At 43.8% G+C, this 71568-nt stretch overlaps 2 protein-coding genes across 10 annotated transcripts in view; both read left to right on the top strand.

Annotated features, from left to right (window-relative positions):
* Window positions 1–20138, top strand: part of GMEB1 (glucocorticoid modulatory element binding protein 1) — a 22310-nt gene extending 2172 nt beyond the window's left edge. For 4 of the 5 annotated variants that reach the window (XM_035117902.3, XM_088672413.1, XM_035117906.3 and 1 more), the window contains exons 2-10: window positions 1939–2105; window positions 2636–2721; window positions 3444–3568; window positions 7045–7148; window positions 8588–8742; window positions 11368–11496; window positions 13535–13672; window positions 16526–16648; window positions 18970–20138. In XM_035117902.3, the coding sequence (XP_034973793.2) occupies window positions 1978–2105; window positions 2636–2721; window positions 3444–3568; window positions 7045–7148; window positions 8588–8742; window positions 11368–11496; window positions 13535–13672; window positions 16526–16648; window positions 18970–19673 (1692 nt within the window). In that variant the 5' untranslated portion in view covers window positions 1939–1977 and the 3' untranslated portion in view covers window positions 19674–20138. The remainder of the gene's footprint in view (window positions 1–1938; window positions 2106–2635; window positions 2722–3443; window positions 3569–7044; window positions 7149–8587; window positions 8743–11367; window positions 11497–13534; window positions 13673–16525; window positions 16649–18969) is intronic. The other variant, XM_088672414.1, reaches the window with a different exon arrangement.
* Window positions 20139–26568: 6430 nt separating this feature from the next.
* On the top strand, window positions 26569–50645 carry YTHDF2 (YTH N6-methyladenosine RNA binding protein F2). Of its 5 annotated transcripts, XM_035117909.3 has the most exons (7): window positions 26569–26917; window positions 27309–27333; window positions 28928–29007; window positions 30325–30453; window positions 35876–37462; window positions 46860–46892; window positions 49766–50645. In XM_035117909.3, the coding sequence occupies exons 1-7, from the start codon at window positions 26891–26893 to the stop codon at window positions 49787–49789; spliced, it is 1905 nt and encodes a 634-aa protein (XP_034973800.1). In that variant the 5' UTR covers window positions 26569–26890; the 3' UTR covers window positions 49790–50645. The 5 variants fall into 5 exon arrangements, with proteins under 5 accessions (XP_034973800.1, XP_034973801.1, XP_088528536.1 ...); XM_035117910.3 differs by lacking the exon at window positions 46860–46892; XM_035117911.3 differs by lacking the exon at window positions 30325–30453 and having other exon boundaries at window positions 26661–26917.
* Window positions 50646–71568: the final 20923 nt, after the last annotated feature.

The following is a 71568-nucleotide window of genomic DNA, read 5'->3' as shown; positions in this document are numbered from 1 at the left end:
TTGATAGGGAACCCCAAAAGTAGATGCCTGCTGGCTTATGTCCTGTTTGTGGACTTCCCAGAGATATCTGACTTGGAAATAAGATAACTGACCAAATGGACAGTTTGTCAGACCCCTGTGGGCTATTCCTAGGATCATAACGCCAAAAAAAGCTTTGCTTTCTATGTCTTACCAAGCCAAATGAATAATGGAACAGATACTCTTCTTTCAATAAGAGCCACATAGTAAACTTTAATAGGGAGGAACCATAGCTCAGTGTTAGAACTTTGAATGTAGAAGGTCCCAGGTTTGGGTCCCTGTCACTTGGTTGAAAATATCTGGTAGCTGTTGAGGTGGGATGGGGACCCTCTAGCTGGGACCCTGAATAACCACTGCCAGTCAGAGCAAACAGTGTTGAGCTAGATGGACAGCTTTTTAAGACTATATACACACTGTACTTTTAAAGCACATTCAAAACACATTTTTTGCCTCAAAGAATTTTGGGCACTGTAGTTTGTTAAGGGTTGCAGGGAATTTGTTACTACATTTTGCATTGTAATGTTAATATTGTCAGACAACTGCATTTTTGTAATACGGTATGAACCATTTGGGGGGGAAGCCATGTTGGTTTTTAAATGGATGGAGGGTATGCTGCTATTTATTGAAAATGAAGTTAATGGGGCGTAGTTTTTAGCAACATGGAATGGTGGTGGTGGGCTCCTCCTGCCCAGACAGCCTGTATCTCCTGTCTTCCCTAGCCTGACTCATGATCACTATAGCAGTAGCCTTTTATCATTTCAAACCTGGTACCTACCTTTCAGCCAAACATGAATTTTATGAAGCAAGCTTTTCTTTATTTTGACTATTTAGCTGTACCATAGCAGAGTGGCTGTGCAGCCTGTGACCTGGTAGTGGTCCTGACCCACTAGTTGAAGACCAATGCATTATTGTTGTTGTTGTTGTTGTTGTTGTTGTTGTTGTTGTTAATATGTATTGCTCATTTTTCAGCTTAAGGTTCCAGGGCAGGTAACAGCACAACACAAGTAATGCAACTTAAAACCAAATAAAAATCACAGATGTACACAAAAATCAAACATTTTGGGGCTTCAGTTTTGGACACTGGTGTTTGCTTCGGCTGAACCCTTTCATATGATTCAGAGAGGGGACAGAGAGAAAGCACAGGCATATATAATCTCTTGAATCTTGAACCGCTCAATGGAGTGTCTGTGTTCCCTATGCTCTAGTTGCCCCATAATATAATTTTGTAGACCTCTGTGGGAAGAATCGTAGGAGTGTTACTTTCTGTCTTTCCTCTACGGCACGTGGTATGGCTCACAGCTTGCTAGGACTGTTGCTTAATTAAATAAATCTGATAGAGAAATCTTATGCATGTGTACTCAGAAGTGAGTCATGTTGAGTTTAAAGGACTTTGCTCCAAAAAATTGTATGTAGGATTGCAGTCCTTAATCAATGAACTGGTTGTATAAATTTGCTAGTTAAAAACCCGGTCCTTCCAGAAGAGGATAGGACTCCTGCATCTTTTATAGTTGTCTTGCAAGCTACACCTGCTGAAATTCATTCTACACAACTGGCAAAACTGCAGGTGCCCTGTCTTCTTTTGCATCTGACCATATTGCACCAGTTTGAGAGAAAGGGGCATGTCTCTGAACAAGGTGATGAATTCTCTCTGCAGTTTTTAGATGTACTTGTATTATATATAAAAGAAAAAGAAAAACGTTGGGCAAGCACTTTCCCCTTCCCAGGACTTCAGTGATGGAAAGATTAACTGAGCAACTCAAATGTGATTTTGATGAGCTCTTGCTACAGGTGGTAGTGCATGTGGTCACATGTGACATGTTATGGTTGTGAAAAAATCTCTCATTATTTCGCCAGAGATGATAACTTGTTTGTCCTTGCAAAAAATAATAATCAAAGTCACCTTCTTATTTCTTGCTACAGCACACTTGTCATCCATTCTCTTGGACTTCATGTGGGCAAATGGCAAATGCTGAAGTAAGCATCCCTGTAGGGGATGTTGTCGTCGTGCCAACTGAAGGAAATGAAGGGGGAAACCCAGAAGATACCAAAACTCAGGTGATACTACAACTGCAGCCAGTGCCACAAGGGTAAGTTGGCAAGTCATCAGCTAGGCGTGTTTCTATGATTCTGTGTAGAATTCAGTCTTGGGTGTAGCATTTAGAATTATTGAGATGTAAGTCCACAGGGTAGACATAAAGAAAGGCAAAGACTCCTGTATCATTTATTAGTTGTGTGCAAGAGAGAATTTCAACTGAAGTTTCTAGATCTCATGCCTCCAAAATAGTCCTGAAAATGCAAGGGCAATACCAGGATGTTGTGGGGATGCAATTTTGAGCTTTCATTTCTCAACTGGATGGAGGACATGTATTTGCAGGTTTTCTCCCCCAGCCCATGTAGATAGGATTTAGGGGCTGAGGTTGGGAAGAGGAAGTTAGTTTATAAACTATTTCAATTTTACTTGACTCACGGAGAAAGGCCTCGGGTGCTGATCTCGGCATTTGAGCAGGCTGATTATGGAGGCAAGTTTTCCTTCAGATTCTCTGGTTTCAAGCCATGCAGAGCTCTAAAATCATTTCTGTGCTTTACATAATGCGCTTACCAGTGGGTACTTTCACAGCAGGGTTTATCAAGAGAGCTCTGAGACCAGTACGGCTGTAGTGGCCGTGGAAACGCACACCATACACAAGCTTGAAGAAGGCATTGGTAAGTTTCCTCTGTGGCGATACGATGCATTGACACCATTTTCAACAGAGTTGTCACGGAGCATAATTTGCAGCTTTTGTGTACCAAAGTTCTTCTACTCCCATGGTTGGGTGGATATGCAGGTAGGGCTCCAGAAGTAGTTATAAGAGTGCTATGTTGTCCAGAAAACCACTTCAGACAAGGTCTTATACAAGCCATGATGGTTAATGTAGGCAGAGATTCCATTAAAATGTAATGATAAGTCATAGTTATCCATGATCATACCATCCCTTCCCTCTTTGCATGTAAGGTGAGGAGGGTAGCCTTTAGCATCAAACCATAGCTCGATGTTTTCTCTAAGTGCAGCACACTACGGTTTGTGTGACTGGTTTGGTGCATTTTGTTAAGTGAGCCCAAACGCTTTCCTCTCCCTTTAAGGAAGGGGCTGTAGCTTAGTGGTAGAGCACGTAGTTTGTGTGCAGAAGGTCTTGGGTTCAATCTGTGGTGTTTCCTGCTTGGCAGGGGGTTGGACTGGATGGCCCTTGTGGTCTCTTCCAACTCTATGATTCTATGTACATCTCCAGGGAAAAGGATATCTGGTAAGCTTGAGATCTTGGAGTGTTGTTGCTGCTCACTGATGAAGCAGTAGTCTGACTTGATACAAGGCAGCATCATATATTTATATAAATGGCATGTGCTTTCTAGAGGAATGGTCTCTTATTTTCCCCTTCTTCTATCAACAGACCCCAGCACCATTGAAACAAATGAAGAAATTGAGATTGCCTACCCCATCACCTGTGGAGAGAGCAAAGCCATTCTGCTCTGGAAGAAATTTGTTTGCCCAGGAATCAATGTCAAATGTGTCAAGGTAACAGCACAGTAAACCTGTCCTTGCCATCTCCCCCCTTTCTGTTCTCTGTTGCTTGTTTTTTGACATAACTATTATCATTTATTTATTATTTTCTAGTTTCACTGGAATTTCCATAGCAGGATTATTTGAAGTACATGCAGGTCCCACTTTCCAAATGTTTATTATACAGAATTATCTGAATAAAAGGAATTAGTACCCAAACCGCACTATACACACTGCAGATTCAGATACCCAAATAGCTGGACCTATGTGTAGTACTGTAAGCAAATAAGCAGCCTTAAGCAAGCTTTATTTTTTGTGTGTTTTGCTAGTCTGCGACAGCTGTTTCAACAGAAACCATGGGGGAGGGGAGGGGGAGAGACTGGATAAATAAGAAAGCATTTTTGTTTCCTTCCTTGTTTGCCTTTTGGAGGGTTTTTACAGTTTTTTTTTCATGATTTGGGGGTCAAAATTCTGTGGTCTGGAATGCATTAGAAATTTTCCCATTGGAATCAATTAAAATCACCAACTCATTATGTGGACACCCACCTAACGTACTGTGTTTGGATAGTGGGACCTGTGTGTGCACGTTTCCTAGTGTTAGCACTATCATTTCAGGAGACAGAATCTTGCTTGTAGGCTTTATGGAGGCCACTGTAGAAAAAGGATGCTGGACTAGGTGGACTTCTAATCCGACTCAGCAGGATTCTTCTTATGGAAATCCCACCTGGGGCACATACCACAAGACACACTTTTTTCCTCCTAAAAAGTAAGAGGAAATGTCTGTGCGTCTTATGGAGCGAATGTGTGGTCCCTGGAGCCGGATTGCCCAGGGGCTAAAGGCAGATAATACTTTTTTCTCTTTTTTAAAGAAAGAGCTAAAGGCTAACAAGGGGGAATGAGCTGAAAGGAACCAGCACAGCAGCTGATTGCAAGAGATCTGGGAGGGAGATAAGAGAGCTAGCTCCCTTCCCGGCCCCTCCCAGCCCCTTGCTTAGGCCTCAATTGTTGTCTGCAGAGGGAGACATGTGACTGGCTGATTAGATTATCTGTCTGGAAACTGTAGAAATGTGGTCCCTTTCCTTTCCTATAGAAGAAGCTGCAGAACTGTCAGTTGAACCCCATAAAAACAGGATTTTTTCCCTTTGCAGGGAAACTCAGCAACTTTGAGCTGATCCTAAAAAATGGAGCTTTCCCCCTTTGCAAAAGAAGCTTCCTCAAATATTTAAGGGGGGGCAAAGGCACCTAGGCCTCTAGGAGTTGGCTGCTATGCCTAGGACAATTCAAGAAAGCAAAATTTTTTTTTCTTGTTTTCCTCTAAAAACTAGGCGTGTCCTATGGTCAGGTGCGTCCTATGGAGCGAAAAATATGGTATAAGGAGTTTGGGAGGTTTGAACCATCTTATTAATTAGTCTCTCTTTTGCCTCCAACCCATTTACGCTAGGCAGTTGGCTTCAGCCAGTAATTGTATGCCCCAGGTTATAGGGAACTGGCAGGGGCCATCTTTTAGCAGTGTTGGGAAAAGAGAATATGGAATCCTGAAAGTGCTCCATTGGTCACCACCACCACCACCACCACCACCACCAACACCACCACCACAACAACAACAATAATAATAATAATTTATTATTTATACCCCGCCCATCTGGCCGGGTTCCCCCAGCCACTCTGGGTGGCTTCCAACAAAACATTAAAATACAGAAATCAAATATTAAAAGCTTCCCTAAACAGGGCTGCCTTGAGATGCCTTCTAAAGGTCTGGTAATTGTTGTTCTCTTTGACCTCTGGTGGGAGGGCATTCCGCAGGGTGGGTGCCACTACTGAGAAGGCCCTCTGCCTGGTTCCCTGTAACTTGGCTTCTCGTAGCGAGGGAACCGCCAGAAGACCCTCGGCGCTGGACCTCAGTGTCCGGGCAGAACGATGGGGGTGGAGACGCTCCTTCAGGTATACTATCCATACATTTTGTGATAAAGCCTTGAAAGACAAATGAGAAAAGTCTGGCATGTAAGTCTGGATGGAGGTAATGATAAAAGGGGCCCAGTTTCTAACCCAGCATTAGAGAAAGCACATCACACCAAATAGTCAACGGTGGGAAGTAGATTAAGGTGGGTGAATAGCTGAGCTGGCCCACTTAGCATGCCTGCCACGTCTGCTGATTCTCTGGTACGGTACAGGGCTGACCAGTGGGAACCAGAACACTCAGTCTAATCAATCCAGCGATGAATCCAGTTGCGATTCCAGTGAGACTTGAAATTGCTTCAATTTGCTGATTCTTCTTTTCTGTTTTCTGTAAGTCATCCCTGCAGCTTATCAGGGCAGTGGCATAATTGGGTCCTGAAGCATAATTGGGTCCTGAAGCAATGGCAGGAGGTGCCTATGGAAATGACTTGGTAGGGAAGGCCTCACAACTTCTCTATAACCACACACTTGAGGCAGAATAGGAATGCAGGTTATCTTGACCTCAGTCTTGAAGGAGGAGATGCCATATTTTGAGGCGAGTGTTGGGGCTCACAAGTGAGTTGTGCCCTGGCCTAAGGCAATTCATAGTAGTGTCATTGCCACTGTCTTCGTTTCTTGTTGTCTGGGATGTTTTGCTTTGTTTCTGAAGGCAAATAAAAACAGAGGTGATCAGGTGCAAAGAATGACAGAGCACAAGAGCCCCGCGGGACCAGACCTAAGCCCTGTCTAGTGCAGCATCCTGTTGCAATGGGCAGCCAAACGCTTCTGGGAAGGCCACAAGCGAAATGCGAGGCATGATCCCTCCCCACTCTCTTACTCTCGTTTCCCAGCAATTGGCATTCAAAGCATTTTCCTCTGATCCTATTAAGCCTGATGAACCTGCAATAGCAGTGTTGGAGATGAAATTTTTGCAGATGCTGTTTATCATGTAGCATGAAGAATACAGTATCCCTCCTGTTCTCCCTTGTATCTGATCATTGCAGAGAGAAGAGCAGAAAGATGGCCTTGCATCTTTTAATACTACATTAGTGTAAGAGAGGGTACTGAGAGAGAAGAATAAAGTACTTTTATCATGCAGTGCAAGTTAAACTGGAACTTGCAGGAGGCAGTGATGGCCACCAGCTTGGATGGCTTTGAAAGATGATTGGACAAATTCACAGAGGACAAGGCTATTAATGGCTACTCGCCATGATGGCTATGCTCTGCCTCCACAATCACAGGCAGTATGCTTCCAAATACCAGTTGTTGGGGAGAGTGCCTGTGCTCAGGTCGTGCTTGTGGGTTTCCCACAGACATCAGGTTGGCCACCGTGAGAGTAGGATGCTGGACTAGATGGGCCACTGGCTGAGATAGGATACTGGGATAAAGGAAGCTCTGTCTGCCCTTTCTCTCTCTAGATGCGAAAACTAAGTTCGCTAGTTCCTGGTGTGATTTGATCAATGTCCACCTGTGATTGATGGCGGCTGCTGTGCTGACTTGGAGATGGCGTATGAGACAGAGTTTCTCCCATTTACCCTCTTCTTTATCTTCATTAGTTCAATGATCAACTTATCAGCCCAAAGCATTTTGTTCATCTGGCTGGCAAATCTACCCTGAAGGACTGGAAGAGAGCCATTCGCCTGGGAGGAATCATGCTGAGGTAATGGCCTTCTGCCACTGTAGCAGCCTTCCACCAAAAGCATAATTTTCTGTGCAGTATTCCGAACACCCCCCCCCCATTTAAGTTCCCATCTTTCATCTGTTGGTTAAAAGTGGTACTGTGGATTCGGCATGGTGCACTCTGAGATAACAAATGTTTAAGATAGGATTGAATCCTTTTGGCAATTGCATGTTCCCTCAAAGAACATCGGAAGAGTGTCCTTGGGGCAGAAGTATGAACATTACCAACTGAGGGAGTGGCCAATAATTAGCACTTTTTTCACAGCATGGGCTGTGTTTGGACATGCAGTCCCTATCAGTGTCAAATGAGCATTTCCTCTGACCATGATACCCTGGACTTGATGTCTACTGAGTTTCCAGATACCTTGGCATCAGTAATGGAGCAAAGAGCAATTGCTCCATGGCAGCTCCCACACACTAGACTAAATCTGGGGTTGATAACAATGTCTGGATCAGGATATCAAGGGTACTGTGCTGCCCAGTCCTTCCTACAGACAGCTGACTTGACGGCAGTGTCCCCTGCCACAAAAGGGGGTTGTTCATGGAGTTGCCATTCTTTCTCACTGATGCCAGTGGTAATTCTGGGTTGGCTTGCTTTGGTGATGAGTCAGAGAGTAGCTGACTCCCAGAAACAGTCCTTCCTGGACTAAATGTGCATGTAGAGTAGATAACCATGTTAGAGCTTTACCTTTACCTTTTTATCAGAGCTTTTGCTATGGGGTTGTCCTCACAAAATCTGATTTCTTCAGCTTTTATAAATCATGGTTATATACCCTAAAAGGTGGGATAAATATCTGTTTGAGACATAAATACATAAATCTTGCAAATTTGTGATTTGTTTAGTCTGTTTCTCGCAGTTATAAAAGAGGGCAAAGAGCCATGATGGGCATAGAAAGGCCTGCTCAGCTTCCCGATTGGCTTCTGAGATTTTGCCCGATGTTGCCCACAAACCTTTCTAACCTTTCTTTGCTAATTAATTAATTAATTAATTGCATGTATATACCACCTTTCCTTCAAGGACTGCAAGGTACTGTACTTGCTTCTCCGCCTCCTTTTATCCGTACAACAACCCTGTGTAGGCTGAGACAGTGACTAGCCCAAGGTCACCCATGACTGAATGGGGATTTAAACCCTTGTCTCTCAGGTCCTAGTCCGAAACTCTAACCAATACACCACATTGGCTAAAATTACACCAGGTAAAATTTACAAGAAAGAAGTATGCTGAGCAATGCATCCAATAGCAAGTTCTAGCATTGTTCTGTGTGATTGCAAAGGTGCCCAGTACCAGACGGCCCTGAGCGCCTCTAAAAATGCATCATGCCCAAAATCTTCATCTTCTTGCCTTGAGGACTTCAGGCAAGAATCCAAACAGAAGGTTCATTTCACACGATCTCTTCTTCTTTTTCATTCTCTTTGCAGAAAGATGATGGATTCTGGGCAAATTGACTTCTACCAGCATGACAAGGTTTGCACAAACACCTGTCGCAGCACCAAGTTTGACCTCCTGATCAGCAGTGCCAGGGCACCGGTGCCAGGGCAGCAAAGCCTGGTACAGACTCCCACCTCCGCTGACGGTAGGGAACAGGTGAACAGGAGTAGAATTCATTCCTACCTCGTGGCACTGCTGCCTGCCATTTCCCTATCATCCTGTCTTCTCTTAATGAGCTAATGTTAAAACAGTTTTCTTCCTACTCCTTTTCCCCATGGGATTTACTTTGCCTGGGAGGGACCCCAGTGACAGAACAGTATAGTGGGAATAGAGCGAAAGTAGTAGACCTGAATTTCCTATCCTTGGGGAAATCATAAGGACCCCCACCTCTTCTACCCACTGCTGGATCTCTCTGTTTTTAATGAATTCTGAACTGTTCTTCTCTTTCTTTGAGAAACACTTGGCAAATGAATGGGAATTTCCATGGTTCTAGGAAACAATTTTTAAGTGTATAGACAACTGAGAACCTTCTTCACAGTGTGCTGAGTCCTCCCCCTTATTTTTGGTTCTTAAAAATGTACAGAATGGGGTATTTTACAACTAAACCATTCAGGCTTTTCTTCTGGCAAATTAATATTGTACTCTCTGGAGCCTTACCACTGTTCATGCTACAGGTGGCAACAATTGTAGCTTCAAAAAGAAAGAAAGAAAAATGGGTTGTGGTTTTTTAGAGTGCCACATACAGTACATGGCATGAGTTCCTTTGTAAAACAGATTCTAAGAGAGAGTTTTTTTCAGTTTATTTGCATTCCTTATTTCATATGAACAAGATTATGATATTTCGCCGACCTTTTAGTCAACTTTTAGTCATATTAGTGAGAGAAACTTTTCCATTTCCTCTTTTTTCCTTTTTTTCCCTGCAGTTAGAAGATTAAGTCTTTATCTGTGGGTGGATCTGAAGCTTTTAAAAAATGCATTAAATCAATCTGATTCTGATTCAGTCCACAGCTGGTACATTTTATATACAGTACCTGGGTTTATTCATTTTGCATCAAAATTTTTTTAAAAATGTTTACACCAACATAGCCCAAATGCTGTGCCAGTACAAGCTAATTTTTTAAAAAATAAATCATGCAAATTTGCTTGCAATTCCATATATTTGCTTAATTTACTTTGCTTCTCCTAGTTGTAAAAAGGAGCAAATTGCCAAGCAGAGCAGTGAAGCCCTACCCCTGACCACTGGACATCCTGTTTGGATTACCTGCTGGCTTCTGAAATGTCACCGAATGTTGCCCACACACTTACAAGTGCATCGATATGGACTAGAATCTTACAAGAAAGAAAGAAAAATTAGATTCTCAGCATGCAGAACAATTTGCCTGATACTAAATCATGCCATTGTGTTGTGCAGTTGCAAAATGGCACATTACTCATGCCCCTGAGTGTATACCAAAAATGTGAATTGTCTTTCACTTCCACCAAATGTGTAAAATAAAATAAGAATAAGATTAATCAGCTGTCCTGTGATTACATTTCAAACATTTAGCTGGTTTTGCCTATATGGAGTCAAATACCTTGGTTCCTTTTGAAATGTATTTATTTCATTTTGACTTGTAGCTCATCTCATCTCAAAGGCTTGGGATGGGTAAGAAACAGCATGTTAATCATAAAGCCCCAATTGCCAACCTTTAAACCCATGTCTCTCAAATTCAAACATTACCATAAAACTGTGCCCAAGCCACTTAATATAAGCCTGTAGGCATTACACACACACACACACACGTCTATTTTCTTATCGTAATCCTCCATTGCTTGATGAGCACATAAAAGTTATTTATGTATTTACTGAATTTGTGTACCATCCTTCATCTCTGGTCAGTTCACAACATAAAAATACAATTACAAAATACGTAATAAAAACAAGAACAAAACCAAAACAAACCAGTAACACCCCGCTCCAGCTGTACCTGAGAATCTACTATTTGTTGACTTTCCTTCTGTTCCCATCGATTTACTTTTTCCTTTACACTTTTTGTTAGTTCAGTGCCTTGCTCGTTGATGGTGGTGCAACTGAGATCTTGATCCTATTGCATTTTGGGACGTTAGAGCACATCGTGGTCCCTTTCTTCCACGAATCTGGTTGACCACGGCCTGGGCTAATAAGTGAGCCTTGCCTTCTGTCATCTTTGTCTCATCTTAAGGCCATAGAAAGATGGTGCCTTCTTCCAGTTGGATAGGGGAAACACATGTAAAATCACACATGCATAGGTCACCTCTCAGACTGTATGTGAAATATTGGCTTGTGCAGCTCAGGCCTGTGGTCACGTGAAAAAATTATGCCCATGTGCAAGAACATCCGAAGAGCCTGCAGGCGGGGAGGTGTGCTCAGTGAGCATGGGAATATGATCTGGCTTCCCTCATTACACTGTTGCTTCTGGATAAGTTTGTTTTTTCCTTAACCAGCCCATTATGGCTTCCACATGGAGACTCCCCCCCCCCAATTATTTACGCAGAGTGGACATAGTTTAAAAGACAATTACACCTGCTCAGTACAGTATCTGCATGGCAGGTGCTTGGAATATACAGCATGGGTATTGTGGTTTTGTCAGCTGCTGTCGTTATTGATCTTTAAACTGGCCCTTGGTTTTTTACTTTGCTTAGTTCAATCCGTGTATTACGAATCAGGGTGGCCATGTGTGTGTATATAGGGGGAAGCTACAGTGACAGCCTGGGCAGTGAAGCATCTTCAATTGTATCCTCCCTTCTGCAGGAAGTATCACTCAAATTACAGTGTCTGAGGAGAGTGTGGAGGAAGGGATTGAATGGAACCGTGCTCTGACAGCAGCAGTCACCATGGCAACTGAGGAGGGAATCAAGAAGGACCCAGAGGAGATTTCAGGTATGTCTCTGCTGTTTGCCTGAATGGCTTAGCAGTCTACCAGCCTGGCTCCCCCTCCCCATCTTCAGGCAGCAAAATGCTGCAAAGAACTGTGTTTGTAATTTTATTTATTTAAAACATATCTCACCTTTTCTCCGGAGAATTCAAGGTGACTAACAACAAATTTTATAAAACCGTAAATTAACAAATTCAAAACCTCTTTTTTATAATACAGTAATAATAATCTTTATTGCGGTTCAACGACCCATAACATGGATTCAGAATAAAATACAGATTCATACAGACAACCCCCCAGGGGTTGTTTAGTCATGGGTATGTTGATCTTTGATTCGGATGACTACTGAAAGAAACTTTGCCACGGCCACTGTGATATCATTGGACTTGTCGTCCAGAAGATATTTTTTACAATTGAACACTAAGACACAAAGTTGCTATTAGAGATTATTATTTTTTTGCAAGGGGGCAGACATTTCACCCATGTTTTAAAAATCGGAATTTGCGTGTAAAACTTCACACTTCAAAATCCATGGGGCTTCTCCCCCCCCCCAATATTCAACATTTGAATTTCCAAAATTCTGATTTGAATAGTGAGTTGTTAAGAGAGTTTTTCACAGGTGGGGTCTGATGGATAGGATGGTGAGCCATATGAGATCATTTTATGGTAAACATGGAGAGGGTTTTTTTTTGGGGGGGGAGGAAGCAGGGTTAGCAGAGAGCTGACCTGAAGATCATTCTCATAGCCATAGATCAGGGATGGAGATCCCATGGCCCTCCATATGGTCCTGGATTCCAGCCCCAGCCAATGTGGCCAGTGGCCAAGCATGATGGGAATTGTAGTCCAGGAACATCTGGAAGGACAAAGATTCCTCAACCCTGTTGTAGATGGTGAAGCATCAGCTGTCATCTGGAGACGGCCATTTGGACACTATTTCAATTATTGGCTGGTTCATACAGGCATGCACATTGCTCAGCAGTGCCCCCTTGCTTGATGGCTTATACCTAAATGTGTGACTGCCTGAAGTACTGAGTTTGAAAAATCTGCCCCCCCCCCGGAAACTGAGGCACCATGTGCTAATTGGTGCTAAAATTTGGAAAGCTCTGCTTTCGATCTTGGTGACTGTTTAATTGGCTGTTTCAATTGGTTTTTTAGTCCTCATTAGCTCTTCCTCCTAAGCAGCTAGTATTCATTGGCATAGTGGCTCTGCAGCTGGATAGTCTTATACTCCATGAGTTTCTTAAATCCAGGCTGGAGGTCCAAAACAATAGGCTGGTGAAGGCTGGTCTAATCCTTCCAAGTCCAGCATAGTCCATGTGTCATGCCCTGTGATTTGGTATTTTTTAAAATATCCAAGGTCTCCACCACAAGGATGGCTTCCGTTGTCTTATTTAGAACATACTGTTCAGGCAACAAAAACAACCCAGTTTGCATATATTGCTTTACTTCAAATATATGCTGCTTTTCAACCTGACAATGTGTCCAAGATGGGTGAGAATTAAAGAAAATGGACACACAGCAAGATGATCAGATTTTGGGAGGCTGATGAAAACACATGGGAGGAATGCAGATGTAAAATGCCCATTTCCAAGTGCTCATATATTAATGCTGATGCTTTAACTGCTACGGTTGCTGTTCTCTAAAGGCTTTGCAATGCTTTGGGGGCAGGGTGTGATGGGATGTAAAACAAACTCCAAGAAGTCATGAAACGTAGCTTTTATAGCAATATGGAATTCCCTACTGCTGCTCTCTATATTTGGAGCTGAATGGAATTTTTTTAAAATTTTTTTTGCAAGGTGAGTGCCCTGATGGCTCGTTTTACAGCACAGTTCTATGCAAGCCTATTCATGACTAAGCCCCATTAAATTCAGCAGCACATGCTTCCATGGAAATGTGTGCAGCTTTGCAGCCTTAGAAGCCAGTTTCCAGATATGCCTCCTGCTATATGATGGTTTACTGGACTTGGTATGATTGCCAGTTTAGCTTTGCAGTGCAATTGCCAACTGATACTTCCTTCTAAATCTTTCTGTTCCCTTATGCCAGAGGACACACTGATGTTCTGGAAAGGAATCGCTGATGTGGGGTTGATGGAAGAAGTTGTCTGCAACATTCAGAAGGAGATAGAAGAGGTGCTGAGAGGTGTTCAGCAGAGGCTTGGCCAGTCACCCTTCCAGGTTACCGGTGGGTAGGAGGTCAGCAGTCTCCATGTCAATATGAAATGACTACCAGTGGGATAGACTTTCATGCTCTTTTTATCTTTGTGATGTGTAGCTGTGCACTGTATTTAATAAGTCAGTTTATAATCCTCCCTTCAGTACAGGACTCCTAGGGTGGTGTATAGTTTGAAACCCTCCAAATATAATAACACTATAAAAGCCATGTTCCAGAAAGGCAGCTAATGAATGTTTTAAAATAAATAAAAGTAATTCCCCCCCCAAATGAGTTTTATTCAGCTGAATTCCACTCACAGTACATTCATTTTAGTCACTCCCATTCATTTCAGTGGGTCTGTTCTGAGTATGATTAACATTCCATACAGCCCTTAAAAATTGCAGAAGCCACAGCAAAACTCACCAAAATCCAGAATGGCTGTAAAACAATGTTGCAATCCCATAAACCCCCCTAGTGGGGAACTGAATGGGGCTTAGTTCTCGCCAGACATGCATAGTACTGTGTTGTTACCAGCCATAAAACAAGTTGGAATGGCCAAGCAAATACTGTGGTACCTCTACTTACAAATTTAATGTGTTCCAAACGCACATTCGTAAGTCAAAAAAAATTGTAAGTCGAATCCCATAGGAATGCATTGGGAGAAAAAAATCGTAAGTTGTCTGCAACATTCAGAAGGAGATAGAACCCTATCTAAAAATTCGTAAGTAGAAAAAATCCTATCTAAACAGCATCCAAGATGGCGGACGGAGCTCCATTTGTAAGTAGAAACATTCATAAGTAGAGTTATTCGTAAGTAGAGGTACCACTGTAAAAGTAAATATAGTCTTCACCTTATGCCGAAAACACATCAACACCAATGCCAAGCGAGCTTATCTGGGAAGTTCCATGACCAGGTATTGACAACTTGGGGTGGGTAAAATATTTAGAATATTTATATTTTTCTTTTCAACAAAAAGGGTTCTCTTGAGTGGTTTCCTTAGTAAAACAGGGCAACAAGCAAAACATTCTGTTTCCTAAATAATTTCCCCCCCTAAAGCTACTAGAATACTCTGTGCTGTTCATAAGAGTCTTGTAGGCTGAATCGGGAAGGCGGGCATGAGCAGCTCCTGGCTTTCAGACCTCTTGGTGAAAGCCTTTGGAGGTTTGGGGGTCAGTGATGTAAAAGTCCTCTCTCTATCCTTCTAGTTGCTGTGGTTGCCTTTTCAGGGCTACATTAGCCATAAGGGGAAAGTCTCCAGTACAATAACAATAATCAGTTGGATTGATGGATTATTGTGTTTTAGCCTACTCTTCCACTAGGGAGCTCAGGGTGGCATACATGTTTCTCCTGATTCCATTTTATCCTTGCAACAAGCTAGGTTAGACACACAGAGAAAGAGAGCGCACATGCTAAATGTAACTGATTTCCATGTGCTACTCTGGTTCACCAGAAGCGGCTTAGTCATGCTGGCCACATGACCCGGAAGCTGTCTGCGGACAAACGCCAGCTCCCTTGGCCTATAGAGCGATATGAGCACGCAACCTCAGAGTCGCCCGCAACTGGACCTTACGGTCAGGGGTACCTTTACCTTTAACACACAGTATGTGAACCAGCAGGCATAAAAACGTAACATGGGGATTTGCTTTGAGATGCCTGGGTTTTGTTTTGTTTATTATTATTTTAATTAAAATGATTTCTTTCCCCAGTGAAACTTCCTCAGTAGTTTAGATAATAGCAATATAGTCGATTCAACCAGTCCCTGCCCACGGGTATACAGTTGAAAATATATAACACAAAAAAGAGGTGAGGAGGGAAGAAAACAAGCTCTAATTCTATGACAGTTATTACATTGACCAAATGAAATAGAACAGGACCTGTTCCATGCCAGCTGATTGTTATAAGGACTACTGTGCAGGATTTTCTTTTATAGGTTGCAGTTCTAAACTAGAGAATACAGTGGGAGTTACTTCTGAGTAAACCTATACAGTGGTACCTTGGTTCTCAAACTCAATCTGCTCTGGAAGTCTGTTCGACTTCCAAAATGTTTGAAAACCAAGGTGCGGCTTCTGATTGGCTGATTGGCCCTGGAAACAATGCCGACAGCCAAAATAGACGTTCGGCTTTCAAAAAACGTTTGCAAACCAAACAAAAGTTTGCTGCGTTTGGGAGCCGATTTGTTTGTCAACTAAACCATTTGGGAACCAAGGTTCCACTGTATCAGATTATGCTGTATATGGGCCGGATCTTGATGGGATGCACGATTGGTTGAAATAGCTCTCACTTGCATTTGCACAAGCATGCCACTGACTTGCAATCACTGGGAAACAACAGTGGGATATACTATTGCCCTCATGTCCCTTTTGTGGGCTTCCATGGTCATCTGGTTGGCCACTGTGGAACACAAATTGCTAGAGTAGATAGGCCTTTGGTTGATTCAGCAGGACTCTTCTGACGCTCTTAAGGAGACTTCTGGCCTAATCCTTAAAGGCCTAGTTTCTGCTTTTAATCAAACATCCAAGGATCACTGCCGATGTTAAATGCCAGCAGAGATGCTTGGACATCCCACAACAGTTATCCATGTGCAGTTCCTGTCAAGAGGAACTTTTCATGGTTTTTGGTCTTGATTTCCTTCTGATGTAGATCTTGACCCATTGCACCATATTAATTTATTAATATTCAAAATGAACAAGAATATGTAAACCACTTCTGTACTTCATTCAAGATCACTTGTGTTAGCTGCAGAAGCATTAGGTAATACAGTACTGGCAAATAGAAGAGGTTCAAGCTCTTTCTGATGAGGTGCTCTCTCTCTCTCTCTCTCTGTCTGGATGTTGGATTCCGTTTAGAAAACTAGACAATAACCCATGGAAGTTTTTCTGTAGATGCTGCTGTCCTAAATAATGTTGCTCACACTTTTGGCCTGATGGACACTGTCAAGAGAGTGCTGGACAACAGGAAGAGTCAAACGGATCAGGGAGAAGAACAGTTTCTTTATACTCTGGCAGGTATGCTAATGACTGGGAACACATTCCTTGGGATGTTCTAAATCTATCATCTCACTGTGCAATAAATGTGCTTTTGTTGTTCATTTCGCCTCACAGCCTAGTCAACTTTTCCCAAGACTGCCCTTCTTCTGTTAAAGAGATACTGTAATTTCTTATTATTCGGATTTCCATATTCCATTGCTGCCACCAATGTTCTCCAATGTCTGTATCATTTTGTAAACTTGTTTTTTTTTCCCTTTTCAAATATTCTGTGAGGACAGTGTGCTTCCCTGCTATACAATTTCGGCCCAGAAGTGCTATTTTTAGCCTTGTCATTTTTTTAAAACAACAACAACTGTCATTTGCAAGACAGCCCTCTCTTTTCTTCTTGAAGCAATGCCCCAGTATTTTGTGAACATTCAGTACCAGTAGTTGTTGTAGTGGTAGACGTCGCCCCCGCTACAGTAAGTTATGGAGCAAGGCTGTAGCCTTTTTCAGGAAGGGCCATAGCTTAGTGGTAGAACACATGCCAAAAAAATAAATAAATCCGAAGTTCAATCTTTGGCAACTTTGGTAAATGCTCAGGAAGCAGGTATTGGGAAAGTCACGATGGACAATATTGAGTCAGATGAACCAATGATCCGACTTTGTATAGGGCAGTTCCATAGATCCAGAAGGACCCAGGATTTAGGCTTCCTACAGTAGGAGGTCCTGGCAGCGAATTGGCTCAAAATAGTCAACCTCTATTGCAGGCATCCCCAAACTGCGGCCCTCCAGATGTTTTGGCCTACAACTCCCATGATCCCTAGCTAACAGGACCAGTGGTCAGGGATGATGGGAATTGCAGTCCAAAACATCTGGAGGGCCGAAGTTTGGGGATGCCTGATCTATTGCCATTCTGAGTCCCTGCCTTTTTTTACTACATTTTCCACAATCATTTTAAAAAAATGCAAATAGCAGTCATGGGAGATGCTGAGCAGGGTCTGGACTGGGGGGAGTTTTAAACCATTTCCCCTTTTATGGTTTCTCTCTCTCTCTCTCTCTCTCTCTCTCTCTCTCTCTCTCTCTCTCTCTCTCTCTCTCTCTCTATATATATATATATTACCTCCCCCTGGTTCCTGCTTTTGATGCCACTGGTGGCTTCCCTTGCTATTTAAATAGAAGTTAGAGGACTTTTGTTGTTACTGTAACTCTCTTTCCTTGCTCCTTACAGTCCTGACACAGTAACACCCACACAGAGAGAGGCTAATATGGGTGGGGTGTTTCTGACTATCCTACCCCTTGCCTTCAGAAGTTTACAAACTGCTCTAGGAGAGAGATTGTGAGCAACATCATGGGAGGGGCTTTTCTCAGACCAAGCTCACTTATTATTTTGGCTTTTGGATGTTGTTAATACAGTATTATCTTGCTATATTTACAATGCTAAAATGTTGGTTGGGGGGGGGTTGTATGTTGTTATATTTGATTGTCTTTTTGTTGTATCATGTTATTAAAAATTGTTCCTGTATGGTATGATTTTGAAATGCATTCCTGTTTTCTTTGTCATCAGCTAATTTGGGCATGGTTTCTTTCCTTCTTTTTTTTTGTAGAAAAGCGACACACAAATAAAATTACAAACGAAAGAGTACTGGCATTCTTAAAATGTGCATTTTAATTGCATTCATACCTAGTTTTTCCATAAGTTAAAGCACCATTTCTCTACCTAAAACCAATGTTTTGGCATGTGTGCATATGTGCGTTCCACTTCCTTTGATAACTATTGCGTACAGTGACTTATTAAATTTAAGATTATTGGTAGGGTTAGTATTAGCTGTGTATGGATTTCCATTTCTTGCCAGAAGGTATGAATTGCATACCAATGCTTTGGATTTCTGTACACAAGTATGATAGCCTCTTCCCACAGTTTTCTAGTGTTTGAGGACACTTTTGATGGTTTAAATACATGTTGTAGGCTTGAATATTTAACACATGATGCATCTTTCATTCTAATAGCTTGATGCCTGCCCTCCATAGCGTTGCTCTTCGGAGGTTAGTATTTAGGGAGGGAGATTCTTGGCTGTCATTTCCCTCCTTCCACCCCCTTCCCATTTTTGTTCCCTGAAAGAATCGGATTTGTCTGCAGAGACAATCTGTTCCGCCCACCTTTCCATCCTTTTGATTTTCAGCAGAAGTGGCTGAAAACTCTTTCCCTGCCAAGAAGCTGCTTTGCTACCCTTGTGAAAATAATCTGTTTTTCTCACTCCCCCCCCCCTCCCTTTTGGCGCTTTGAGGAGCCCCTGTATTCTTGGCAGCTTCTCAAAGGTTTCTCCCGGCTGACTGTGTAACTTAATTTTTCCTTGCAGACCTGGACCGCCAGCTGGAGGAGCAGAAGAAGTTTGCCAGGGATCAGAAGCTAAAGTCTCAGACTGTTCAGAACGTGGTCCTCATGCCTGTCAGCACTCCCAAGCCTCCTAAGAGGCCCCGGTTGCAGCGTCCAGCCTCGGCCACAGTCCTGAGCCCTTCCGCCCCCATCCAGCAGCCTCAGTTCACCGTGATTTCGCCCATCACCATTGCACCCATGGGGCAGCAGTTCTCTGTGAGCAACATTCCAATGGCAACCATCAGCCAGGGCTCCAGCCCAGTGACTGTCCATACCTTGCCGTCAGGCTCGCAGTTCCGCTACGCCACGATGGTCTCTTCCTCCAAGACCAGCTCCTCCGACACCGTGACCCTTCACCCATCTTCTAGCTTGGCCCTGCTAAGTTCAGCTGCCATGCAGGACAGCAGCACCCTTGCCAATGTGGCCACCGTGGTGAATCCTGTGGAACTGGTGGCCATGGAGTCTGGCCTGACCTCTACCCTCCAGGCTGTCGAGGGCACTTCAGACGAGGGACAGACCATCATAGAAATCGACCCGGCACCTGATCCAGAAGCCGAGTCGGAAGAATCCGGGGCCAAAGCTGTGATTCTGGGAACAGAACTGAGGACTGAGGAGAAGGTGGTGGCTGAGGTTGATGAGCACCAGCATCAGGTCCACAACGTAGAGATTGTGGTCTTGGAGGACTAGCCAAGAAGCCAGATTGTAATGTTGCTTTGGGGTTCATCGATTGTTTGTTTTGCTTCCCTTTTTTTCTTTTTCTTTTTTACAGCCTTTCAGGTAAGTTCCCATAGAATATTAAAGAAAAGAAAAAGATTTTCACATGGGAGAGAGCAACCTTTGTTTGTACTGAAGGCGGAAGGGAAGGGAAACTTCTTATCCTGCCTAATCCTAAGCACTCCCACAGAAGGGAAGCAAGCCCCTGCTGTTACCGAGATCACGCACAGCGTGTGATTACAGCCCATAGACCCAGTTTTGAAAAAGACACTTTGTCTACACCTTGTTTACACTTCAATTGTTTTGTCTTAGAAATTAATGAAGCCGGGTACCTGAAATGTATCTGACTAATGGATGAGAGCGATTGTGGGGAAATGGGATCCTTACTTATTCCTCAGCTCTCAACCGCCGTAAGAAATTAAATTCTGTGTTACCTTATCAACTGTGCTAGACTTTTGATTTTTGCAGAGAGGGGGAGAAAAAGAAATTGCACCCCCCCACACACCTCATCCCGATTTGAGAGACCACAGTCCCTTCACTCAGATGCTGGTGTTTTTTGTTTAATTGTCTTCATCTTTCTGCAGCAGCTCACACCCTTGAACTGTTTTTGCCCCTTTGTGGTTCCTAGAATTGGATTCTCAGCTCTCCCTTTTCAAACCTTCCCCGGGGGTATTTATTTTTGATAGGTGCAGTTACGAGACTTTCAAGAATTGCTTAAGCCTTGCACGCACGCACACATACACACAAATCAGACATAGCACCCAAGCACCACCTGCCCTTTTGAGTATTGGAATTGTCGTCCTGGATGTATCAAGTGTGGGTTGTGCTGTTGCTGTGGGCTCAGGAGGCCAAGTATACCTGCTGCTTACTCTGCATGCTGGGAACCATACCAAACTTACTAGATATATATATATATATATACGTGTGTGTGTGTGTGTGTGTGTGTGTGTGTATGTGTGTATGCATGCTTGGTGTTCATAACACTTTGAGAAATAGGTCAACAGGATTCTAGCCTGGCACATCACTTCAGCAATGTGACTGCCTTCTCTCTCTCTCTCTCTCTCTCTCTCTCTCTCTCTCTCTGTGTGTGTGTGTGTGTGTGTGTGTGTTTTGTTTTCTTAAGGAAAGGGGAATGAGTGAAAAGGGATTTTTCCCCCTCCCTACTTGGTTCATTTCTTAAAAATTGGGACGTGAGAAGACTTTGGGGGAATCTGTTTGACAGAAATATCTAAAGCCGGCAGTAAGAGTACAATACTTTGGGGCATGGGTAGAGTGCCATTTGTTTTTTGTTTGTTCATTTTTTGCATTAAAAATTAAAACAGAAACCAAAGGCTAACTGGATTATTATGCTTATACCAGGTTCTTCCTCTCTCACCCATTTATCATAGAGCAACGCCATGGAGTAGATTAGGCTGAACTCGCCCCAAGATCACTCAGTGCCTTCCATGGAGTGTGGGGCTATCCTATTCTAACTATGATACCATACTGATACTCAGTTAATGGATATGTAGACTGGGTAGTATCCAGTGCTGTTTTTCTAGAAAAAGAGGTGCCAGAACGCACCATGAACACCTCCCTCTTTCTCTTCGAATGTCAATGTCCGGCTCCTACCTGAGAGGTGCCGGAACTGAGTTCTGGATGAAAAAAAGAAGCCTTGGTTGTATCCAACTAAGCTCAGATCAGAGTAGACCTGTTGTGCCTGTTGATTTCAGTGGCTCTATTCTGAGTGGGACTTAACATTGGAGACACCATACTGTTTATGGAAACTCCTCCAATTGGACTGGCAATGCCTTTCACCTCTGCAGTCAGAGGGCAACTATTTCCTTTCCATGTTAAAGATTGGCTTGCCTAAGGCCACCGCATAAGCTCACAGCAGGCAGGGATGATATTCATGCTGATTTGCAGCTCTACCTCTTAGAGATGCACCATGACAACTTTCTGTGGTTCCTGCTGCGCAAGTGCAACTTGGGTCAGCTATCCACTGCTGGTCTCAGTAATCTATGGATATTTGCTTTTGCACTCAAGTGTCATTGGCTGTCCAGTGCTAAATAGACACATATGACTTATAACCCCTTTTCTGGAGGTGCCTGACTTTTCCCCCCATCAGTGCATGGAATTGCTGATTCACAGTTCCACTGGGCATGTGGGCATCTCCAAGGGTGTAAAAGGGCACAGTTGGATCTACTGGATTTCTGAACCCCAATTAACAATGACAACAATAGCATTGGTCCCCTAAAATGTACTGTTGAAATGAATTGGGAGTGGATATTTGTGTCAGTGCACTGTGAGCTCACTTCAGTTCTGGGGTTCAGAAGAGTGTTCTGGGTTCTGAATTCTTTAATTCATAGTGTGTGTCTTTGTGGTGTGTCCTGGCTCCAGTTGTTAATTTTAGAGTTCTGATAACAAAGTAGATTCTGCATGTCTCAGGTCTTGCCAACCCTGTCATAGGGGTCACTTCAAATGAGGTTTAAATTATGCACCTTAAAACATGTTGAAATGCAAACGTATTATCGTATAGGTGTGCTTGCCAGGGCACTGTACATACTTGCACCTCCCTGTGGAGCATGCACTTGCAAGCACGCTCAGGATTGCCTCTGCATCATGTGTGAAGTTACCTTAGAAATGGACCTATGAGTTTCATGCCTCCCAAACGAAGAGCGATAGGGTCTTGATCAACTGTTACATCTATTTCCTTGCAATTTCTCAGAACTCTTCTGAGAAAGAGAAAACACAGTTCTTATCTCATTCATCCTCACAACGATCTGGTGTGGGAGGCTGTGTTGAGTGATGGCATTTTGTACAAGGCAAGCTAGTGTTTATTGCTGAGCAAGGGTTGGGAGGTTGGGAGGAGACTGCTGTGAAGGGCAATGCTGGGGCTCCCAAATTGCTACCATTAGATTGTTTGTAGACAACCACAGTCAGATTATTATCTCTAGCGATTCTGGTTTGAGAACCTTCAAATCTTTAAATGCATTTATTATCATCGTTTATTTATTCATCATTTATTTATTCATATTCTGTGGCTGCAGAGCATGATGTTGAGGATGACTATAATTAATAATTTGATTTCTTATCCTGACTTTCACCACAAGGTCTCAGGGAGGGTTACCAGTTTAAAAATGAGTAGGAAAATCAGTTTAGGACAAATTGCAGTCACAGGAATAGGGTGGGCCATGAAAAAGAATCTTGGGTATGAAGGCCAGGGTAAAAAGAGGTGTGTCTTAAGCATACAATGGGAAACTACCTATATAATGAAGGTACCAGGCACACCTGTGGGGAGGGAATTTCACAACCTAGGAGTTGCTACAGAAAATATCCACCTCTCAGCATCTTCCTGAACCTCTGAGGATGGTGGAACTTGTGCCAGTTTTAACAACTGAGAAGGTCTGCAGGGATTGGGACTATCTTTCAGATATTTGGGGCCTAAGTCCTTTAGTACAGGGGCTTCCAGTCTGTGGTCCACAGAGCAGTAGTGGTCCTCAGGGTTCATTCAGGTGGTCTGTGGCACGTCCCCATAAAAAATTCATACTGATTTTTAATTGCATTTTTAATGCTTTTATTCCTCATACTGTATTGTATTTTATTGTGGCTGCAATATGAATTCTGTGGAATTCAAACTGTAAACTCAGTAAGATACATACAATATAAGAAATAAAAAAGCAATAAAAGCACAATTAAAAATCATACATCACCTAGCCCAGCTCATTACAACTGCTACAACATGCAGAAAAATCATTAACTGGTCTGCCAACATCCTTAGCAATTTCCAAGTGGTCCGGGGGGGGGGGAGGAGTTTGTGAGCCACTGGTTTCGGGCTTTAAATACTAATGGGAGCACCTTGAATTGGGCCGGAAATGAACTGGCAACCAATGCAGCTGTTTTTAAACAGGGTCTATAAAACATGAATTATTCCTCACTGGACTTCTTTTGTTTGTTTGTATGGAGTGGTTTGTCCGTGTTATTATGAGAAGAAAAAACCTGCTCATTTTCCCTTATGGGGTACCCACCCAAGAGCCCATACTGAGTCCTTTTGTAGGTTCTCTATCAGTGGGAGAAAATAACAGACCAACCAGAGAATACTGAGAAGCAAAGCAACTAGTAAGCCTGATCTTTATTAAAGTTGTTGCAACAGGGTGCTCCCCCATACACACAGGAGGGGGGGAGGGACCCCAAGCCATGCACGCAAGCCCTTATACAGTCATACCTCAGTATAGGTAGGTAGCCGTGTTGGTCTGAGTCGAAGCAAAATTAAAAAATTCCTTCAGTAGCACCTTAAAGACCAACTAAGTTTATATTTTGGTATGAGCTTTCGTGTGCATGCATGCACACGAAAGCTCATACCAAAATATAAACTTAGTTGGTCTTTAAGGTGCTACTGAAGGAATTTTTTAATTATACCTCAGTATAAGTACGCTTCAGTTTGAGTACTTTCAGTTTAAGTACTCCGCGGACCCGTTTGGAATGGATGAATCCACTTTCCATTACTTTCAATGGGAAAGTTTGCTTCAGGTTAAGTACGCTTCAGGTTAAGTACAGACTTCCGGAACCAACTGTGTACAGTACTTAAACCGAGGTACCACTGTATAAACATTTTAAATTGCCCACCCTAGATTCCAAGATCACCCCCAGAAACATCATACATACATCACAGAAGGGGTGTAGCTCAAGACCACCCCCTTAATACATCAGAGAAGGGGTGGAAATCTGGGTTTGTTGTTTCTTCCTGTCTGCCATGTTACCTGATTGGATTACCTGGGCATCCTGGCCACTCTCTTGTTATGATAACTACTCAATTCCTAAATCCAGGTAACAGGCTCACACCCTATTCGTGTCTTAAATGTGCCCTTAAGACAGGGTTTGTCAAAGAGACAATGGGGAGATTTCCCTTTTCCTTCGACCTTGCAGATATATATTTGAGGTCATTTTGGGAGAGAGAAAATGGTTTCAGGACTTTTCTGTGGGTTTCAGACATGTGGTTTACATATTTGTTGTTGTTGTTTAGTCGTTTAGTCGTGTCCGACTCTTCGTGACCCCATGGACCATAGCACGCCAGGCACTCCTGTCTTGCACTGCCTCCCGCAGTTGGGTATTGGAGCCTCAGCTTCACGACCTGTCCTTCCAGTGAGCACTCAGGGCTGATTTCCTTCAGAATGGATAGGTTTTATCTTCTTGCAGTCCATGGGACTCTCAAGAGTCTCCTCCAGCACCATAATTCAAAAGCATCAATTCTTTGGCGATCAGCCTTCTTTATAGTCCAGCTCTCACTTCCATACATCACTACTGGGAAAACCATAGCTTTAACTATACAGACCTTTGTCGGCAAGGTGATGTCTCTGCTTTTTAAGATGCTGTCTAGGTTTGTCATTGCTTTTCTCCCAAGAAGCAGGCGTCTTTTAATTTCGTGACTGCTGTCACCATCTGCAGTGATCAAGGAGCCCAAGAAAGTAAAATCTCTCACTGCCTCCATTTCTTCCCCTTCTATTTGCCAGGAGGTGATGGGACCAGTGGCCATGATCTTGGTTTTTTTGATGTTGAGCTTCAGACCATATTTTGCGCTCTCCTCTTTCACCCTCATTATAAGGTTCTTTATAATTATAAGGTTCTCACTTTCTGCCATCAAGGTTGTGTCATCTGCATATCTGAGGTTGTTGATATTTCTTCCGGCAATCTTAATTCCGGTTTGGGATTCATCTAGTCCCAGACTAGATGAATGTACAGAATGTGTTTGCTTGGTACATTTATGAACATCTATTTTATATATATATCTAAGACCTTAAAATTCTTAAAACATCCGTTTAGGGATGCATTCAGACAGTGCTTTATTCTGTTTCCCCAAAGTTTCCTTACCTGATAATTTCCAAGGTTTATGTGGTATTTCACAAGATGTAAAAGTCACTTCTGGAAAACTAACAGAAGCTTAGTGTTCATATCCATGTTATTTGCTTCAGGAAAAGAAAAATCCTTTGGAACACCCATTGACTTGTAAAATCACAGGAGTTTGCATTGTAATTTCCTGTGAGGGAATTTGGGGCGGCACCCCCAATTTAGTGTGTGCAATTTAGTGTGACATGGCCGGTATATCCACCAGAAAGCCAGTTCCACGTTCCACAAGGCAGCCGGTAATGCAGTGTAAAAGGAAACATTAGAATCCCAGATGGAAGCAGGAGCCTTATCACCAGGAAGACCAACCTGCTAACACCCCTATGACTTAAAGTTGTGTGCATGTGTTTTTATTTGCCAGGCTTTTTTTCAGTCATTATTTCTGCTGCAGGCTTCACTATTCTCCTGAGCAGGGACTATGCAGGGGGCTGGACCAGCTGGCATCCTTTCCAACTTTACAATTCAGTGACTCGAAAGAAAAGCCTAGGCTCCAGTTGCAAACTGCTGTGCACAATGCCACCTGCATCTGCTAGGGCCTTAAACTATATACATGGGCATAGCCAGGATTTTTGTTAGGGGGTGGCAGAACTGACCTGATTGGTCAGTTAGTTAAGTATTTCTTCTTCTTTTTTACTGCCCCACCCCCCAGCTACGCCCATGGCTGTGTGGGTGCGTGCGTTTCATTAAAAATAAAATAAAAAAGCAGCCAAGGTTGTTAAAGGCATAAATTAACAGCCTCCCCCATCTTCCTTGGCTGCATTTTTATAAGTACTGTACTGTATTATAAAACTTACAGCAGCTTTCCGGAAGGGGGCGCTAGTCACAACTCTCCCTCCTCCTCCTCCATCGCCCCACCCCTTTCCCAGAGCGGTTCAACACTTCTACCCATCATGCTTTTCTCTGCCCCCGCATCTCCCCCCTCCCACCCTCCAGCGCGGTCTCTCACCGCGCGCTCCCTTTACCGCGTGACACCTAACCCTCGCCGAGCGCGCGAGTGCGCGCATGCGTGTGCGCGCGAGGGCGGACCATAGAGAGTGGGGGTTGTTGTGGTGGAGGGACGGGGGCTAGAGCGTCGAGGCGAGCAGCGGGCGGAGCCGCGGGCGGGGCGAGCCAGTCAGAGTCCGCCAGGAAGCCGAGAGCGAGCCGCGCGGTGTGTCTCCTCCTCCTCCTCCTCGCTCCCCGGACAAAGCCGCCGCGGTCTCCGCCACCACTACCGCCCCCGCCCCTTCGCTTCCCCCCCGGCCCCCCTCGCCTCACCGGCGCAGCTCACCTCCGAACGAGGCCGCCGCCAGACGCCGCCGCACGGAGCCATGTCGGCCAGCAGCCTCTTGGAGCAGGTAACCGGGGTGGGGGGTGAAACTGGCTGGCGGCGGCGGGAGCTGGAGGCGCCGCGCTGGGAAAGGCCCCGGCTTCGGGCCTACCGGGCGGCTGTGGTGGGGGCAGCATAAACGGGCAGGGAGGAGGCCCCGCGCGCCCTTCCTCCTCCCCTCGCGGCGCTCCCGTTTCAAACGAACCCCTGCCGTCAAGCAGGGCCCGGCCTTCCTCCCGCCGAAGTCTCCCCGAGGCAGGCGGAGAGGCCTAGGTTTTGCTCTCCGGCTCTTTACTATCCTTCGCGTCTCGGTCGGGGTTGGGGTTTCCCCCCCTTCGCATCCTCCTCTTTTTGCCTCATCGCCTTATGTTTCCCTTTCTCTCTTTCTCCTCGCCGCTGCGCCGCCGCTGCCGCTGCAGAGACCTAAGGGCCAAGGCACCAAAGGTGAGTTGAGGGACCAGCCGCCGTGGCGGGACCTGGAAAGATCCATGAGGGGTGGCCGGGGAGGTTGTACTTCCCTTTTTTGGGGTGGGGGGAGGGTGGGTGGTGGAAAGGTAGCGCGTTTTCCGTTCATGGAGGACGCCTCGCGTCCCATTTTTCGATCGGACCTCTTGTTTCCTGAAAGGCGTGCAGGTGAGGCGAGTTCCTGCCGTGCCGCCGTCTCTCCAGGAAACCGTAGCGTGGGTTGGTGCATGGGCAACACGCATACGTATCCGTGTGACTTTTGGGAAATAAAATGAAACCGAACGTGGCAGGGAGGAATGCAGCGTGTTTTCCCTTAAGCAATGATGCCCCCTTGGGCAAAAAAACTGGAGGAAGTCGTCATCGTCATACGGTTTAAAACTTCTTTCTAGTTATATATACAGTATATGTGTGTGTGTGTGTCATGCAAGGGAATCCCAAATTAGTTGATTGAGATGAGAGTGACGAGTTATCCCTGGTTAAGAGGGAAAGTGTGAGTATTTAATGGGCTCTTTTAATTTGGCAGAGCAAGGAGCTGGGTGCTTGCAAATTAACGTTTTGAGCTAATTGCAGAAGTGAGTCATAGTTAAGAGGGTGCACTGCACATTAAAAGGTGGCAGTAGCCAGTTTATGTTAGTGGACTGTGGGGGTATTGCATGTTCCCATTTTTTTCTAGGCTTCACCCACCCTCAAAACAAAACCAAAAAACAACACACAAACACAGCGAGTTGTAATAAAAAGATAATGTATGACTCCTGGGGTAGTAAATGTGATGCCCTCCAGATGTTGGTTGGACCCTAATTCTCATCAATCCCTAGTATGCATGGGCAGTGGTCAGGTCTGATGGGAGTTGTAGTCTGGCAACATCTGAAAACCGCCCCATTGGCTATCCTTGGATTTCAGTATGAAGATAACAGCACAGAAAAGGGCCCTTTGACAGCTTTTTCAGGAGGAGTTCCTGTAAGCAAAACTGGTGGCAGTGAATAACTGGACATATGTGGTTTGCCTGAATATTCAGGCTAAAGGATAAGGAATTGACTCATTAAGTTTCTATAGCTCTTTTAAGGTGAACATAAAGGAGAGAAGCTTTTAAAGGCCATATAAATGAGAATAGTTTGTAATGTTAAAAAAAGTTAAGGGGTCACTTCATGGGTTTCAGTTGCAGAACAAAATTCTGCCAAAGCCTGTACCTATGTTTCTCCCTGGCTCACTTTGAAATTCTTGTCCATATGAGATGGGGTGCTCGAAGGGGCAAGTTCCTTCAGTAAGTTTAAATGTAAAGCTAAAAGATGCTTTTTGTGGCTCACATAGCTGCAAACAGTGTAAAGAGAGTTCAATTGTGTGTTTGATAATTGCAGCATATACAGGGAATAATTTGCCCTTTAGTTCCCAAACCTTTACAGTGGAATGGGGCAGAATTGAAACAGGAAAACTGACATATTTCATTTTCTCTGTGCAGGAATAGGGATCAGGTGGTAAGACTTTCTAGGTCACAGGGTGTGGCTTTTAGACAAGATAGAATAAATTATTGGTTATTCTATATTGAATAATGCTTGTTATACTTTTTTTTTTTTAGTGCAAAATGGATCGGTGCATCAGAAAGATGGATTAAATGATGATGATATTGAACCTTATTTGAGTCCTCAGGCCAGACCGGTGAGTGATAGAAAACGTACCTATTTGTTTAATGGGTGGGGTGCATTAGTAATTGTTTCCTTTTCTGCTATCTAGCTTTCAGGATGCCTTTTGGGCTTGACATTGTACAGTTAACTAACTGCTGACTGAACTGGCAATGCTATATAGATAATCATATGTAGAACATATAGAAATGTGCAGTGCACTGTGCTGGGAGCATGTGGTAACAACTGAGTGTTAGCTGAACAATGCTTATAAATGTTGCAAACCTAGCATTAAATAAATACCCCCCCCAAAAAAAAACCCTCACCCAGTTCTCCTTAACATGGGTCCCGGTGCAAACTTCTTTCAGCTTCCTAAAGGAAGCGTAGATTACATATAAACTTCTGTATCTGTTTTAAGCTGTATAAATCATTTAAGCTTCTTTAGTGGACCAAGGCCACAATCCTCAGCACACTTACACCCTAAATTCTATGCTTGAAATTCTGCAATTAGCTAAACTATATTTAATCAGAAAAAGTGCCATTGATTTCACTGGGACTTGCTTTCAAGTAAAGGTGCTTAGAATTGTAGAATAAATCAGAGTACAGGATGACTTAGTTCTAGGAGATTTCATTTAGAACACTTACCTTTTTGATTTTCATCAGCAGTTTATTTGTGCGTGAAATGAGGGATGCTTGTACTTTAGTTAGATTCAGTCTTCTGATTTAGATGAGAGCTAAACCTTAATATCAGTTTCATTTTGACTACTTAAAGACAGCCATTATTCTTCATACTTCTAGAAGGTGTTTAGGTTCACACTGTGGCTGGGATCTGCTGGGAGAGAATTCCATCATTGTCCAATAATACATTGCTGCATGCCATAGTGTATTCTAGTGCACATTTAGCATAATCATGTAGGCACATCTAGTCAGTCTTTGACAGGATTAAAGTAGCCTCAAGCTGTTCAGTGCATCCTGGATACATGAGTATCTTGAATTGTTGCCAGAAGACCACTGCCTCTTGAATCATGCTGTAATGTGCTCCCAATCACTGATGTGTCAAGACTAGCTAAAGCAGATAAAAACATTGCAGTAGCAAGCTTCAAAGTTGCAAAGACACAACAGGTGGCTTTCAATTCTGAATTGATAAGAAGGGGCAGTTGCCTTTTCTGCTGATAACTTTGTGAAAAGTGTTCATGCCACTGAAGCTACAGCTGTGTGAACAGATATAAGAACATTCCATGCATGTAAACCTGAGGAACCCAGGGCAGACCATCCCCCATACATGCTGGATGTTCCTATTTTCCTGCAATCAAAGGTCTGCTACTCATCATTACCTCACTTTTATTGGCTTCAGCTCCAGTTGGCTTGTCTGCATCCCGTTCCCCACTTACCCTGGATATCAAGTAAACTGACTACAGGACCTTGGTCGGATGAAAAGAAAAGAGCTGGGTGTTACCAGCGTACTTATGACACCTCATGCCAGGTCTTCACTTGATCTTGCTTAGTGGCCTTATGTTATATATACATGTTAAATAGTAGAGGGTGGAATCCTGTGATGCCTGGAAGTTTACAGGGAGCTGGGTGGTTCATAGTGCTTGAGGTGTTCCTTGCCAGGAATGAATGGAAATTCTTGAGTAATTATGTAAATATCTTGCAGGCCTTGTAGTAGTGATAGCAAAACCATGTGATCTGTTGTTCCAGAGATCCAGTATGTTGCAATTACTTACTTGTTCCATGGTGAAAAATAATTAGATTTGGGGGCTCAAAAACAGTTTTCCTACTATAATTGAACATTAGAGTGGCAGTGCCAGAAAACAATCATCTGGATGCATCTAAAGCAGGCATCCCCAAACTGCGGCCCTCCAGATGTTTTGGCCTACAACTCCCATGATCCCTAGCTAACAGGACGAGTGGTCAGGGAAGATGGGAATTGTAGTCCAAAACATCTGGAGCAGGCATCCCCAAACTGCGGCCCTCCAGATGTTTTGGCCTACAACTCCCATGATCCCTAGCTAACAGGACCAGTGTCAGGGAAGATGGGAATTGTAGTCCAAAACATCTGGAGGGCCGAAGTTTGAGGATGCCTGATCTGGAGGGCCAAAGATTGGGGATGCCTGATCTAAAGTGATAGCAAAATCATATATTTGGCAGCCTGTGACAACTGGCTGGAGTTATCCAGGGTGCTCTCAAGCAGAGAGAGTCCTGGACAATCTTAAATCTCATTAGATTTTGCTTAATGCTGATCCCCTCTGCCCTGATCATTGCCCAGTGTTTTGTTAATAAAAAAAATATGCACATGGGTGCTACTTGCACCTGGGTTCCGATCATCACACCCCTCACCACTGGTAGACAATGCCAACAAAAAGTCCATCAAGATGAGAGGAAGCCCCTAGATACCAACTTTTAAACTCCGAATTAAAACATTGCTTTATTTGTGAAGTAGATGTCAACATTTAAAGCGCTAAATGGCCTCGGTTCAGTATACTTGAAGGAGCGTCTCCACCCCCATCGTTCTGCCTGGACAATGAGGTCCAGCACCGAGGGCCTTCTCAGTGGTGGCGCCCGCCCTGTGGAACACCCTCCCATCAGATGTCAAAGAGAAAAACAGCTACCAGATTTTAAGAAGATATCTGAAGGCAGCCCTGTTTAGGGAGGCTTTTAATGTTTAATAGATTACTGTATTTTATTTTTCTGTTTGAAGCAGGCCAGAGTGGTTGCTGGGGAAACCCAGCCAGATGGGCGGGGTATAAATAATAAATTATTATTAACAACAATAACAACAACAACAACAATATTGGTAGGCTTGAGATAATTCTGCCTTTGGATGTAGGGAACCTTGGTGTTAGCACTTCATTAACTGGACATTGGTTGTTACATTATAGTCCTTAGTCTTCTCCTTGGAAAGTTTACATTGCTAGATATGGAATGTCATCTTTGTACTCTTCAATTTCTTAGGTCTTCTGTAAACAAGAGAGACTTTGTTAAGCAGCAGGTGATTTTTGTGGTCAATTTTGCATTTGGGGCAGTTCAATGACAGTTCACTATCAAGATGAGGGGTTTTTATGTGCCTATCCCCCAGTTCTGCAATAGATTTGGGTGTGGGTGAACTGGACCATTGTCACAGTGTTTTGTGAAGTTGAGCACATCCAGCATCCAGTGAGCCCAGTGCTATCAGTTTACATCCTTAATCTTTAGGTAGTGGTGGAACATATTCTTGATTAACTTCAATTAAGATTTAAAAATTCATGGTCTTTGTGTGCAGCAGTATGCTCAGTTATGCCATTAATGCCTGTTTATTTGCTGGCATTAAAAGGAAGAGTTCTGGCAAGCTTGAGAGATATGTTTACCCTGTTAAAGCAGTTGGTCCTTGGGGGAGCTGTTTGGTTCCTGGAGTACATCTCAAATGCATAGCCTCAAAAGAGCTTACAAAAGTAACATTTTGCAATCATTATTTAATGTGATGCCATGCTGGCAACTGATATTTCAGTTTAATGAATGAGACTTGCAGGTCATAAGTTCATCCTTTGAAAGGCTTAGGGCTGCACCCAAATTAGTTCTAATCAAAATAGACCCATTGAAATTAATGTGCATACCTAACTAACCTATGTCCACTAATTTCACTGGGTCTTCTCTGAGTTGTATTTTGTTGGATACAACCATTAGTTTCAAATATTTACTCTCTTAGTATGTCAGATTCTTCCTTTTCTCACTCTTTGATCAGTTCAGTTTTCCAAAGGAAACCACAGTTTGTTTTCCTGCTTCTACGGTGACTGTAGCAGAAGCAGAAAAAGAAGCAGACATGCTTGTTGTCTGCCGCCCCTCACCGCCTCACTTCTTGATGATATTTTTAAAAAACTTTAACAATGTGGAGTGATATGACATAATCAGTTGCTACTCCTGCCACACATCACACTTGTGATACAAAGTTTTGTAGTGAGTAAACTGAACATTATCATGCCATATGTATTGAGTTGTGTCCAGCTGAACTTTACTACCGTAAGAGCAGGCCCACCAAATTTAACAGACTGAACTTCATCATGGTTATTACTTTCAATGGGTCCAGTCTGAGTAGGTCTAGCATTGGATACAAGCCATTATCCTTAAGCATTAGGGAGTTGTGGGTTTGTGGCAGCCATGATTTGCTTGCAATGTGTTGTTTGGGTCTAAGTCAACACTTAAATGCAGTCTAGGTTGTTGAAGCAGAGAGGGGTTGAATTTGCCAACTTTTCATTCTTTTAGTAGCAGCAGTTATGGTACAGATATTATGGCATTGGCCAGTGATGAGCTTACATCACAGAATTATTGTGAATGAATGAGAACTTTCTTGCTTACAGTACAGGTATGGGCAACCTGTGGCTCTCCAGATGCTATTGGACTCCTGTCAACCCCAGCCAGCATGATTGGGAAGCTGTTGTAGCAGAACAAAATCTGGAGGGTCATAGGTTTCCTACCAGTGCTATAGTACCTTTGCAACCTAACCCTATGCCAGTCTAAAGGTTAGTGCTGTGAGCGGAAGGTTGCACTTCAGTGATCTACAGTGCAGCTGCACAAGGCGGAGATGCCACTTACTTTTTGAACTGCTCATAACTTAATATTTCTAGAAACCATAAGGTTGAATGTGCAAAGATGTATGTGCAGAACTGCATAGGTTCTTCCGCTGTGCACATGGTGCTAAAGAGGCAGTCGAGTATTGATAATTTTAGCAGGTGTGGTCTCCTTGCTTGGCATAAATCAACCTTGACATAAATCTTTCCACCACCTGCAAAGTTTCTGTTCAGACATTCAGAAGTGTATGATCCCCTCGCCCTCCATCACAGCTTGTATTCTATTTGAAGCCAATAAATATAAGTTGCAGCATTCATGGCACATCCTCTGCAACGTGTCTGTATCTTTCATGGATAGGGGGATGAAGTACAGTTACTACCTTACTGTTGACAAGGGAGGCATCCTTGCTGCAGCCTCTGGAAACTGTTCGTTGGCTTATGAAGCATAGCCATAGCCCTTTTTCCCAATGTATCTGAATGTTTTTACTTACATTAGTTGAATCTATCCTATGCTTCCTGCAGGGAGCTTCTCCCTCACCAGTTGCTGTGGTGTTGGACTGGCTCCCAGGTGTAGAGTGACACTGTAAGGTGTTCCCTTGAGCTGGGTGTCCTGTGCCCAATCTTATAATCTACACAGACTGCACAGCAAAATACATGAAGAGGGTCTTGGTTTAAATGGCTTTGAAATCTGAGACTTGTCAAATACGTACAAAACTACTCATACTTGTAAGTCTAGAGACAAAGATTTTATCCTTTCATAGCTTGTTGCTGTTCTCACCTTATGTGGGTCTGCTGACCAAGTAAAATGGGCTGAGAGATGTTTAAATGAGAATACTTTATCAGGAAGGAATGTTTCTGCTGCTGTGGGGTCAACAACTTATATTGTAGCTGAGTGATCAAATAACTTTCACCTATGATCTTGCATTCTAGAGCAAGATGAAGCTTTAGGCAAATTACTTAGTATCTCAACCTAGCCTGCCTCACTACTTTGGGCTTCTTGATGGAAGATCAAGAGACATACAAATTGTGAATTGTGAACTTCTAAAAATTGACAGGGAACAATTTCAAAAGAGAGGGCACAATCTTCTGAGAAGTCCTGTAAAAATTAATGGGTGCTGTCCAACAGCTGTGCACATCTTATTATGGCTTTTACAGGAGGAACTCTAAATGTGCCCACAGAGTGGAGCATGGGTTTTGTCTACATTTCTTCCTTTAAATCTTATACTTACTGGTAGATCACAGAAAATGCATTATCCTTTTTTATTGGTAGAGTGGAGTGCAATGTAAGGTTAATTCTGAGAAGTTCTTAGTTACTGGCAGATACTCTGGGTATAAACCCCAGAAACAACTTAAAAACTTCAAATAATATACATATAATTGAAAACTATTCTGAACTTTATTTGGATTTTTTTAAATTTGAAATTGTAGTGAATTTTCAACCCAGACTCAAGTAGAAAGAACACAGTTAAAATACAACCTGGTCAGAACTCTTTATCAGTGGTAAAATATACTGATCTTGATAATGTCTTGGGCTAAAGTCATTAATGTGCTAGTGCTTTGTGAAGCACCAACCAGATACTTTCAAATGTTTGAGCCACTTTGGATCCTAATGTTATCTGAGCCCAAATGCATGTAAGTTTAAACTGGACCAAATTATTTAGAAAGAAAAAAGCTGCAAGAACTGAGCCCTCCCTTCACTTTTTCATTTTTGTTTGAAGCATTTACTTGTATAAATTTTGATTGTAATAAAACCTCCAAGTGCCTTTGTAAGGAAGTATTAAATCTTATCAGCCTGGTAACCACATAATAATCATCATTTGAAACCTGTTAATTGCTTTCTGTTATTCACTGGTATCAATATGCCAACAACCTTTGATTGTATCAATGGTGCCTGCTGCACTCATCAGTTTGCTTAACCTTAATTGTGATTACTTTTAGTACAGTGGTCTAAGAAGAGTAGCAATTGAATGCTTTAAATGGGTAGTATGACCAGCTGATCGTAGTGTATATCCTGCTAACCTACAATATGGGTAAGAAGTGCAAACACCACATGTGCTAGACAAGTGGGCACATTTTGGAATATCTTTGTGGTTAAGGGTAAAATGCAGAATGATCCAATTTTCACTGATACTTTAAAACCAATAGCTTATTTTTAATTTTATTATTTCATTTGTCAGTTGCTTTGTACAATAAAAAGTCTCAAAGCAACTTGACGAAAGTGTTCAGTGATAGCCACAGGTTTCAGTAAATAGGCTTGCCCTGAAAGTACAATGTGGGGGAAAGGTCTGTGGAAAGCATATATTGTTTCATGCTGCAATGTACTATTCATTTAACTGTTCAGTTCTTGCTTTTCTCTTCCAGAACAACGCGTACACTGCAATGTCTGATTCCTATATGCCGAATTACTACAGTCCATCCATTGGATTCTCCTACTCTTTGGGTGAAGCTGCTTGGTCTACAGGGGGTGATCCACCAATGCCCTACTTAACATCTTATGGACAGATAAGCAATGGAGAACCTCACTTTCTCCCAGATGCCATGTTTGGACAGCCAGGGGCCCTTGGCAGCACACCATTTCTTGGACAGCATGGCTTTAACTTTTTTCCAAGTGGAATTGACTTCTCAGCTTGGGGCAATAACAGTTCTCAGGGGCAATCAACTCAAAGTTCTGGATATAGTAGCAACTATGCTTATGCACCAAGCTCATTGGGTGGAGCCATGATTGATGGACAGTCTGCTTTTGCTAGTGAGACCCTGAATAAGGCACCTGGCATGAATACCATTGACCAAGGGATGGCAGCTTTGAAGCTAGGCAGCACTGATGTAGCAAGCAATGTCCCAAAAGTGGTTGGCTCTGCTGTTGGCAGTGGGTCTATTGCCAGCAATATTGTAGCTTCTAATAGCTTGCCTCCAGCTACCATTGCTCCTCCAAAGCCAGCATCCTGGGCTGATATTGCCAGCAAACCTGCAAAACAGCAACCCAAGTTGAAGACCAAGAATGGCATTGCAGGGACAAGTCTTCCACCACCTCCCATAAAACATAACATGGATATTGGAACTTGGGATAACAAAGGGCCAGTGACAAAAAATGCTTCCCAGGCTTTAGTTCAGAATATTGGTCAACCACCAACCCAAATATCTCCCCAACCGATGGGTCAGCAAATGAGTAACAGCCCTCCAGCTGTGCAGCCTTCCGCTGGACAACAGCCACAACCCCTGCCACCTCCACCACCCCAAACAACTCAGCTGCCAGTGCAGCAACAGGCAGCTCAGCCTGCCCGCTGGGTTGCACCTCGTAACCGTGGCAATGGGTTTGGCCAGAATGGAGTGGATGGTAGTGCAGTTGGACAGTCTCAGGCCACTTCTGGTTCTGCCCCTTCGGAGCCACACCCAGTCTTGGAGAAGTTGAGGTCCATCAACAACTATAACCCTAAGGATTTTGACTGGAACCCGAAACATGGTCGGGTTTTCATTATCAAGAGTTACTCTGAGGATGATATCCATCGTTCCATTAAATATAACATCTGGTGCAGTACAGAGCATGGTAATAAGAGACTGGATGCTGCTTACCGCTCCATGAATGGAAAAGGTCCTGTTTACTTACTGTTCAGTGTCAATGGCAGTGGTCATTTCTGCGGAGTTGCAGAAATGAAATCTGCTGTGGACTACAACACATGCGCAGGCGTGTGGTCCCAGGACAAATGGAAGGGACGCTTTGATGTCCGGTGGATTTTTGTGAAGGACGTTCCCAACAGCCAACTGCGGCACATTCGCCTAGAGAACAATGAGAATAAACCAGTGACCAACTCCAGGGACACTCAGGAGGTTCCTCTGGAAAAGGCTAAGCAGGTGCTGAAAATCATTGCTACTTACAAGCACACCACTTCCATCTTTGATGACTTCTCACACTATGAGAAACGCCAGGAGGAGGAGGAAAATGTGAAAAAGGTAACTTGCCAAACTGCCAGGATTTGGTAGGGAGTAGAAACAAAGGGAAGGAATTAGGTGTGATTATATGAGATGAAGTTGACCATGGCCGCCTCCTTATAAGTGGGATTGAAGGGGATGTCATTGCTCTGTAAACATTTATTGATACGCTTGTGTAGCACACAAATACGTTATATTGGAATACTGTTAGCAAACTTCAAATAGGCCTCTTTCCACTGACACAGTGAAAGGGCTAGATGAGGGTTCTTGCAGTCTTAGTCATGTGTGACTTTAACGAAGATCAAATTGTTGATCTTCAGTGAAAAGTGTGATTGCATTTTTGTTTTTGGCCAAAATGTTTAATATGATTTCCCCATTTTGTACTTGCAATTTGTTTGTATTCCTATAGCTATGGTCTTTTGACTCGAGCAATAAAATTAACTTGACATCTCTAAAATATAATTAACCTGACATCTCTAAAAGATATGCTGAGGAAGGTTTTGCTTCTTGGGTGGTTGGTGAGAAGATGCTAATAAATGGGAAGTAGAAACATAGGGCAGGATCCAAACACCTACTTTGGGCATGCCCAAGACATTGATGACATCTGGGGGAAATACTTGACTTCTGAATAGGAGGCCCTTATTTCATATCAAACTGCTTATGAAACTTCACTGTTTCAAAAGAGGCATGTCATATGACATGAGGATTGCCTTTTGAGGAACACAAGTCCATACCTCCATTGGGCATCAGAAGCCAATTGCATTCATTTTCTTATGTAGGTCTTTGAAAGATACTTTATATACATCAGGAATGGGGAATCTGTGGCCCTCCAGATGTTGTTGGACTCCAGCTCCCATAATCATTGTCTATTGGCTGAGACAGCTGGGGCTGATGGGTAGTCCAACAACATTTGGAGGGCTGCAGGTGCCCAATTCCTAGTACGGAGTAAGGATGAAATCCAGTGCTGCTGTTCTGCTTGCAACCCTGGGTTGGAGGACTGAAGGGGAAATAAAAGATTTTCCTCCCTATCTCCTTTGCTGGATCAGAAACACGTGGAATGACAGCATTAACACTAAAACAAATCCTGTGACATCTCAAAGACTAACACATTTATTATGGCCTAAACTCTTCACAAGATAGACTCCCTTCACCAGATGCCTGTATGGACTAGCATAATTGCACAATACTAATAGTATTCCACTGTAAACCCGCCTAAGTGTTTGCTTTCCCTTTCGGTATACATAAGTGCAGGTTTTCTGGCACTGATGATGAAGAAATGGTTGTAACCTACCCTAGGACCTCATGGTGAAGGGCAGGTAATAAATTGAATGAGTAATAATAGGGCACACACTTTTAAAAAAAAGTTGCATGGGAAAGGTTAATGTGCACAACCACCTATGGGTCTCAGGTTACTTTGAGAGCCTTGAAGGGTGTTGTTTTTTTAAAAGACTGAAATACGACCTCCATCATTTTTACAACAGTGGCTTATGAGGCACCTATGTTGTAAAAATGCAATGAGCAAAGAAGCAAAACTAAGTGGGCAAAATAGACCTTGGAGGTGCTTATGTTTATGGTTTGTAGAACTTCAAAGAAGGTGCAGGAAGGAAGAATGGCAGAGTAGCACAAGTATATTAATTCTTTCAAGTCCAGTGGGTACTTGATGGTTTCAGGCACTCCTTTTTAAAAATTATAGTACTTTTGTTAAAATTCAGTTTATGCATTAACAACAGCAATGCAGACAATGTTAAAAGCTGATACGCTGCTGGAAAAGCATGCTTTTAAGTTAAAAGCTCCATGAGTTGCCTTTTGTTCCTCCTTGAAGTTAGATCAGTGGGCCCTCAAATGGACAAGTAAAAACAGTATTATTGTGTCCCTAGTATTGTCTAAGCAAAGTGATTTTTTAGAAAAGTCTGTACATTTGTTTTATATAAGACTGCCACAGTCTGAGAAGTACATTAAAAGTGGTTTGGTTTGTAATAGTTCAGTGTTTAGCATATCAGTTTTGGATGTGTCCTCCATGTTACGAGAATCTGACCCTAGCCATGAATAGGCAAGACAGTACAGTTGGCAGAAACTCTTTAAGCAGGAGCTGACTTATACTTTTAATGGAATGTAGTAATGGTTTTAAGCAGAAGCGGTGCTTGTCAACCTCTTTAGGTTGCTCGGTCCCAGCTCCTGCCCACCTAGCAGTTCGAAAGCACATCAAAGTGCAAGTAGATAAATAGGGACCGCTCCGGCGGGAAGGTAAACAGCGTTTCTGTGCGCTGTTCTGGTTCGCCAGAAGCAGCTTTGTCATGCTGGCCACATGACCCGGAAGCTGTCTGAGGACAAACGCCGGCTCCCTTGGCCTGTAGAGCGAGATGAGCGCCGCAACCCCAGAGTCGGACACGACTGGACCTGATGGTCAGGGGCCCCTTTACCTTTACCTTAGTAATGGTTTTAAGCAGAAGTGGTGCTTGTCAACCTCTTTAGCATGTTCTGTTGGCTTCTGGAGAAGAACTTCCACATCTAAGTTATCCAGGCACCTGTAAATTGGCATAAGGCTTATTGGTCCACTGCAATTTGTAACAGAGGTCGTTTTTCAAAGAGCTTTTTGTCTTCACAGTTGGCAGGAAGATGGTAAGAGATTCTCCATCCCTGCTCTTTGAAAGATCAACACTTCAGTTTGCCTGATGTGTAACTTTTTAAAGCTACAGTTAATTTCATTGGTTCGGGATCCACCTAATACTGTAACACCTCCAGTGCTACTTTGACATGGAAGTATTGGGAAAACTTGTATTTTCAAGTGGCTTTGGATTTATAACAATATTCTGTGAAACTGTAGCACCCTAACAGCAGTCAGAATGTAGGGATACAGTCAAACCTCTGTTCCCAAACACCTCCGTTGCTGAATGTTTTGGCTCCCAAACGCCCAAAACCCAGAAGTAAGTGTTCCGGTTTTTGAAGTTTTTCGGAAGCCAAACGTCCGACACGGCTTCCACTTGAGTGCAAGAAGCTCTTGCAGCCAATTGGAAGCCATGCCTCAGTTGTCAAACGTTTCAGAAGCTGAATGGGCTTACGGAACGGATTATGTTCGACAACCGAGTTTTGACTGTACAGTCTTAAACCCAGGCAAGAGCAGCTGCTTTTTGTATTGTCATGAACCACTTGATGTTCCAAGCAGTGTTTGGGGGGCAGAGGTATATTCTATAATAAAGCACCACCTGGCAGCAAGTGCTAAACATTTTTATGAGTTCCTTGCAGTCTTGCATATCTGAGACATCATATGTAAAACCAATAGAAAGCTGTAATGAGTGGGACATCTATTAAAAAATAGTTTCGGAAGTCATGGTGAGAGAAGCACTTAATGTTTTACCACATCCTTATGAAAATGTTACCAGGATGGATAAAACTGGATCATAGGAACCTGGGAAGCTGCAGGTTAGGACATTTGTCTACTCCGCCTGCAGCTCTCCAGGCAGATGATCCTCCCCATAACCTGCAACATGATCCTTTAACTGGAGATGCCAGACATTGAGCCTAGGACCTGCTGCATGCAAAGCATGTTCTGTACTACTGAACTGTGGTCACATGCAATATCAGGATCATCGGCTGCCAGTTGCCACCTCTGCCTAACATGACCTACTTCAAAGTAAATCTCAGTGAAGTTGGTAAGTTTTTAATGTGCCACAGTACTCCATTGTTGATAGAAAATATTTGTTCATCTTGTTTAGAGCTCTGGACTATGTAAGCAAAGTACATACTGTACATACTGTTTAGAGCTTTAAGAATTTGCCTAAAGATTTGCATTCTGCAATAGGATTTTTTGTTTGTTTTTGGCTGTCCAGAGGGGCACCTGAATAATGTAAATCAGACCAGCCAGAGTCAACAGTAAAGAGCCAAATTGAGCTAGGTGTTATAATACTAAGGTTTCAAAATGTGAATATGTGATCTTTGGTGAAATCTATTCAAATGAATGTTTCTTTGAATTGAATGTGTTATTCTAAGTGGCAACTCTTGGGTACTTTTGATTCAGAACAATTTGATAGCCCATTTCAGCATTGCATATAATCATAATTTGTCCAAAGATGGTGATGTCAGTACACTAACTGGTATGTGCTATGTTGGCCTCTCATCTAGTACCCTTTAGTACTTCACAGAACCCCAAAATGATTCTGAGCTCTCAAAAATCCTGAGATTCATTAAGCATGGATTTGCTAATTTGAGGAATTAGTCGAAGCCTCGCAGCAAGTATGGAGTTCTCTCTGCATATCTTAGAGCAGGCACCCCCAAACTTCGGCCCTCCAGATGTTTTGGACTACAATTCCCATCTTCCCCGACCACTGGTCCTGTTAGCTAGGGATCATGGGAGTTGTAGGCCAAAACATCTGGAGGGCCGCAGTTTGGGGATGCCTGTCTTAGAGCAATGTTTCTCAAACTTAGGTCTTCAGCTGTTTTTGGACTGCAACTCCCATCAGGAAGTTGAGGTTAGGGATGATGGGATTTGTAGTCCAGCAACACCTGGAGACCCAAGTTAGAGAAACACTGTGAAGGGTGAGAAGCACAGAGGAGTGGGAATAATCACTTGGAGACTCGCACGCCTCTGATAGCCTCAGCAGCTGCCCTGTTTCCCTGAAAACAAGACATACCCATAAAATAAGCCGTAGCAGGATTTTTAAGCATTTGCACAATATAAGCCATACCCCAAAAATAAGACATAGTTAAGTTTAATTTTTTAAAAAATGCAGCCTCATTTTAAAATAGGCCAAATCAAAACCATAGGGAGGAAAACATAGGGGTCAGACTGATTCCAGCCCAAAGGCCAGGCGGAACAGCTCTGTCTTGCAGGCCCTGCGGAAAGATGTCAAATCCCGCAGGGCCCTGGTCTCCTGTGAGAGAGCGTTTCACCAAGTCGGGGCCAGTACTGAAAAGGCCCTGACCCTAGTTGAGACCAATCTAACCACCTTATGGCTCAGGATCTCCAAAATGTAGTTATTTGTGGACCTTAAGGTCCTCCACAGGGCATACCAGGAGAGGCAGTCCTGTAGGTACGAGGGTCCTACAGTATGCCACATAGGGCTTTAAAGGTCAAAACCAGCACCTTAAATCTGTTCCTGTACTCCACCGGGAACCAGTGCAACTGGTAAAGCACTTTAGACGAGCAGTTCTTCCTTGGAGAGTTATTTGGAGAATACTCCTTTTAAGAGGCCTATCTCCCATTTATACTTAAGGAAGAAAGCCTTCTCTGTTCTATGCTTATTGATAGTTATAATCAATAAAATAGCAGGATAAGCAAAAAAGCCCCAACCCCACAAAAATGAGCGCTCAGAACTTGATGCTAAATGTCAAACCATGAAGAATTCTAAAATTATTCAAACATGTATAGAAAAACTGCAAATTCCCTGGTCTGGTGATCACTAAGTGAGGGACTATGGACTATGGAGACCACGTTTCACATAAGGGAGCTCCATTCCTCCAAAAATATCAGATATGTAAATCACTGAATTCTGTAAATACTATACCTGAGCACTTGGAACTTGGTTGTTAAGCGTTCAGTGACTTGCACATTTGCTTTGCTCTGATTCAGAGTGTTCATATTTGCTCCCTTTTCCTTTTGTGCTGCTCCCAAAGCTAGTGTGTTTAGAAGAGAGGATTGATTGTAACAAAAATGGAGTCAGAGGGGAGCTTGTGGCTTAAAGACACTCCTATATCTTCCTCTGTCATTTGAACACTGTTCTTAGTCCTCAAGCCAGTTGCTCTGGCCTCTATTTGGGACTAGATTTAAAGGGCTTTAACTTTGTCCTTGAATCAGAGCCATAGCCAAGCTAGACTTGCTGTTCCTTCTTGCAGCAGGATGGTTTGAACAATAAGCAGGCGAACTATATTTCAGAATCCTGTGATGAAGCCTGGTTTACAGCATTAGGGTTCAGAAAGCTCTTCACTACTTTTCCTGATTTTGCCACTACTTAAATTTCAGTTAGGGTAATATCACTAGCAAGTGCCTCAATCTCCTTACCAAATCCACTTAACTATTCTCTTGTTTTTGTGTGTGTACCTAATTCTACATGCTTGGGTTTGAAAGTAAATTTTGGCAAGTTGCTAACGGGGGGCTAGTTCCAAACTAAGGCATGATGCAAGATATGAATGGACCATCTTTCAACCTTTTTAAAAGTAAAAAGCAGCTTTGGATCATGTAATTGGGAGAGCAATGACAGTGAGGAGGAGAGGATGTTATGGCTTGTGCAGGTGCAAAATTAGAAGTTATGCATGTGAACAGTTCCTGATTTATTTTTTTAATTGGAAAGAAACTGTGGGAAGACACTGCATCTTTATCTCCTGCAGAGAGAGAGAGAGATGTGGCTTGGCAAGGGTGATCTGAATGGACAAATAGCTGGAAGAGAAAATTAACTCTAACCCCCACAACTTTTCCTCTTCTCAGAGAGTCAGCCTCTTGTGGCTGCTGTACATTGTTTTTATAAGCCAGTAAGAACATGTTTGTATTATATTCCTTTGTAAAGCTTTAGGTTTGCCCCTGGACAACAGAGGAAGGTAGGTCATCACTTGAGCTAAGGGAATGAGGAAAGATGTAAGACAAATCACAACTGGTCTTCTAATCTGCAGCAGTTCATTAAATATATTTGGCCTATAAGCATCTGAAATCCTATTCAATCATGTAAAAGCACTTGTATGTTCTCTTTTGGCCTTTATTAATTGATAGATTACATTCTATGCTACCTGGGGTTGTTTAGAAATCGGACTGGGTAGGAATGCCTTCATATGGAGGAAAGGCCATAGCTCAGTGATAGAGCATCAACAGGTTCAGCATTTTCAGTTAGGTCTGGAAATGTCTTCTGTCTGAAACCATGGAGAGCTACTGCATGTCAGGGTAGACAATACTGAGATAGATGGACCAGTGGTTTGACTCAGTATCAGGCATTTTCCCGTGTTCCTTTGAAAATTGTTTTTAAAACATTTATTTAAAAATGAGTGAAGATACCGTATTTTCCCCTCTATAAGACGCCCCCATGTATAAGACCCTGCCCCCCATTTTTAGCGACTCAGTTTAAAGAAAATGTGGGGAGATGGCCCAAAGTTGTTGAGCTTCTCCCCCCATGCAGCTGTGGGCAGGAAACACTCCCTAGATAATTTCCTGCTCGCTGTGGCATCAGGGGAAGTTGCGCTCTCGCCAACTGGCTGGCGCGCTACTTCTCTCCCCATGCCACTATCCGTGTATTGGATGACCCCAGTTTTTTGACATGATTTTTGAGTCAAAAAATCTTGTAGGGTAAGTGAAATATGAGCAGGGTGGCCACGGTGCAGAATTTCCCAGATGAGAATAACTTAAGAGAGCCTGCATGAAGCAGTGGTTAGAGTAGGCTGCTGGGGAGACCCGCCTTGAAACTCACCGGATGGCCTTGGGGCAGGTGCTTTCTTTTAGCCCAACTTTTCCTTCTACTGTCTGGTGCTCTCCAGATGTTATTGCACTCCATTTCACAGTGCCTCTGAACATTTGCCCCTGCTGGCTGGGGCTGATAGGAGCTGGGTAATTTTGGCTTGCCCTAACGCATCACACAAGGTTATTTGTGAGGATAAAATGGGGTAACCTATATCCATGTTCACTGGGTAGGATACAAATGCAGAAAATGTCATTTACCTATTTTGTAAGAGCCCTGCAGCTCTGTTGGCACATTGGAACCTCTTCTTCCTCTCCTGTTCCCTCCTGTTCCCTGTTCACCCTCAAAATCAGTGCTGGAAATTTTGGGGACCTTCCAGAGCAGGTTTTTGGGGCGCATGTGTGAAGGTATTTCTCCTTACCTCCCCCCATTAACTCAGTGCCCAAACCATAGTCAGTATTTGTACAATACGTAATTAAAATAGTTTGTGAGACACTATTCATTCTAACTTCTGATAGGACTTCAAAGTGTATTAGTGCTACCAATTCTTGAAAGCATCTCTAAATTGCAGCTCATGTCTGTCACGTTTTTGCTTCCTGAAATAAAGTTGCAAAAAGTTTCCTTACTCTGTTGTTTCTGAAAGGTCATTTTGAAGGTACTGTATATTACTAGGATTTGTTAAGAAGCATCACTGCCATTTTAGTGCTAGTAGATAAATAGGTACCGCTACAGCAGGAAGGTAAACGGTGATTCCGTGTGCTGCTCTGGTTCGCCAGAAGCGGCTTAATCATGCTGGCCACATGACCTGGAAGCTGTACGGTGGCTCCCTCGGCCAATAACACGAGATGAGCGCCGCAACCCCAGAGTAAGGGGTCCCTTTACCTTTACCTTTTGGTGTAATGTACTCCATCGGGGTTGGAAGCCTCAGGCCTGGGGACTGAATGTGGCCCTCCAGGCTTCTCTGGTTGGCCCTTGATGTTTTCTCTTTGGCTACTCCCCTCTGCAGCCTGCACTGCCCCCCCCCAAAAAAAACTTGTGCTGCTTCATGTCTTCCTTGAGTGTCTATGGCTGGAATGTGTTATTGAACTTTGATAATGTCTCTTTCTTGCCTGGACAGGGGATGTAGAGATGAGCATGTGGGATAAACACATGGCCATATAAAAACCTCTGACTTTTCCTTTTGCCTCTAGTTCCTTCCTTGTGCCATGCATGCAGCCCCCGAAAAGATCTATGAAAGAATGTGGCTATCAGATTTTTCTCATCCCTGTTCTACATTATGATAACTGCCATATCATTGGCTCACAATGTATTCCCTTGTATACAAAGCTGTATTTGCAAAAGTGGAAAGCACTTCTTTTGAAGGCATTTCAAAGCTGCTTGTGAGGGTTTGTCCCATCAAACACTTTAGCATATGTCATGGGTTGGTGAAGTTGACGAAATCTTGAGGGATGTCTTGAAAAGCACTTCTGCTTAGATGCTTGAGCAAACATGTTTTGGACACAAGCCATTGGCTATTAAGCAATGTGCAAACCATGGTTTGGCTGATGGGGCTGTATCTCAAGCTCCCATGTTCCATATTCCTCTTGCACACTCAGATTTCCTGATTCAAAGTGAAGGAGGGCACCTCTGCTTTGTGCAACCATAGTATAGTTCTAGCTCTTGTTTGGAGGCAAAACAGAGGTTGCCCAAATCAGTTCAGTTTTGGATATGCTGACACACCGTGGTTTGCCAGAAGTGGGGTGTGAATTGGAACATAGGAGAGGAGGAACATGCAACGTCAAAGCATGATTCCAGTGAACTAAGTTGAATTTTTACATGTAGAGCAACCAGAATTTTACATACATTTGCATACAACATCTTAGTTGGGCCCCTAGTCCATTGCCTTGTTTGCATTGATAGTGTGCATATGTTTTTCTTCGAGAAGAGAGAACTTTCATATGCATAAGGCATCAGGTTTGGGAATATGACAGATGGTTTGCCCCTAGCATTTGTTTTCAAGGCTATTATCAGTGCAATGAAAGCTAATAGCATTAATTGCTTTCTAGGTGCTGTACAACGATGACTTCATTCAAATTATGGTAAATCTATATAATTTGTATGGTGATAAATCTATCAGATGCTAAATTCTTATATAGTATTTAAAATTCTGTGTTAGATAGCTAATGCATTATAGAAGTTTCAGATTGGCTTTGGTGCTTATAGTAACTACAGTCAATTTGTAGAAAACAGATGGTTGTGGGAATCAAGCGGTTGAGGGCATCATCTCCAGGACTTAAACTAGATAGGCAGAGCTTGGATTCTGGATTACATCTAGGTTGCAATAATCCAGTGGCTTGTGTTCAGTGCTTGTCCTACTCGAGGTATACCCACTGAAGTTAATGGACATTACTTGCTTAGTTTCATTAATTTAAATGGGTCTCCTCTGAGTGGGACTTACTTGGATACAACCTAAAGTCTTGTTTGTGAGGTTTCCCTTGAAGACTCTGGATACCTTTTTATATAGGACCACTTTTCTGTACCATGTTTTAACACAGTCCCAAACTAGGTTACCATGAGTTAAACAATTTAAAAATGTAATGCATAAAATTGCAGAACAATTTAAATAAAGCGGTTAAAACAAAAACACACTTTCAGTAAAATCCCTAACACCTTGTAAAATAAAACATTTTCACTTGTCTCTGAAACAAGATTAAGGAAGTATGTTGGGCTCTCAGGCAAGATTGATTAATTAAAATTAGCAAGAAGAAAAACCAATTTATGGTTATTACTGTTCTTATTGTTTTTAAGCTCCTTCCACATATTTTCCAGTATATTAAATGTGAAAAAAGCTAAAATCATTTAAATCAAGCTTCCTGTTGATTCTCCTTCATATATTTCCTAAACTATGGCACAAATCTCTCAACTAAATTATGTTAACTTGCAACTAGCTAGAGTATTACACTGTTTTAGACTTAAAACCTGGTGTTGCATCTTTGCCACACTGTATACCCTCTAAAGCAGTCTTCTTCTGGTGTCCTTCAGATATTTTGGACCACAACTCCCATAATCTCTGACCTGCTGGCTGGAGCTGATAAAAGTTGGAGTTCAGAACTTCTGGCAGGCACCAGGTTGGGGAAGGCTGCAGCAGGGTGTTGTGGGATGGAATTAGATCAGGAATGTCTACATGCAGGATGTTCTAAAGGAAACATTCTGGAATAGTCTACCTGAGATGATTGCCAAAACAAAAGACAACACTGGACAAATTATGGAAGGATATCTTACTGTGATCCATTTATGTCAGAACTATACCTTACATTTGCTTTTTTCTCTGGAGCCCAGGGCATCGGTAACTAGGCTTTCAGGTAGAGGGGAATAATCCTATGGAACAATGCTATGGAGAAATTCCAAATTTTATCCCAGGTCAGGTGGTCTTCCCATGTAACCTGTGCCTGCTCTTCTACTTACTCTGTGATAGATAACATCTTGTAGCATTACCTCTTCGGCCATCCTTTTCTGACAGTGTTGAGGGTCCAATCATAGATTGTTCTTTCCTGCATTGGTTTGTTCCTGTGTTTCATCAATAACCTTAAGGGAAAGTGGAATTCATAGCCTTTCCCCATAGATTATAGTCCTGTCTTGCACATTCCAGTTTGACAGATGAGGAAAAGAGACAATTGGGGTTTCCCTATGGTAATCTGGTTGGCCATGCATGGCGGATATGATAGGCTTATAGTTTGACCCAGCAGAGCTGTTCTTTTCTTACAACTTTGCCACGACCATCTTGAAAGTTAATGAAAAAATGGGGATTTGAACTGTTGATAGGTAATGGTCTATTGAATAGGCTGGCCTATTGAAAGTAGCATAGTTCAGCAAAGTGCTCAGGCAAACTCCTATGATGGAGTATAAACTTAAAGCATCAATACAATTTCCATTAAGGAACTTTGCATTAGTATGTAACTTAAAGTTTGTCTCTGAATTCCTTTAGATTTACGTGGGAGCAGAGTCTGCTCTGTTGGCATCCCTGCCTTGGTATCAAACGTGATAACCAGCTGATATGATGTTCTCAGTAGCCTGAAGGGATCAGTTACGCCTGAATAGTAAAGGGATTTCTTTGCACTCTTCATGAAGTGCTGCTAGTTAGCAGCTTAGCCTTCATCTTTTAGATGGGATGCATGCTGAGTGTCCTGCAATATATAGGTTCAGACCACATTAACTTTCTGCTTTTAGCGGTTAAATTATAAAATGATCAGGTAAATGGAAGATGCAGTATGATTACATATACAGTAGTTTGTTCACATAAATGGAATTGAATGCAGCTCAATTCTATCCTGACACCTTTTGAGTGGTGGGAGTGTTTTCAGTTGCCATCACCTCTGGAGAGCTTTATGCCTTTGTAGCTTAGTTTTCAGTTGGTGTGTCGATAGCACACTTTATACCAACTATTGCATTGCCGCTTGTTTACTAATTTTTTCACGATGTAAAAGAAGAAGAAACAGAAATTACCATTATCTGGTTCTGGGTTAGCCAACATTGTGCTCTCCAGGTGTTGTGAATGACAATTCCCATCAGTACCAGCCAGCATGATCAATGGTCAGGGATGACGGGAGTTGTGGTCCACAACATCTAGAGGGAGCTACGATGCCTACCCTGATCTAGTTAAATGTGTGCAGGTCCAAAAATTTGCTGATTGTTAGAAATACTGGGATCTCTAGGACAAAGCAGACCCAAGTGAATGTTTTTCATGATACGGATTGGCTTGCTTCAAAAGATGTTTTAGGGATTAAAATGTGCACAAAGCAGGTGCTGTCTGGTATATTTGGAATATGAGGAGGTAGCTTAACTCAGCTGAATATCCACGGAATGACTCTCATCCTAAGTCATTAACCTATTCAGCAGTGAAAATAATACTATTAAAATTTTTACATAACTGCCGTGCCACTAACTGCCACCTTTCTGTCTCTCTCTCCTATAGGAACGTCAAGGCCGTGTCAAGTAAAATGCCCTTCCACAGAGACTGCAGCAGACATGCTGCAACGTGGATATCTTTCAGAAAGGACGAAAAACTACACCAGAGAAAATTAGAACTTGTTTCATTGACTTCATACAAACTCTTATAAACTTACAGTTTTAAAAAAAGTATTGGAATTTCACAAGAGACATAGGACTTAAAAACAAAACAAAAAAAACCCTTCTAGGTAGAGTAGAGGTGAAAACTGTCCCCTTTCTTTTGGCTTTGGTTGTGATTTCAGAGCATACGCTTTGTTTTTTTGTCTTTTTACTATGTTGATCGGATTTTAAAGTCCGCAAGTGGCATATGCCTTTTTCTCTAATTTTTAAACCTCCTGCTTCCCTGGTTTCCTGGCCTTCTAAACCCCTCTTCTCTCTGGTTTTTTTTGACATTTGCACTTGGAACACCGAGTTGTGACTTTCTTTTGGACATCTACCATGGAAAGTGGAATAAATAACATTTTTTCCATGGACTGGAAGAGGAATTTTATGAAGAATTTGATTTTTTTATGCCTAGAAGATTTGAATGGAATCTGTCGGCAAGGTCGTGTCTGAGGGGTGGTTCATTTTCTCTCAAAAGTCAAATACGAAGAGTCCTAAGAAATGTTCTGTTCTTGTGCATTATATGGATTACAGATTAAGTCTGGCTTGATTTGATTTGAAGGCTGAGAACAGTGGTAAAAACTTGTTTGTTTACAGGAACATTAATTTTGGAAGAAAAATATTGTAAACTGTGTAGTGAATGTTTCTTCAGTTTTCTTGTTAAGCCAATGAGGAATGGGCACTGCCTTTCTTTCACCATTAATCACTTCTCAATAATAAACGTGAGATCCTGTTGAGCATCACTTTTTGGCCCCTTAGTTTTTAGTCCGTAGGCCACTGCTTTAACGCTTGTGCACAGCAACGAGAAGCTTCAATATGAGGAATAAAAGCAGGTGTGATGAACTTCAGCGAGGCTTTCCAGCCTCTAGTTCATTGGCTAGTTCTGGTCTTTTTCATTTTAAGAATTCACTTCTCAGGGAGTTGCTGCCTGACTATTATCTTAACACCAAAGGTGATCCCTACTCTAAAGCAAGTGGCATTTATGAGGTCTTCTCTTACAAGCCAGGTGTTTGTAATTGCAGACCTGCTTTACATCACAGTGGTGGTCTCTTTGATATTGGGGGATGATTCGTCTGGTGGTATGGGGCATTCCTGCCTACGTAAGCGAACTCTTCTTGTTTTCCGGGGGGAGGGGGAGCTATCCCAAGTTTGAGGTGTTATCTGAATTGCTGAGGTTTATTGTCAGCATATTGCAGCTGGACCAAAATGACAAGTAGAACAATGCTGGGATTAAGTTAATACCTGTTTAAGTAAATTGCAGTAGGGGATGAAGAATAAAGGGACTTGATTAGAATTAAGATGATAGGACAGAAATAATGACAAAAGTTCAGGCCAAATATGACCGAGGCTGCAGTTTAGTAAAATGATGTTGAGAGCTTGTGCTTAGTACTAATGTGACCTCTGTAAGCTTTTTGTCTAGACAAACAGCATTTCCTCTCTTCCCATTAGCCCAAACTTCTGTTCCATGCAGTAGTTTGGCATTCGCTCAGGTGACATGTTTAAAAGACCTCCAAACAATATATGCATGACTGTTCATGTAAAAATTTGCAGAAATTTGACCAAGTCAATAGCAATTGAACAGAAAGGAACCCACAGGTTATAGACTATTCTGCTCAAAGTGCTATATAAACAGGTCTTAACAATGGGTAATTGAACTAGAATAAAAGGGGACACTTACCGCACGAGACCTTGCAATTGAAGGGCTGCGAGTGGCGGGAGAGAATGTGGCCACCTAGATGTTCAGTTTTCAAAATTAAAGGAACAAAAAAAATGCCCTGTCCATTTTCCTTTGATCATGCACTACATGTTTTCGGGTGTGCTTCACAAGGATACAGAGGCAAACAAAGGTCTATATTTCTGACTTACCTCATTCATTTTTAACACGCTGCCCCTTGTTTTGCCTCTATGTACTTGTCAGTCTCAAAATTCAGTTCATGGTTTCTTTGGAGTGAAACATACCATGAGCCTTGGTTTGGACAAGCCAAGATTTGTTTGGCTTGTTTCCCGGCAGTGTTGCAGGAGCAGAGGAACAGCAAAGTGATTTCACCACCAGGCGCTAACTCAGACCTACTTGCCACCATGGGCTCCTTTGCAAGGAAGGGCAGGATATAAATTTAATAAATGAATAAATGCAGCAACTTTGCTGCAGGTAGATATCATGGCCTTGCCAGACCATAGAGCTATACTTCTTATTGTTTGTCCTTTTTAGGCCTAATAAAAGATGCAAAGAGGAGATTCTTATTAGCTTTGAATCTCCAACTCTTAACCAGCTAAAGCGATTCACAACACTCAAAATGTCTCTGCCACTTGTGGCTAAAAGACATTGAATTTCTTGTTGTGCTAGTGGTTTTGCAAAGGGCATTCCCTTTAGGCAAGCCTTTGCCAACTGATGCTTTCCAGATATTTTGGACGACAACTCCCATCAGCCCTGCAGCCAGCATGGCCATGATAGCTGGGGCTAATGGCAGTTGCCCTCCAGATGCTTTGGAATAGCCCAGGTTGGTGATAGTTGCTTAATGTTCTAGAAAGGATACCTTTTCGGTATGTGTTCCATTTTAATTGCATATACTTCGTTGTCCTCCCAACATCTGCAAAATTCTGACCATGACATCACTTAGTTGTGTATGGCCCTAAATACCCACGTCTTTGCAAACATGGACCTTGATTTAAATGTGTGTGGAGTGCTGCTCTTTAGGCAAGCACGGTATATACAGACAAAAAGTTGTGTGTGCCAATACTGCAGATTTTGAATATTGTTCTGTCCATTATGATGGAGACCTGGACTCACAAATAAAATCCCACACAAATAAAATCCGTACATGTTAACACAGAGATAGCCCTGCATGTGCCACATGCTGGCTCTTTTGCAATGAAATTGCTGCAGAGTTCTTTTTAAATTATTAAATCACTGCAGGGTAGTTGCCAAGGTTGCTGGAAGGGAAATGGCAGGTAGGACATGTGAAATATGTCCCGTGAAGTGAGACTGGGGGATATATCAGTGGCCATGGCTCATAAATGCATGGGGTTTTTTGGCTCTAAGGCAAAAGAGACTTTAATCTTCTGCTCCTTGTAGCCTCTTCTAGACTTGCTTTGTATTGCTGCTGGTAGCAGATGTTCTAGCTTATTTGTGGTTTTTCAGAATTCAATTTGAACATCAAATGGAGCACTTAGCCGTAGAGTGGGTTATGTGTCTAAAGCAAAACAGGCTGACTTTCCCTCCTCCCCATCCACCTATGCTGGCCTCAACCAGGGGTGGGGGTCAGGGTGACCTCATTAAGATGCAGCCAGTGTTTCTTAAGTAGTGTGTTCCCTTTAGCAGAGAAATGCATTTTCTGTTAGGCCATTATCCGACTTTGTACATTATAAAGACAAATATTTCTATTTAGCTCAGTCATCCTTTGGAATCATAGCTTGCTCATACTTGTTCATACTTTTAGTGTGTGAGAGCAAAGACCTGCAACTTGGTGGTGGAATAAACGTTTTGCATTCAAAAGTGTGCCAGGTTCAATACTTGGCATCTCCAGATATGGTAGGGCTTCTCTCTGAAACCATATTCCTGGGGAGACCTCAGATTTGCTGTGGATCCACTTTATTTTTTTTACTAGAGCCCCAAGATCCACCAGCTAGGGTACCAACCACTGCAAATGGCATTCACATAGAACTAAATAATTCTGAGGCTTCCACAGATAGCACAATTCCTGATTATCCCCACCCCAGCTTTTTATGCAAGTTGTGTATGTGTGCTTAGGTTTGTGGAGTGGAGTCATTTTGTTACCTTTTTAAAGCAGTTGTCCTTAGGATCAGTGCCTGTGCTTGAGGACTGGATAGGCCAGAGTAACACCAATTTTAAAATAGGTATTAGAGGGAAATCTGGAAAATTTCAAGCCAGCTCACAAAGCTAGCTTGGTGTTTTTCTGGGGGGAGTGGTGGAAAGCATGGCTAAAGATGGAATTGCCAAGCATATGAAAGAACAAGTCTTGCTGAAGCATGGCTTCCGCACCGCTGCCTCACTAACCTTTTTGTTCTTTGAGAGTGTCCAAAAGCATTTATAGAAGTGATCCAGTCAATATGGGATACTTAGAGTTTCAAAAAGCTTTTGATAAAGTACATCAAAGACTCCTGAGTAAGTTTAGCAGCCAAGGCATAAGAGGAAGAAGTCCTCTTACAATCAGTAACTTTAAGAAACAGGAAGCAGAGTGTAGGAGTAAATGGGACAGTTCTCCCAATGGAGGTATGTAGAAAATGGAGAGCCCTATCCCTCCAAGGATTTATGTTGGGACACTTGTTCCTAAATGATCTCGAATTAGGGTTGGGCAGTGAGGTAGACAGGTGGAGGGGGGATGGAATTGTGAAAAGTTCCCAAAGGATATCTTTGGAGCTGGGTGAATGGGCAGTAAAATTGCAAATGCAGTTTATTGTAAACAAGCATAAAGTGATACACATTGAGGTTAAAAACAACAACTTAGTTTTACTTAAACCACATAGGCTCTGAACTGGTGGTGACTGACCAGGGACAAGACATTGGGGTTATTGTAGACATTAACATTCCATGTTAAATTCCATGTTAAATTCCATGTTAAATTTAATTAGGAAATGAAATGAAAATGACACTACCAATAACCTAAAGCTGTTGTAAAAAACAACAACTATGTTGTGACCACACTTTGAATACTGCATACAGTTATTGTTGCCTCACCTGAAAAGGGTATTGTGGAGCTGGAAAAGATTCAGAAAAGGGCAACCCAAATGATCATATTTACTGCATTTATATCCCCAAGGTGACGTACATATTTCCATTGTACCCTCACAACAACCCTATGAGGCAGGTTAGGCTGAGAGGGAATGACTGGCCCAAGATGACCCAGTGAGCCACATGGCTGAGTGAGGATTTGAACCCTGGTCTCCCAGGCCTTAGTCCAACACTCTAACCACTATGCCACACTGGCTCTCAAAGCTAGTGCCCAACATTCTACCGTGTTCTGTGACAGGCAATAGACACTTGCCTTATGCCAAGTCAGACGATTGGTCCACGTAGCCCAATGTGGTTCACACTGACTCACTATGCAGGGTTAAGATTCCAGTAGCACCTTAGGGTTTCCAACAGGATGCATTCCCAGTCCTACCTGGATAAACGGGGTGTGTGTGTGTGTTGAACCTTGGACCGTTTACATGCAGAGCGCGTGCTCTGCCAACTGAGCTACATCAGTTAAGATTCATATATAAAAACCTTTTGAACGGCCTTTTTTTTAATATTGCAAACACGGCAAAGCAAAAGGACTTGGTAGTTCTTGCAACTTCAGTGTATTCATCGTGAACTAAGTTCTTTAAAGAGCCAGATTCATTTTCCAGCTTTTGCCTAGATTCTTGCTTAGGAAAGCCATGGTTTGGACTTGCATATATGGATTGAAACAAGTTTTATGCTCTCTTTTTTTTGGTTGAGTCCCACAACTGTGTTCTGTATCTCTGCATACCTTTCTGCGGTCGAAATGGAGAGCCTGTGACTTTCTAGGTGGACTACAGCTCCCCTCATTCCTGCCACAGGCCATACTGCTTGGGAGATGGGCTCCAACAGCATGGAAGCGCAAACTCTTACTCCCTCTTCTAGAGCTTTTAGTCAGGGAGAAGACAATCTTGCCCCTCTCTTCAGGTACAGAAAGCAGGATTCTCTTGAGTGAGTTCTGACAATCTCAGTAAACTCCATTCTGCTTGGGATTCCTCTGACCACCGCCACAGATTAACTGAGAATGTCATCTTGAGTCACTGCTTGGTTATGAAAATCATGGCTGGGAATGGTACAGATGCTGATGAAATCTTCCCCTGTGCAGAGCTAACTGGATGCTTCTACAGCTTTAAATCAGGGTGAGATTGACGCTCACCTCTTGTCTCTCTAGGGTGGGAAGTACCTAAGTTCACATGTTCTAGGATGGGAAACCTTTACTCTTTCAGGACTCTCTAACTCCCATCAGCCCCAGCCAGCTTGGTCAAAGGTCAGGGATTATAGCTGTAGCCCAACAAACAGCCGAATGGCTGCAGGTTCCCCATCCTTGCCCAAAGAGGTGAAGCGAGTGGTTGCCTTTTCAGTTCTCCACTAGTTGTGCTTGCAGCAGCTACAATGGACTTAGCTGCAGTGACTTGCTTTAGTCCGTCTTGGGGCCCCTCCAGACTGGTGCTTGCTTTTTTGAAGGCGTATTCTGCAACAACTCACTGATACAAGAATAGTGTGTTAGTGGCCGATTTAGACTGGACAGTCCATACATACTTCTTTAGTTCTTCTGTGATGCTTCCATGGGCGTAGCCAGGGGTGTGTGTGGGGGGGAGCAGCTCCCCTCCCCCATCAACGAAAAAAAAATACTTAGCTAACTGACCAATTGCATCACAGATAACTTGGTTCTGCACCCCCCCAACATAAAACCTGCCCCGCTAAAATTAATCCTGGCTATGCCTATGGATGCTTCCCCGATATTATTCCACTGATATCTGCAGGGGGGCGGGGTGCACTTGTGTAAGAAAAACAATGAAGGTAGGACAACAAGACGCTCCAGTGGAACATTTGTGGTATGAAAAGTTACGGGATTTCAATAGAAAGCTGTGGACCTGCACTGATTGGAAATGAAATGGTTTGGCTGTCCTAAAATTATGCAGGTGCAACAGTATTGCTGCTTCGTGCCACTGCTCTCGTTTGCCCCAGCTTGTATACACTAGTGGAGTGGAAGCATTTTGCAGGCATTTTTCTAGAAGTGTCGTGTGGCTTGGCAAGGCCACCGTGTTGTCAGGTGGTTCTGCCGCCTCCCAGCTCAACCACCTGCTCTGCAACCTGCCCATCTCACTGAATTTCTTGACAAACAGGCTAACCTTCAAGCTTCTCCCACCCGCCATCCTTTTGCAAAGTTGTTGGCTGGTTCCCTTTGGTTTAAAGGCTCTGATGAACCTAAATAATTATGCATGGTTTGATGGGGTTTTATTGGGAATGGGAAATCTTTCCCAGCCCAAGAGCTGCATTCCCATGTGGGGGAAACAATCTGGTAGCTGCATTACAGTGGAGGGCAGAGTCAAGAGGCAAAAGTGGGCAGAGCAATGGGTAATGGGTCCAGTATTCCAGCCATGGGGAAAAACAATGCAGGTGGTTGTTGATGGCAACCACCTGTCTCGAGAGACAATGGAGTGTCTTTGAAGTCAAAGCGCTGCATTAGTGACCTTCCTGGAGCGCAAGCCTGAGCAGTGTGTGTGGAGGTCCTGGGTTGCGCAGAGAACAATTCATCCCCAGCCTTGCTGATGTGGTCCAAAGGAAAGCAGAGCAATATGTTTGGCACCAGCTTGGCTTCAGGAGTTGCTGAAAGGAACTCCTAAGGTGCCATCCAGCTGTTTTAGGGTGTTCATTCTGGATTCATGTAGGATAAACTCCCAAGCCTTTTCTCTCCCCCCCCCCAGATATTCCACAAGGCAGCAGAGGTTTAAGATCAGAGTTCTCCTGGATGGGCTACCTGCCCAGGTTGATGAGCCCCATCTGCCCCTCACTTCCCTCTACAGCATGTGCAGTAACCACTTCCTCGACTGTTGGACCCACTGTTGGACCCACTGTTGGTCTCGTCCGCTCAATCCGCCAGTGCCTGTCTCTGCATGCAGGGGAAGTCCCAAACTCACCAAGGGTTTGAGACCCCCCCCCCCGGCTCCTCTCACCTGGTTTAGCCAGCCAGTCGAAGCTGTTTATTGGGATGTGGCCATTGTCACATGCTGATTGCTTCTCAGAGCCACAGGTAAGAGCTAAGTGCAGGGTGGGGAGCAAAGCAGACAAACTACCCCAGAGGTACTACCCCTCCCCTAATACCCAATAAGCAACCAGAAGTTTATATCGGAACTTTCCAAACGGTGTGTCGTGCGAACGCTCCCCATGCTGGAACGGGGTTAGTTTGACCTCCAGTTTGCTAGGAAAACTGAATTACTGCATCGTGAAATGATGCATGTCTAAAAAGTGTGTCACCAACAAGAACAGTTTGGAAAGCTCTGGTTTATATGCACACGCCTTTCCTCCAAAGAAACGAGGCATTATTGCAGTTGCAAGGACACATTCCAAACAGGAATGAGGACTGAGGGGGAGGTGTTGCCTAGAGCAAGTCCCAAGGGCCATATAGAGAGGCCTGGAGGGCCACATTTGGCCCTGGGCCCTGACGTTTCCCGGTCTGTTTCCTGCAACATCCACAAACTTTCTAGATGACAGCTGCAAGAGTTCTGATGCTGGGGGTTCTGTTGCTAAATTGGGACCGGGCCACAGTTATTTCTCATCCACAATACTTAGCTGCTACAAGGCAGAAGAAAGCTTTACAGCTTTGGAAGGCTTGTGGCCTCCGCTTATGCTAAGTGTGGATTCAGTATCTTAAAACAAGTGGTTTTCGCTGGAGCCCTCTCAGCCAGTCAGGCTCTACAGCAGGCATCCCCAAACTTGGTCCTCCAGATGTATTGGGACTACAACTCCCATCACCCCTAGCTAACAGGACCAGTGGTCAGGGATGATTGGAGTTGTAGACCCAAAACGAGGAGGGCCAAGTTTGGGGATGCCTGCTCTACAGCCTGCTTGCACCATTCTCCAGGGATCATCTCTAAACTCTCATTCCAATGTTTCCTGCAAGGAAATGTCTCTAAATCACTACAATGGTGACACACATTTACAACTGACTTATTCAAGATAGTATCCATGATGTTCACTTGAGGTCTCCTTTCCAGGCATAGACAAACCTCAGGCCCTGCACGTGCTCCCAATGAACTCCAGCTACTGGCTTGTGAAACCATGTATATATGATGTGTTTATATTCCACATAAATACTGCATATTGATGGATCTGCTCTCCCCAAGCCAGCATCAATCCAATTTGAAAATGTAAACCCACTCTCTCTTTGCATTCCACGTTCTCTGTGCACTCACTATTTTCAAGAAAAAGAAGGAAATACAGCCATTTTGTAAGTTTAGGAAGTGCTTTTAAAGAGTAAAGGATAACTTAGGATAGATATTTTTACAAAATGCTTGAAGCTTTCTCTTTATTTTACCCTTAAACTCTTACTTCTTGCTGCAAGCAAGCAAACATGCTTCTTTATTCTGAAACTGAAAAGCAAAGGAAAGCCTAGAGGCTAGAATCTAACTCTAGTCCACAATGCAAAGTTCTAATATTTAATTCGTCAAGTGTTATGTTGCTACACAGAGTGACTTTTTCCACGGTCACCGAAGTAATTATAGGGGCTGGTTGCGATAATGCAAAATCCATCCTCTGCCAGCGGAAGTCTTGAGTGAGAAAACACTTGGGGTTTCTTCTAGATGAGACTTCTGCTGTGCACTTATTTGCCAAAATTTTCAGACGGTTCTACTCTTAATTTGCTCATGCTCTTAAAGCAAATGGCTGTTCCTTAAATGGAGGCTGTCTTATCATGTCACAGATGAAAAAGACAACTTCCCCAGAAAAATCCTGGGTGTGAAGAGGAAGCACCCACCCCCCACCTCGCTGCAGATTTGCTTATCAACAGATAAGGTCTGTTGATAAGCTACCGATCTGCTTATCAGTGTATTTACTCTAACGGGGTACAAGCCAAAGGAAGGCTCCTTATGCAAATAGTTGCATTGAAACGACGTGCCTTCATTGGAACTGTACTTTACCCATTACAGAAGTATAATTCCCAGTTCCTTTAACAAACTACAGTCCCCAGAATTCTTTGGAGGAAGCGACACCCTTTAACACTCTGTGGGGTGTGTGTACTCAGCTACCGTATGTCTTATGCAGAGCTCTCATCTTGACGGTAACCACAAGTTGTGCTTCCAAAGCCAACCAGCAGAGGGACCCCTTACCTTACTACTATTTTTTAAATTTTATTTTACAGAGAACCTTTAAAGAAATATTAAAATGTAGCCCCTTTGGCCCGTCCCTCAAAGCTTCCTGGGAACTGTAGTTTGTGAAGAGTAGTGAGAGTTTTAAAGAGGCCCCGATTTCCCGTACACGGAGCTGCCATACGTCTGGAATTTCCCAGGCAAGAGCCTGAAAAAAATGGCATTCGGGCAGAATTTTTGCAAATCGATCAACAGCTTATGTGTCCGTATTTTCACTTTTGGAAATATGGCAACCCTACCTCACAGAGCTACAATTTCCAGAGTCCCCCTGGGAAGAGGATTTTTGAACCACTCTTGAGAATTGTAGCTCTGTGAGAGAAATAGGTGTTTCCTGACAACTCTCAGCACCCTTAACAAACTGCAGTTCTCATTAATCTTTTGAGGAAGCCATGATTGTTCAAAGTGGGTCAATAAAGGTATAGCGATGCTGCTGCTGGTGGTGATGGTAATAATAATAATAAATACTTGTATACTGCCCTATACTCACAGGTCTCAGGGTGGTTCACAAGATAAAATCACAATATAAAAAGACAGAATACATAATCAAAATAAAAACAAAAATCCCCAATACCCCCCCCACAACAACACCACATTTTAAAAGAGTGTTGGATGTCAATCAGCCAAAGGCCTGGTTAAAGAGGAACGTTTTGCTCGCACACACACACACACACACACAAAATATTTTTTTAATTAAATTTTGTGTTTTACAGTTTAGAATATTCATTTAAACAACCTTAAAATATCAAAGACTTCCCTTCGTCTCTTTCCATGGTTCATTTTGCATACCATAGATCCCTGCATACTTTACATAAACTAAACCATTCAGTATTCCATTATTACCGTGTTTCCCCCTTTTTAAGACACCGTCTTATAACTTTTTTCCCTCAAAAAAACACGGGGTGTCTTATTTTCGGTGGGGTGTCTTAATTTTGCCCGACTTCATTCTGCATCCCTCCACACTGCCCACGATTCTTCTGCCCTGGGGTCAACTCACAAACCCCCCAGCTTCTCTTCTGCCTTCATCCAGGAGTCTTTTCCAACGCTCCAAGCTGCAGCCGCCAGTTCCGGGCGGCGGGGAGGCAGACCTCCTTGACCGGACCAGACGGAGGCCGCTGGCTCAGGCGTTCCGCCCGGCCCGACAGGGCGCTCCAAGCGCTCGGCGCTGCGGAGTGCTTGGTGCGCTTGGCGCTGCAGCCGCCAGTTCCGGGCGGCGAGGAGGCAGGCCTCCAAGACTGGGCCAGGCAGAGGCCGCTGGCTCAGGCGCTCCGCCCAGCCCGACAGGGCGCTCCAAGCGCTCAGCACTGCAGCCTCCAGTTCCGGGCGGCGGGGAGGCAGACCTCCTTGGCCGAGCCAGGCGGAGGCTGCTGGCTCAGGCGTTCCGCCCGGCCCGACAGGGCGCTCCAAGCGCTTGGCGCTGCGGAGCGCTTGGTGTGCTCGGTGCTGCAGCCGCCAGTTCCGGGCGGCGGGGAGGCAGACCTCCTTGGCCGGGCCAGGTGGAGGCTGCTGGCTCAGGCACTCCGCCTGGCCCGAACGGCGCTGCGTAGCGCTCGGCATGCTCCACGCGTAGGGAGAACGAGGAGCTTTCGGCTTGGCTTTCCGTCTCGGAAAACTTCACCAGGGAGTGGGGAACTGGCAGCGAGGAGCCTTCCCAGACGCAAACGCCAGAGGGAAACGGAGCTTCCCTGTTTCTCTGCGCTACTGCTGCTGCTGTGGTCGCCGTCTCCTCCTCCTCCCGCTTCAGCAGCCCTTGCCGCGGCTTCCCACCTTGGCGCGCACTGGCCTCGCCAGCAGCCACGCACGCACGCACGCTACCATCCCTCCGCACGTTTTCCCGGTCTCAGCCTCGGTGCTGGAATTCCCCCGTCTTCGCCCAGTGAACTGCCGGAGCAGCAGCAGCTGTTCCCATTAACGGGCTGCTCCCCCATTCCGGCCGCAAGCAACGAGCTTCTCTCTCTTTCCTCCTGCTGCTTGTGCCCTTGGTGCTCCGTGCGGCACTGCTGCACGCTTTATCAGTGCTGCAGCAGCCGCCGCCGCTTCCGGGCACCGACCCGACCCGGCAGGCTTCCTCCTGTTGCGGCCGGTGTGCTGGGTCCCGCTAGCTGGCTGGGGTGCTCGGTGGTCTTGCTCCGCGCGGCGCGGAAGTATGGCTTATTTTCGGGGTATGTCTTATAGTTCTCAAATGCTTAAAAACCCTGCCATGTCTTACTTTATGACTACGTATTAAAAAGGGGGAAACACGGTACATCCATCAAAACCTATTTACACTATTGAATTTCTCTGAATGCTGCCAATGTTTTCAAGTGTGCACAATTCCCCCCCAAATATTCAATAAACATTTTCCAGTCTTCTTCTTTACACGTATGTTCTTCTTGTTCTCTTATTCTGTGTGTTAGGTCCGCAAGCTGCGCGTATTACTAATGGCAACTTAAAGAGGAACGTTTTTGCCTGGCGCCTAAAGGTGCCTAATGGAGTGCAAATGGGTCTGAAGACTTCCAAGATCTGCACCAGAACAGGACTTTCACATGCCGTCCAAACCTGGATGTCCTGATTTAATTGGGACAGTGGAGGGTTATGCTTTCATCAGGCCAGTCCAAACATCACAAAACGGGGTGTGAGCCTCTGCGTTTTTCAGAACTCTTCGTCAGGCCTAGATGGCAAACAAAAGGGGGAGAAGAGAAGGGAGCAAGTAGGCTGATACAGAAGCCAGGGAGTCTGCATCTGGTCACCGTCTTAAGATGCAATATGAGAGGAAGTAGCAGGCATTCAAGTGAGGGAAAAGCGACTCATGTTTGATAAATCAAATGACTGCCTCAAAAGGAATGCTTGTAAACAAAAGCAAACCAAAGAGCCTTGTGACACCTTAAAGTCTAACAAATTGATTCTTAGTTACAGGTAGGTAGCCATATTGGTCTTGCGTAGTCGAAACAAACAAACAAAAATCCTTCCAGTAGCATCTTACAGACCAACTAAGTTTGTCATTGGTATGAGCTTTCATGTGCATGAAACAAACTTAGCTGGTCTCTAAGGCATAGCTGCCAAGTACCTCGTATTTCCCAGTAAACCCCCGTTTTTCCTTACCATTTCCCAGAGGTCTCCCGTTTCAGCTCCTCTCCCGTTAATCTCCCTTATTTTGGTTCCTGTCGGCGGCCATTTTTCTGGTGCCACTTTGCCCATCTATGGGCACCAGAAAATGGTCGGCACTGGAAGTCATGTCTATGCATGTCCGGAAGTGTGTAGACGCAACTTCCGGTGTTGCTTTGCCCATCTATGGGCACTGAAAATGGCCGACACCGGAAGTTGCGTCTATGCACTTCCGGACATGTGTAGACGTGACTTCCAGTGCCGGACATTTTCGGTACCCATAGATGGGCAAAGCGACACTGGAAGTTGCATCTACGCAACTTCCGGTGTCGCACGGCTGCCGATCCCGGATTTCTCTGCAAGAGACTTGGCAGGTATGCTCTAAGGTGCTACTGGAAGGAATTTTTTTAAATTGATTTTTGTTTGTGTGGCATAAGATACATCTGATGAAGTGGGCTTGAGTCTATGAAAGTTTAACATAGCATCATGTGAGAATGTTCAGGGAGGCAGAAGAGGATATATTGTTTATTAGTATCCTTCCTAACTTGCGCTAGCAAGTTCTATAACTTAGCAGAGTTTTGCATTCCCCTTTTAAACACACAGCGAGCACCTGGTTGCAGGCTTATTTGGTTCCTGGAAAGTTCCCTTTTATCCTTCTTAAAAAAATATTGTGTAAAGTATATAAAAGAAGTTTACTCACATCATCAGTTCACAGTTGGATCCCTGAAGGCAGACTTAGTTGCAACTATGTACATGTGGATCTACCCCATATGGGGGTTAATCCCAATGACTGCAGACTGGCAGTCACTGCAGTTCACACGATGAAAGGAAGATGGAAAAAGAGGAAGTCAAAGAGAGGGGTGTGTGCTGCATGCCTTGTCCTTTTGTTACCTGGGCAGGTAAGGTCACGCCCATCTCTAGTCACATGCAAAGGAAGTATGTCCCAGCCCCAGGAGGAAACAGGAAGTTTTTGACTGGCTGGACCAAACATTCCCCCCGCATGTCCACTCTAGGAAAACAAGGAATGTTGTACTTGACTGCTATCTATGTATCACATCCCACACATCATAGAAGTGCAACTTTGGAAGGGACCCCAAGGATCATCTAATCCAACCCTCTGCAATGCAGGAATCACAACAATCCCTGACAGAGAGCCATCCAACCTCAGTTTAAAACTCTCCAATGAATTAAGTGTTCACCACCTCTCATGGGAGTCTGTTCCACTGTTCAACACGCTTACCATAAGAAAGTTCTTCCTAAAGTTTCATTGGAATCTCCTTTCTTGTAACATGAATCCATTGCTTTGGGTCCTACCCTCTGGAGCAGCAGGAAACGAGCTCACTCCATCTTCTATGGGACAGTTCTTCAGATATTTGAAGGTGACTATCTGATGCCACAATAAATAAAGGTGTTCATCTTTAAGGTGGAACAATACTGCTTTGTAGTTTGTTTTTTGCTCCAACATGAAGCTTGTAAGCAAGTCAACTTGGGAGCCTGTCTATACAGGTTAAATGGCAGGGAATAGACATGCACACACATTCATCAAGGGTGAGGAATCTGTGGTCTTCCAGGTTCTCTCTGACTCCATCTCCCCCCAAAAAAACCTTGCCTATTGGGCATGTTAGCTGGGGCCGATGGGGAGCTGAGCAACAACACCTGGAAGGCCACAGATTTCTGATCCTTGATACATGTATAAAAATAACAATAGGAAGCCCAGGACTTTTTCCTGATGCATCCAAGACCCCTTGATTGCCTCTGCTGCTTAAATAGCTCATCCTTCTTGCTGGCCTGTCAGGTAGAGATGGGAGTTCCAGGTGGCAGATACAAAAGAAGTGTTCTCTAGAGAGAGATGTGAGCCTTGTAAATCTTTTTTTTTAAGGGGGGATGGGGAAAGAACAGAAAGGGTTAATGAAAACAGCTAATGCTATGCATGAACCCGGTTGGGGGCGGGAAGTGGTGCAGTTGGTGTGCTCTTGCAGTCTGTTCCCTTGGGAGGTTGGTCTGTGTGTTCCTCTCTCTGAGCCTGTGGCTGCTTGGAGTGATGCATTTATGTATGAGATGCATTTATTTATGAACTGCTGGCCTCTCTACAGTGGGGAGCAGCCCTTCCCTTCCCTTCCCTGTTATCATCCACACTCTCTCATATTAATATAACCAAGGCCTGGAACTGTGCTGAAATATATCAGCAGGTTTGATCCTATTCATTCAGGACTCAACTGAGACCAAAGCTCTCCCTCCCACAACCAGGGTTAAATCAGCCCTGGCCAAAGTAGGGAGATGGCTGTGTTGCCCATGGCTGACTTTGTGAATGGTCACTGTGCTTGTGTGGCACACATTTGAGCTTTGCATGAAATGTTTCAGACTGAGAGACTCCTGCATTTAATGGCCTTCTTGCCCCACAAGGTAGAACTTTTGCTGTGTGTGTGTGTGTGTGTGTGTGTGTGTGTGCATCCTTGTAATGTATATGTTATACACAGACTAAAGACAACGCATCACATGAAGTGGCCTCTCGTCCATCAGCTAGTATTTTAAGATGCCACAAGACTCTTGGTTGTATTTTGAAAACAACCATGCAATGCCTCATCACCAGTAGTTCCAGGGTGTATCTAAATACGGGTGGGGTAGGACACTATAAATAAGTCAGAAATTAGATTGTTAAAGCAAGGGGGGGGGGAAATCCCTATGGAAAATCACATTTTAAAATTTTCTGCTCTCTGGTGCCATCGGGTGTTGCATGTTTATAGCGCATTCAAGTTGTTGTTGTTGTTGTTGTTGTTGTTGTTGTTGTTGTTGTTGTTTTTACTATTGTACCCGAGTCCCCAGTCTCTCCTCTCCTATATGCTGCAGTGGCTGCACCGTAGTTTAGTGGGGACACTGCTCCAGCCATAGTTTAGTGCTGCATACACACCATCCATTTAAAGCACAAGGGTTTCCTTAAATAATCCTGGGAACTGTGGTTTACCCCCACAGAGCTATAATTCCCAGCACCCTTAATAAACTAAAGGCCCCAGTAGTCTTTGGTGGAAGTCATGCTTTAAATGGAGCACTGTCGCCAGTAAACTATGGCTGGGAAAAATCAAGAACTCAGAAGAAGTCAAACCAATGCCTATTGTTTCCCCTTCGTTTGTTATCAGATTATTTTCAACAAGTGCTGTCTGGCTCCCTGCTTGAAACCCTGGGAAGCCTCTGCCAGTCAGCCAATACTGAGTTAGATGGACCAATGGCCTGTCTCTGTACAAAGCATGTTTCTTATCTTTCTCAAAGAGACTCCAAACAGTGATTTATATTTGGAGAAATCTCTCTTGCAGTTGCAGTGACATATCAGCCGGAATCACTGGGGAGGGTAGCTGGCATATTTTAAGCTATGGAGAGGCAATAAAGTTATTGCAAATGTCAGCAGCTCAGTTCAGGTAGATTGTCACCTAATTGCAAAGGGGATTAGGTAATATTGTGCACCTGTAAGGTGCAACAATTTCCTGCATTTTGTTTTTGAGTTTCTAAGCAAAGCCCCATTTCCTAGATGGAGATGGATTTCCTCCATACACCTCCTGCTCCTTACAGAGCTATTTTGGCACATAAATAATAGTTGGGTTGCTTCTTTATTTGGTTCAGGGATTTCTATCCTGCCCTTCAACAAATCCCCAGGGTGGTAAATTTTCCACGAAGAGAAACCCTTAGTTTCTATTGAGCCTTGAATGAATAGAATCAAACTTACTCTCAAACCCAAATGGGTTAGACTGGGCCAAAATGTCCCCCCCTCCCCAAAGCCCTTGCCCCAAAGGCCATCCCTTTCCTCCTCCACTGCAAACTCATCCCTTCTCTCTGCTTGGAGGGAATTGCCCAGAGGACCAGACTGGAGCCCATGTCAGAAGCATTCCTTTGATCCTTCTTGTTGATGCAGCAGCTGCTGTCTGGCTCAGGCTGCTGGCCCATCTGTCAACCTACCCACCTGAAGTCCATGTCTTCTGAGGACGTGCATAAGCCCCATCCTTGTTAGCGTGTGCATGCATATACCTCCTTCTTGGTCAGCCTTGTGCATCCAGGAAAGTAGGCTGCTTCTAACCAGAGCCAATTTCAGCCTAACACTTTTGGCAGAATCCCATTTGTCTTTCTATAGGGCTGGTTTGTATTCGGTATACAAGAAGAGAAGAAGATGCTGCCCTGTGGGTATGAAAATTGATCAACAAAACCAGCATGTTTGCATTTTGTCTTATAGATAGAGAGGTACCAGTAGTTGTAAAAGGATCAAACAGCACTTCGTGCAAACTTGGTCTAGATCCCTTTCATGACCCAGTTAATAAGTAACAAACAGAGGTTTTTTTCAAATTTACATGGCAACACATTCCAGCTTTTGCATTTGTCTATATATCTGAAGGAGCATCTCCACCCCCATCGTTCTGCCCGGACACTGAGGTCCAGCTCCAAGGGCCTTCTGGCGGTTCCCTCGTTGCGAGAAGCCAAGTTGCAGGGAACCAGGCAGAGGGCCTTCTCGGTAGTGGCACCCGCCCTGTGGAACGCCCTCCCACCAGATGTCAAGCAAATAAACAACTCTCTGAAGGCAGGTAGGTAGCCGTGTTGGTCTGAGTCGAAGCAAAATAAAGCTGGAATGAGTGTATCTGAAGAAGTGTGCATGCACACGAAAGCTCATACCAAAATATAAACTTAGTTGGTCTTTAAGGTGCTACTGAAGAAATTTTTTTATTTTTCTCTGAAGGCAGCCCTGTTTAAGGAGGTTTTTAATGTTTGATGTTTTATTGTATTTTTAAATTTTGTTGGAAGCTTTGTTGTTTGTGGAACAACAACAACAACAACAGATAAAATGAAATGATGTTATTTCCAAGGTGGCAGTTATAGAGCTTTGGGGATATAGTGCCCAGAGGGGCTTCATTCACTGAAGCTAAGTGATGGCTGAGACCACAGAATCATAGAGTTGGAAGGGACTGCGAGGGTCATAAAGGCCAACCGCCTGCAATGCAGGAATCCTTTCCCCAATATGGGGCTTGAACCTACAACCCTGAGATGAAAAGTCTCATGTTCTACCGACTGAGCTTTCCCCCATGTGCTGTTAATGTGTCCAGTGTGTACACCCATAAGTTCTTCCTCTTTGCTAACATTGCTAGATCTGTTGGTATCTCTATAGCCATTATTGATAAGTCTGACAAGCTGTGGTTCTCAGAACTGAAATGTTTAGCAACTGGCTGCTTCACCTTTTTTGGGGAAAAGATTGTAGATTTGCGGTTTCTAAAACATGTGCATAGGATGGCTGCAGTTTTACCTACTTACTGGATGTGGCATCCAAAAATTTTTGCACTCTGTGATATGGCTTATATTGCAGGGCCTGCAGGTGGTCAGTGTTTGTTTGGTTTTCGAAATAAGCACCTAGTAGTCCATACTGAGGCTTAGAAATTCTTGAAAGTGTATAAGGTGGAACCTCCAAAATGGTAGTTAGTGTGTGCTTGTGTGTGTGTTGTATGGCAAGTGACATTTCTTAATAGCTTTTTGCATGCACGTCCCTTTCCGTGGCTACGACAAGCAGGCTATCTTATGGCAAACATACACATAAAACACATTTGCATGCCATTTTTTCAGACTTTTGAGAGTTAAAACATTCTGTCAGAATCGGACACAGAGCACTGGCTGTTCTGCTTGTAGCAGAGGTGTATGCAAAATGTCAATGTATAGCATAAATATTGTGTGGCTGGAATGAGTGCAGCACAGATAGCTTGGGTTGCCCTCACAGGTGATGGGAGTTTATGCATTACAATGATCCACTGAATCGACACAGTGACCCACTTTGTGTATATGCATGTGTAGTGGACGGGGGGAAGGAGTGCCGTGAACCAAGTCCTTTATATCTAGCAGGACCTGGGTGTGTGTGTGGTGGTCCAGAGAGAGGGAGAGAGAGCTTACAGCCATGCTTCCTCAGCCTGCAAAACTGCTCCGCAGCCGCTGCCAACACGGTCTCGATGAGTGCGACTTTCCCCTCTGCAGTACGTCAGTTGCACAGAATGTTCTTTGTGCTGGAGCAGATGCCTCTTGTATGCAATCTGGCCATGTTTGCAAAGCCTGGACCAGGATGGGGGCAGGGGAGGGAGGGGAGGGAAGCGAATGGGCTCAATTACGTAAGTGGCAGCGCAGCATTTGGGCAGAGAGGCCCTGATGATGCGTAACAGTTTGGAGGATCTTTAAAAATAGTGTGTGTAGGGGGGGGGCTGTGTGGAAAGTCCAGAGGAAGCCAAATGGTGCATTGCTTGTTGCAAAAGTAAGCAAAGGGAGGGATGCTTCTTTTGAATTTCTGTGTAACCTTTTCCAGTGCCCTGCAGATCCTGTCCCTGGGCTCTCCTTTCTGATGGCTAAACCTTGCAGCTTTTTTTCCATCCTTGGGCTCGTCTCCTGGTCCTGGTCCTCTCCTACTCATTATTCCAGACCACTCTCCATTCCCATTTGCTTTCCTTGATCCCTTTTCTTCCTCATCCTGACGACTCTTTTCGTAGGCCTCTTTTTTCATATCCCAAGTTGGGGTAGGGCATTCTACAGAAGGTTCCTGGTTCAATCCGTGGCATCTCTGCTTAAGCCAGGGTTAGGGAACCTTCTGTCTTCTGTCTGAGGACCATATCCAGGGCCCTGGCTGGCTGGCTGGCCTACTTTCATGCTGGACAGAAGAAGTAGAGATGAGACCGGCGTCAGGGAAGAGCTGGAGCAAAAGATTATTTCCTTCTGCTGCAAAAGATACCAACCCTATTGCTCAATGCATGTATCTTGCAACCACAAAGGAGTAGAAGAGAAGTGGATCCTCCTCCTCCTTTTTCCTCCCACAGGCACCCCCAAAAGGCAAAATACAGACATGGATTTGTGAGAGGCAAATCCCAGAAAACAGAGTCTGCCACTGGCAGACGGGGACAGTTGGAGGCCATGTGGAAATTGCCCCACATATTATCCCATTTGGGAGAGCTCAGCATAACGGTGGATCCGAATCTCAAATCTGCTGCATCTTGCAAGGAGAATAAACTTTTCCTGGATAGTCCTTGTGGTTCATTGCAATGACCATCACAAAGTTGGTCTCTGGTTTTAGCTTTACACTTTTTTTATTTTAAAAAAGCAGATAAATTGACTTCAGTTATGTCCCTGAAGTTGTTACCCATACCCTGCTCCATGGCTGTGGTTGCTATGGAGATGGAATGACCAATGAGAGGCGAGGTGGGTGGAGGAGCCCAGTTGTTTAGAGCAGAAGTGTCTGCCGACCACAGGAAGAAATGCAACGTAAGCCCTTTCCCTAATTTCCTGTTGTACAATCAGCTTTAAGGATTCAGCTACCCATCACATGTGGCTAATGCCTGTTTAACACCTAAAACTCAAGGGTGGGGATTTTTTTTAATGGTCCGAGGGCCTCATTAACCTTCTGGGAAGCTTTCTGAGGGCCACATGCCCAGAGCCAGATGCGAAAGTGGGCGAAGCAGTGAATATAATTTACCTTTCTCTCTATCCCCGCTTCAGGCAAGTAAGAGGCATTCTCAGAGTGTCAGGATCCATTGCAGTCTCCTCTGGATGTGAAGCAATGCCCAGAAAGGGGTGTGACCAGCGGAGAGAGTGGGCTTCAAGAGAGCCATGGGCCAGGAAGAGAAGCCGCATACCGTACCCTTGGCCTGATGTTCCCCACCCCTGCTATAATAATAACAATTGTTATTGTTATCATTAGTATTAATTATCTGCTCTTCGCCCTAAGTCTCCAGGAAACCTTCTATTTCGCTAGGCACAGGCAGGTCATTAAGAATGCATCCTTCCACAGAGGTTTATTGATGTCCTTTTTTGACTCTTTTAAGTGGTTTTTGTTGTATGTTTTTGTTTATATTGCTGTAAATGGCTTTGATATACTGTATTTTTCCGTGTATAAGACTATGTTTTTTGCTAATTCTTTTAAGTCAAAAAATGGGGGTTGTGTTATACACGGATGGTGAATGCACAGGGGTTTGGGGTCAGGCTCTGGTGCAGTTGGCCTGGGCTTGGGCTCTAGCTCTGGCCCAATTTCTCAATTTAGGGTTCAAAAAGATAGGGGTCATCTTATACATGGGGGCGCCTTATACACTGAAAAATACGGTATATTTTCCGACTGCCATAATAATAAATAACAACAATTTACCTGCCCTTGACCCTAAGGTCAACATTAAAACACAGTATGAAAAAAACTGTTTAAAACCAACGTAAGGCTCTGACAAATCCTTGGGGATAAGCATGAGGATGAAAACCAATCCACTGACTCCACATTGCACCAGCTCCTTCTGTACCTTCTCTCTTCCCTCTCCTTCCTGTTGCCGACTCCTCAACAGTCTGTCCATTTCCAGGCTGCAAGCAGAGGGAGTCGGGGGTTGGGGAGCCTTCCCGCAAGTGCCGAGCCCGAGAGATCGGCATTGTGCTAGCTCCTGCCACATGGAAATATGGCAGTGCAGCTGCTGCGTAGGCAAGAGCAGGAGGCGCAAGCATGCAGTCCAGGCGGGCTTTTGGTTTTTAAAATAAATAAATAATAAAACCCAAACCCATCCCTCCATCACTTTCGGTAGCTCAGCCAGGGCTTCCCCTGGATGCAAGTCAGCGCATCAATCTGCGAGGAAAAAAAGAAGTTTGTTTCCTTATCACCCAAAGCATGGTCTAGGCCAGGGGTAGGGAGCCACAAGTCAAAGGGCCCTCCAAGCTTCTCTATCTGATCCTCATTACTCACCCCAC

Source organism: Zootoca vivipara, chromosome 6 (assembly GCF_965207765.1).
Source record: "Zootoca vivipara chromosome 6, rZooViv2.hap1.1, whole genome shotgun sequence".
Classification (NCBI taxonomy): domain Eukaryota; kingdom Metazoa; phylum Chordata; class Lepidosauria; order Squamata; family Lacertidae; genus Zootoca; species Zootoca vivipara.
The sequence above is the reverse complement of the archived record's forward strand: the minus strand, read 5'-3'. Positions and strand labels throughout refer to the sequence as shown.

Coding starts and splice junctions, on each gene's coding strand:
- YTHDF2 (XM_035117909.3), top strand. CDS start 26,891: ATGTCGGCCAGCAGCCTCTTGGAGCAG. Junction 26,918..27,308: donor CCAGCAGCCTCTTGGAGCAG/GTAACCGGGGTG, acceptor CTGCCGCTGCAG/AGACCTAAGGGCCAAGGCAC. Junction 30,454..35,875: donor CTTATGACACCTCATGCCAG/GTCTTCACTTGA, acceptor TTTCTCTTCCAG/AACAACGCGTACACTGCAAT.